This window comes from Tenrec ecaudatus, chromosome X (genome assembly GCF_050624435.1).
Source record: "Tenrec ecaudatus isolate mTenEca1 chromosome X, mTenEca1.hap1, whole genome shotgun sequence".
Classification (NCBI taxonomy): domain Eukaryota; kingdom Metazoa; phylum Chordata; class Mammalia; order Afrosoricida; family Tenrecidae; genus Tenrec; species Tenrec ecaudatus.
The window spans coordinates 150,604,698-150,676,786 of NC_134548.1; the positions used below are offsets into that span (position 1 = coordinate 150,604,698).

Here is a 72,089-nt window from a genome sequence, read left to right on the forward strand (position 1 = left end):
TGCACAAGTTGATCTTTAAGGCTCCCCGGTAACATGTCTGCTACTATTGTCCTGTAGGCTCCACTGTCAGGACTAATAATCAGCTGAATGTTGGAGGATAGGGCCCATCCTTTATGATTTTCCAGAGCAGCTAAGCATTCTATTTGCTCAGGATTTGAGCCCCAGTTTTTCCAGTACAATGGTGGGCCAATTCACTGCCTCCCAGTAATCAATGGCCGGTGATACCAACTCCAATAGTATCAGATGGATTTGCCATCCCATTTTGGGTTCTCAGGGAACATCACAAGCTTCTGGGTTTTGATGGTTGATGGCAACGCCATTGTGGGGAGTCAAGAGAAGGGCCACGGCTTTAATGATATCCAGGCCATGAGGACACAGCCTCCTGAGTTCCAGAAGGCAGCAATGTAGCTGCCCTGGCTACTGACCGCTGGCTACTGACCCACTGGCCCAAGCCCTTCCTATACACAAGGGACAGATACCTAACCTTCTTGGATAAAGGGGTTGGGCCACTGCCACCCAGGTAGTAGACACAGAGTCACTGCCCTATTAGACGCAAAGGGCAGGACAAACTCAGTTCAAGATATGGACTGTAAAAAGGATTGTACGGTTCTGAGTTCCAGGAGTGATTAGGAGCTCCAGTTATTGAGAGGGCAGGGCTACAGCTGATTGGGGCTACCGGCTTCCCAGAATTAGAAGGCAGGGACAGGTCCTTCACTGCCTCCCTGCTCACAAAGGCAGAGTTTTGACTTGCAGGAATGTAGAAGGCAGAGCCAGGCCCTCCTGATATGCAAGCTGTGAGACTAGAGTAAGCCACTTTGGTTCCAGAGCACCCAGTGAGTACGTACCTGAGGAGAGGGATGGAGCAGGCCCCTGGGATTTTCAGCACAGGGGATGTTTCCTCCTGAGTTCTGAAGGGAGTATCCAAATTCCGAACTACTCTAGGGTGGGGAGAAGTCCTTCTGATTGCAATGAGGTGGGGAGTCATCTTCTTGGGCAGCACAATCATGAGTGCCATCGTCCAGGTTCCAGGGCCGTTTTTATGAGCATAATGGCTCAAAAGGGACATGCCACAGGCTGCAGGAGAAAGAAAGAGCCAGCGGAGCAAGTATGAGAGACAACAAGTGAACCAACAAATACAAGAAGAGCTAAGTCCACCTGAATTCCAAGAGGATGGACCACCGCCTCCTGGATTCAAAAAGGCATGACCACAACTATGCTGTGGAAAAGAGGTCGTGGCTAAGTCCTTCAGTATTCCAAGAGGTTAGGCCACTGGCTCCATTGCTCCAGAGGGCTGGTTCTCCATTTCCTGTGTAATATATTCCTGGAATACACTTTCTGATACGAAGCCTGTCGGATTTCAGAGGGAACAGTCACCCACTTAGTTACACAAACTTGTCCTCTTCAGCTTTAGTAGTAAGGGCCATTCACTGTGGTTTTACAGCTTGTGGCACAACCACATCCTTGTTTCCAGAGCTGAATTGTCAATTTCAGAGCCACTGCATCCAAGGGTACCAGAAACCACGGTCGAATTCACTTGATACCCAGGGCTTGAGAATACACCCCCTAGGGCTCCAGAGTGTGGGGCAAACCCTATCTGGTTAGTAGACAATGCGCCCAAGCCCTTCAAATGGCCAAATGTCAAGGAGAAGGCCACGTTGCTTTCAGAGTGCTAGACAACAGCCATCCAGGTAGCAGTGGCTGGGACATTGCTTTGTGACTTCTGGAAGGCAGAGGGAATGCTTGGCAGAGCAGCTGCTTGCTGGACTACACAGTAGGGCTTAGATGCTCATGGCATCCACGTGATCAATCTGCTAAGGCCCAGAGATGTGGCTATTACCTTCCTACTTCAGGGGCATAGTTTCCACCTCCCCAGCACAACAGCTATTCATATCTACTATGTAGAGGGTAGAGCACTTTCTTGGTCCCTGTCACAGAGACAATTGGTCCCTGTGTTGAAGAGCAGGTAATTGCTTCCCTGTACCCATAAGCCAAGCTATTGCCTCCAGGAATCCAGAGGGCAAAGCCAAACTCTTTTGTTCATAGCCTGCTAGGTTTCACATGATGGTGACACCACTTCGCTGGGGAAGATAGGGTGGGGCTAAGGTCTGGGTTGGAAAGAAGAATACAGATATTTGAATTGTGATGCAGGAGAAGGATACTGAAAGTACCATGTGGTTGTGCTAAAAAGGACAAAAGCATCTGTCAAGAGAGAAGTAAGGCTTGAGGGTATCTTAGAGTCAAGGATGGAGAACCTTTATCCCACATGCATTGGACATGTTGCCAGGAGAGACCAGTCCCCAGAGAAGAATATCAAATTTGGTAAAGAGGAGGGGCAGCTAAAAAAAAAATGGAGGCCCTCAGCTACATGGAGGGAGTTCAGAGTGAGCTGGCATAGTATTAGGGGCAAGATGTGCATGGGAGTAAGACCCTCTCTCCTCAGATCCAGGATTCAATGTGTTTCACCTGAAATCTCTTAAACCATACCCTATTAATATGTGGGCCTGCTCAGACTGATAGTGATTGAGTGCTGCTCAGCAACTGTGCAAATGGTTTGTTAGACATTATCTTCTCTCCCTCTTCATGTTGGGTGAGTTGATCATTGTCTGTTGCTCCCTGGGACTTGGAATCCAGCCTTGAAAGCATGATTTCCTTAGGGGATATAATTTCTGATTTTGACACCGACTTGGAGCAGGCTAGACCCAGAGTGTCTTGTAGTCGTTGGCTCTCTGAAAACTACAATACATGTGTGGACATTCCTGGAGGCCAAAGCTTAAAAAAAAGGGTTATGTTTAAGAAGTAGCAGTTAATTTTTGTACGTATCTGTAGATACAGGATAAAACAACTAATTTGGCAGAAATATATATGTTCATGGACCCAGGTCATGTTTTGGGGGTGGAGAAAGCTTTATATCCTCCCATGAGGGAGTTTGGGGTGATTCTCTTCAACTCCCTTAAGCAATTGGAAGGAACATTGGGTTGAAATGAGGAACACAGAACAGAGGAGAGAGGAACTTGGGAAAGCACAAAAAAAAGCAAATGCACCAAATATACAGAAAACTAGGAACAATAGAAATACTCCTCATAGAAATTCAAAAGGAAAACAATAAAATATTAGAAAAATAGTGCTTTGAATGATCAAATCATCAAGATTGAAAATGATCAGAAAATCCCTCACTTCAAGGACAAATCTATTTAGAACAAATACAAGAAGATTGAGCGAGAGAGAGAGAGAGAGAGAGAGAGAGAGAGAGAGAGAGAGAGAGAGAGAGAGAAAGAAGAAGAAGAAGAAGAAGAAGAAGAAGAAGAAGAAGAAGAAGAAGAAGAAGAAGAAGGAGAAATAGCTGATGAAATCTCAAGAATTCTATGAGACACTATCAGAACGTAGAAAGGTTAACTGAAAATAGTTTAAAAAGAATAAAGGAGAATGTCCTTATTATTGTGATCAAACTCAAAATAATGTTTCAAGGAGCACAGAAAAGTACAAAAAGAATTGATTCCAAGGGATAACTACCACAGCACAGCAAATCATAGGCAAACGTCTAAACATCAAAGTAAAGGAAAAAATCAAGAGTAACACTGGACAAAAGAGAAAGAAGATAATCTATGAAGACTAACAAATTAGGATCTTTAGATTTTTCTATCACAACCACTCAGGCAAAAGGCAGTGGATTAATATATTCAAATTTTTTAAAGATAAAAACCTGCCAACCCAGAATTTTATACCCAACTAAAATATATCTCAAATATGAGTGAGACATATAATCATTTTCAAAGAAGGACAAAATATTAAAGAATCTTTGAAAAAACATCATATTTACAAAAATATGAAAATAAGTTTTTGGATTGTGAGTCAACAATAGACAGCAATGTAAAACTAACATATAAGGCATTTTCCCCCAGGAAACATACAATTAAAGTAATAAACAAAATGATCAAAAGCTGTGGTAATTCCATATGCTGTTGTAAATTTGAGACTGAAGAGTGAAGGGGTGGAGTTTAGCCTGTCAATCAGGTTGTGTCTTGATGACCTTATGTGGAGGCGCTTAGGAGAAAAATAGCTCGATGGAGGCAAGACACACACCCAATCCCTGCAAGACAATCCTTCTGTCAAGAAACATGGAGCTTATCTAGGGTCTAGAGGCTAGAGCCTTGGAGTTGGAGGAATCACATGGAGACCCCTGACAACACTGAGATGGTTCCACCACCACTGGATCCACAAAACTTTCCACCCACTGGCCTGTGACCTTCCTGCATTCGTCATTATTGCTGTCTTGTGTGACTCTGAAGAACAATTTATAAATTTGTATTGGGCATATGGGCTAATATCATACTTAAGACTTGGTCTGCACTGGGCTGGGATGTTTTCTCAATATTCAATTCCTCTTGCATATAAAGCTCTTTCTTACACACATATGAGTCTATGAATTTGTTTCTCTAGTCTATCCTTCCTAATAAAACTACTATTAGCTTGATATCATATGCTAGTAGAAAATAAATAATAAACATTAGAACAGAAATAAATGAAGCAGAAAAAAGACCTACAGAAAAAAATCATCACGATAACAAGGTGGTTCTTTGAGAGGGTTAAAAAAAATGATAAACCACGGGCACCTAACAAATGAAATGAAAAGAAAAAAGCAATTATTATGAATAAGAAAAGAAATGGATGGCATAATAACAGAACCCATTGAAATAAAAAATAAACACACAGTATGACAAAATTTTGTATTCCAACAAATTTTAGAATTTAGAAGAAATGGATTAATTTCTATTAACACATCACCTACCTAACTAAGCAGAGACTGTTGTGGAAAATCTGGACAGACCTTATACAAACCAAGTAGAAATAGCTCTGGTCATTTGAAAACTCTCAACATCAAAAGGTCCAGGACCCAAAGGTTTTCTGGGTAATTTACTGAAGGAGGGGCCACTCAGGCTTTCTGACCCACTTTCCTAGTTGTGGGCAGGAGGGGATGGGGAGCTTCGAGGGTGTCAAGAGGCGGTTGGGAACACTAGATGGGACTCTAGTACAGGGCATTGGCACAGAACAGTGAGGGTAGATGCTGGCTGTTCTAGTGCACTTTAGAATTAACCCCTTTTAAATTGTAAACTAATCCCATGAGTATAGTTTGTGGTTGAAACCGAAATTTGCTTGTTTGGCAGGCCCCAAATTGTAGTTCTTCCATATTCTGCAAGTTGGCTTAGACTTAACCTTGGTTCGATAGCAGAGGAAAGGCGCACAAAAGAACCCATTGTCTGCCTGGCTGCATAGAAGACTCAGCCTCCAGAAGGCCAACCTTTAACTGCCCTGTCTTCTGAACAATGTGGTCGTCTCTAGCTGCATTCCATTCCCACTGATCGCAGGAGCACTCTAAGACTGGAATCACAGCGACCGAAACTAACATCCCTTGAACAGGAATCACGTCGTCTTTCTGTCCAAAAACAATCCTCCTCACAAGGCAATTGCGGCAAGTGGCCTCTGAGCCTTTTTTGCCAGCTCTGCTGTGACTCCTACAGCCTCCTCCATATCAATTACCTGCCCAGAGGAAAAGATGGACGAGAGCACAGGAGGAATGCTTATAGGCAGGCTTAGAAAGGGCACATGTGACTCCTATTTTCTGCTCCCTGTCAAGAACTCGCTTGCCTGACTGCAACGGGACCTGGAGTCTCTGAGCAGGCAGTCCCGGTGGCAAATGTGTTACCCAAACCTCAAGCTCAGCAGTTCAAACCCACCAGCCACTCCTCAGGAGAAACATGGGGCTATCTAATCCAGTAAAGAGTTACAGTCTCAGATACCGAGTTGCAGTCTCAGAAACCCACGGGGTCAGCTCTACTCTCTCCTATAGGGTTATTATGAGTCGGATTACACTCAATGGCGGTGAGCTCTGTAGGAATCTGAGCATTTCCTTCCTTGTGATAGGTCTGTTTACACTGAAGCAATCATCTTGAACTAGGGAAAGTTCTCGCCCAACCCTTGCCACCTGTGTTTCCCCCCACCACCACCCATCCCACCCCAGAAGCGGGAGCCACTCTGGGAAATGGCAGGTATTGACGTCTTAGTTTGATATATTTTTTTCACACAGTAATAATGTTTGCTTTGGGACGCCCACCCTCCCCCACCCGTCCACTTTGGTCAGTGGGCAGGACCCCAGAGAGTTATGAGGGCCCCTTCCAGAAGCACCTGGTATTTGTCCCAAACTAGCGTTTCCTGAACAGTCTTGAGTGCACGCAGCCTGAACATGCCCTGTTCCTCGGGAAGGTCTCTTTGTGCAGGCGCACTGGGGGTCCTGGAACTCTGAGCAGCGGTGCTTCTGGATCATCCTCAAATCGCATGTCTTCGCGGTGGGCAGGGCCAGGGGTGGGCGGTTCCCAGGGGAAGCAGTCATGTGGCCTAGTTCTCCAGGGGTTTGTTTGCGCACAAAGGTGGGAGGCGGGGCCTGCTGAGATGAACATTCTGTCCTCAGAAGCGGCTGCAGAGGCAGCAGAAGAGACGAAGGACCGGCCACATGGATTCTCAGGGCGAGGGCGCGGGCCTTGGTGGTGGCCTTGGCGGTGGCAGCGAGGAGGACTCAGAGGATGATGGCCTGCGTGCTGACTGCGGGACCGTGAGCGGGGAAGCCGCTGAGACGGTGGGTGCAGCTGATGGGGAGGCGGCCCAGGCTCAGGAGCCCCCGCCCGCCCGGGCACCCAGTGGGGACAATTCTATTAGCACAGCTCCCTCCAGATTCCAATGGTTCGAGTAGTATCCTTTTTCCAAGCTGGATGGTCTGGGGGCCGCCAGGGAGGGACATGTGTGTGAGGCCAGGACACGCCAGCCACCTGAACCCTTAACGGCCCACCAGCTCCCTGACCTTTCCTTTCATGACCTTCATGGAGGCCCACTTTGCGCGCAGGATCCTATTACCAGTGGCTGAGTTCTTCAGTGGGGTGGTCCCGAGCGAGATAACAGTGAGTGGCAGCGAACTGACGATGTGAGTGCAATGGCAGGGAGCCTGCGGGGGTGTGGGTGGGAGCTACCTGTGAGCCGTGACCTGACCCCTGTCTCCTTCTTTGTAGTCACCTGAGTTCCGGAAGCTCTTTCCTGCTCAGGATCGCCACCGCTTGCGTGCTCGGCCAGCTCTACCCTGTGCTGCTGGCCATGCCACACTATTGGCATTACTTTATTTCCAAACGGAACCCCAGCAGGAGTGGCTGAGCCTTGTTCAGCTCTCACCCGCTGTTTTTTCCTGTCAGCAGCTGGAGATGGAGGGTGGGGCTCTCAACAGAAATTAAAACTGGTTTTCTTAAAATCAGAGTCTGGGTGCTTTCTCTTCCACCACTCCTCTGGGCGTTGCTGCCCAGAGTCTCTCGTGAGGGGCCTGACCTGGGGATCAGATATGCCGGCGGGTAAGCCGAACCAAAGACGGGCGAGGAAATGGAAGACAACGAAGACAGCACCCATTTGTGGCCCTCCTTTCAGATTCACTGAAGAGTTCTGATGAGTCTCCCTTGACTCGCAGTCAGGGAGGTTGGTTGGGCTTGTTCAGCATTCAGGGAACTCACCCTTGGGAATATTTGTTATATCTTCAGTCCCATCCAAGGAGCCCGGGTTTGGGAGTTGCTTAGGAATCAGGCAGCTACCCTCAAGGTTGGTAGTGTGAAGCAAGCAGCCTCTCCGCAGGAGGAAAATGGGGCTGCTGCCTCTCTGATAATGAACAGCCTCGAAACCCCACAAGGACAGTCCCCTCTGTCAGACAGGGTCTTTGAGAGGTCCTGGGACTCAGAACTACTCATTGGCCAGGAACCAAGGGACTGCTGAACAAAAGGTAGGCCTTTGGAACCCACCAGCCTCTTGGTTTTTCTGTTCCTCTCATGCTTACTAGACCCAGAGACACGCAGGCAAAGTTTCATGTTGTTTGATAGGGATCCTAGGAGTCAGGATCGATTCATTTCCACTGAATCTTTCTTGGTGGTGGTGTTGGATAAGTACGGGACTGCTAACCCCATGGTTGCCAGTTCAAACCTAAGAACTGCTTCCTGTGAGTAAGATGAGAGTATTCAGATTCTCTCTGATACCTGTTCAGCCTGTGTCTATCCATGCATCTAATAGTAGTCCCACCATTTCAGGAGTGTGTATACAACAGTATTTACCTCTCTTGCCTTTAACTCTTGCAAACCTCCCTCTGTCTTCCCTGCCTCCATAATTCTGCACCCTGCCCCAGCCTCCCTCTCACTGTCTATTGCCTTCCCCTTCATCCACATTAGCATGTGTGTACTCTCTAGCCTTGACTTTACCTCCCTCTCTTCCCCTCCTGCCTCTGGTGAACATTGCAGAATGTTTCTAGTATTGAGGAAACCTTTAATGGCTTTTTACTACAGTGGTCTTGTACAATATTTGTCCCTTTATGATTGACAAATTTCACTCACATAATGTCTTACAGGTTCATCCATGCCGAGAGGTATTTCACAGCTTCACTGTTATTCTGTAATGTTGTGTGGGATTACATTTTATATAAGTACCTTAAAACTATGGTTTATCCATTCTTCCACACATGAACATTTCGATTTCTCCAACTTTTGCTCTTTAGAAGAGTGCTGTGATGAACTAAGGTGTGCCATATCTAGTCACTGACTTCACTTATTTCTTTAGGATGTATACCTTTTTTTTTCAGTCTGTGAGATCAATGTGCTTTCTTGTTTTTCCTTTCTATTATGGAATTCTGATTATGTTTAACCCATTTCTTCTTGATGGTCACGTAATTCTTAGGTTTTATTCAGTATTTTGTTTTGTTTTATTTTTGTCTATCATACTAATATTGAGAGGTTTATACCATTGTTTTAAGCTTCTTTTCTGGTAGCTCTCATGTCTTTTCTTCCTGAGACAGCTACTCTAGCTCTTTATATTGATCATTTGTTTGAATCACTCTACTTTTTGTTTTGTTTCATGTAAATGGAGATTGTCTGTGGTCCTTTTACCATTTTGATGTGTTTGTATTTCATTGATGATTTTATGTTGATGAGAACTTAGCCGTTCACTATCTGTTTCCTGGCGGGGATCATAGAGAATGTGAATGTGTGTGAAGGTCTGTGTTTGCCGTTTGCATAAAACAGCTGAGGACAGTGTTTGGCTGGTGTTTTGGGTTATCTATTGGTGATCAGGTGGTGATCAGGAGTGCATAGTGGCCTTAGCTCTGTAGGTGTGGCTGCAGGAAGTTTCCTACCTCCTGACCAGATCACGTGACTGTTTCCTACAGGAACACCCCTCCAGAAGCCCAGCTCACTGGGATACAGGTGTTTGCAGATAGAGCGGCTCTGGAGCGTGTTTGGCCCCTCAGGGTGCCTGTGAAAACAGACCCTCCTGAGAACGAGTTCAGATTAAGCTGTCAGGACACTGGAAACTGTGTTCAGGACAGTCTCTTTTGGGTAGGGGTCAGGGCACCGCTCTTATGGGTTGTCAGGCTTTGACAAAGGGTGAGGGGTGAGGGAGGGAGGGAAAAGTTCATGGGAACAGTATTACTGTGTGAAAAAGCCACTTCAGACTTATCCAGTAAGGTGTGGCCTCTTCCTCAGCAGTGGTTTTGTTTGTGCTTGGGCCTTGGTGGGGAGGTGGAAGGGGGAAATCCTAGGAACATTGAGCAAGTGCATTGTTGCATTTTTCTCAAACTTCCTGTCTTCATGGTGGGCATGGCTGTCGGCATGGCTAGTCCTTTAGGAAAAGTCACGTGGTCATGGCCGTGGCCTCACTGGGCTTTGTTTGTGCAGGCGCACCAGTGGATTCACCAATCGATGGGGGCAGAGCCTACTGAGGCGGACTCTTTTCTCTCAGAAGCTGCTGCATGCAGCACCGAACAGACGAACGATTGGTCACATGGGCTTTCAGGGTGAGAGCGAGGGCCATGGCGATGGCCTAGGCAGTGGCAGGGAAGAGGACTTGGTGGATGTTGGCCCAGTGAGCGAAGAAGTCACTGAGGCAGAGGGTGTGGCAGATGGCTAGGTAGCCCAGGCACATGGGCTCCTGCCTACCCTGATGTCCAGTGGCGAGGTCGCAGGTGGTACAGAGCCCTCCCAAAACCAAACACTTGAGTTGTGTCCTTTCTGTGGGCTGGGCGGCCTGGGGCAGAGGGGTTCTTCACAGCCTGCCTCTGGACCACTTAATGCTCTGCCAGTTCCCTGACCCTTCCTTACCTGTCCTTTCTGGAGGCTGACATTGTGTGCTGGAACCTCATTCCAGTGGACCAGCGCCTCAGAGGGCCAGTCCACAAGGAGATCCCAGTGAATGGTAGCATCCTGACCATGTGACTTTGCTGGGGGCTGGAGCACTGGGTTCGGAAAGCAGGTGGTGCGGTCTGGCCCTGACCCCTGTGACCTTCCCTTTAGTCACCTGTCTGCATATGACTTGAGCCTGCTCCAAATTGTCACCATCACCATGGTCACTCGGTTCTGCCTGCTGATATGGGCCATGCAGCACTAGTGGTTCTGTTTTCCCAGCAACCTGCCACCCAAAAAGGACCACTGAGCCTTTGGGGCTGTCCCCAGCTGTTCCATACCTCTGAGGCTGGAATACAAGGGAAAGTGGGATTGTAACTATCCCAGAACAAAATAAAATAAAACAGATTCTTTTATTCTGAGCTGCTCTGGGGTCCCTTCCCAGGGTCTCAGGTGAGGAGGCAGGTTTGGGGCTCAGATATGCAGATGTGTAAGCGTAGCTGAAGAAGACTGGGGAAATATAAGACTGTGATAGCAACACCCATTTGTGCCCCTCCATTCAGCATTTCCTGTAGATTCTCCATGAGTCCCCATTGACTCACAGTCAGGGAGTTTGGTTGGGCTTGGTCAACATTCAGGGAAACCCATCCTTAGGAATAGCTGCTTTCTTAGGTCTACAGTCCCATCCAAGGATCCCAGGTGTTGCAGTGCCTTAGGAATAGAGCTGCTGACCGCTAGGTGAGTGGTGTGAAGCAAGCAGACTTTCCTCCAGCGGAAACTGAGGCTGCTTGCCCCAGTTATGGTGAACAACCTAGGAACCCCACTGAGACAGTTCCACTCTGTCAGATAGGGTCCCTAGGAGGTCCTGGGTCCCAGAACTAATCAATGGCAGTGAAACAAGAGACTGTGACCACAAGATTGGCATTTTGACCCAACAGACTCCTGGCAGAACAGAAGGAATGCTTTTTGCTCCTGCAATGTTTAAAAGGCCCAGAAATCCACAGGGAAAGTTGAATTCTGTTCCACAGAGACCCTCAGAGTCAGAATGGAGTCTGTTGGCACTGAATGACTCCCCATGGTTCTGATGGGTCAGCAGGGAGCTGCTCACCATAAGCTTGATGGTCTCAATCCAGCAGAAGCTTCCCATGAAGAGATGATGCTATTTGGAATCAACAGCCACCCTATATAATGAGTGCGGTCCTGTCAATCTTTCGGGGAGCAGACTGCCTCATCTTAATTTGAAGCGCAGACCTGGAGGTTAACCCCATTCCCCCAGGAAGTGCTGCATGGATAGGGTGGCTGTGACTGGGAACTGCCTGGGGGCAGTAGATTTGAACATGGCAGCACCAGCCTCTCCAAAGGACAAAGATGAGTCAGCTCCCCTAATGAAGCACAGCCCATGGAAACCACAGGGGCAGTTCTCCTCTCTCCTATAAAGTCAGTGAGAGTTGGAATGATGTGATGGTCTTGGTTTGGGTATGGTAGGTCAATGGGTTACATACATAGCAGTGATATATTATCCAAGCATGTTTTAGAGCACAGTACTCAGATTTTCCTAATCACTTCAGCCCCACTTAACATTGGACTTGTCCTCTTTCTGACAATTCTTCAAAAGTAGGTGTTGAAGTTTATCACTTGATATTCATTTTAATGGATTCTATAAGTGTCTCAGTTTTTAATATTTTCTGTTCTCTTTTTGATTGAGCTCTTTCTCTGTTTTGTTGTGTCTTCCTTGTTGGTTTGTTTCTTGTTTGTGTTTTGTATGACTTTCTGTTTAAGAAACTGTATTAATACTAATTATCTAGGAGCACAGCAGGGAAGGTAGGGTCAGGGAAAATTGGGAGCTAACAATGAGAATGAGAAAGAAGAAAATGTTCTGAAATTATGATGATGATTGTACAAGTCTTCTTAATACGACTGAATGATTAAATTGTATGATGTGTAAATTACATGACAATAAATGTTGTAAAATCTTATTGTGGAATACATGAGATAAAAATGATGTCATTCTATAGTTTGAGCATTACTGTTTGAGTCACCTTTCTTTGGAATGGGCACAAATAGTGATGTCTTTCAGTAAGTTGGCCAGGTAGGTGACTTGCAAATTTCCTGGCACAGAAGAGTGCATGCTTTCAGTGCTTTCTCACCTTTCTGAAACGCAACAGTGTACCCTGGATCCTTGCTTTTGGCTAATGCATTCTTTCTGTCTTCTCTTGATGCGTCATTCAATATTTTGCTTGTAGAGTTTTTCAGAATTGCAACTCAAGGTGTGAATTTTTTCTTGAGTTCTCTCAAGTTAAGATGTGCTGAGTGTCTTCTCCCACGTTGCTTTTCCAATTCAAGGTCCCTGCACATTTCATTTTAGTACTTGGCTTTCTCTTCTCATTGAAAATTCCTACTCAGCTCCTTGACTTCATCCTTCCTTCCATTTGATTTAGCTACTCTATTATTAATTGCAAGTTTAATGGTCTCTTCTGACAACCACTTTGATATTTTATTTACTTTTAATGACGTATTGGTTTCTTCTATAAAGATGGTCTTGATGTCCTCCCACAGGTCATCAGGTCTTCTGTCATTAGTATTAAATATGTCAAATCTGTTCTTGAGATGTTTTCAAAATTCAGGTGGGACGACTGAAAGTTGAATTTTTGCATCTGTGGATTTGTTACATCTTAAAGAACACTTCGACAGGGGAGACCTTACTTCAGCTGTTGTTAGGTTCTCATATTCAGGGGAGTGGGAGAACACCAATCACTTCCAGCCATGTAACATTGTTCTACAGTCAGCATGAATCAACAAACACTCCTAGAATGGTCCTCGGTGAACCTTAATGGAAATTGAAGTTCAGAGGTCATGGGTCAAGGTGGGGGGCATGTCTTCACTTCTGTAGGTTATTAAACAGGGTAGGACAATGTACTCTTGGGGAAAAATGTTTATCATTATTTATAGAGACCCCCAAGGGGATACTAGACCCCATATGATGTTCTTAAATGGTCACTGTTGGCCTAGTGTCTATCCAGCTCTTAATGACCCAGGCTGAACGCGATAGACAACAGGACGATGGACTCAGCCCTTCTGAGGTGCACAACATTCCTCCTTGGCCACCCTAGAAAGATCTGATATGATCTCATTATCTTGCATGTCACTGCCGGCATTTGAAATACTAGTGACATAGCTTCCAGCATCATAACAACACAGTAGCTACCACAGTACAACAAAGTGCCAGACAAGTGTATGATGCAGGAAGCATCAAAAGGAGCTTAAAAGAATACATGGTGTCCCTTGAGCAAAAAGATCTAGTCAACATGTTACCATTTCACAAGGCTGCACGAGAGCAAGATCCCATGGCAATAAAGAAAGGAGTTCAAGCTGCACTGATAGCATTAGCTAAAAACCAGGCTCCAAAGTACTATGGGATGTCAATTCATATGTTTCAACCAGTGATAAAGACTTGGAAGCAAATATTCATCTCTGGCAAGAAATTCGGAAGACAGTCACTTGGCCAACTGACTGCAAAGGATTCATATTTGTACCCGTTCCAAAGAAAGTCTTGCTATCAGAATGAGAGGAATGTAAAGTCCATTGGGGCAGATGGAGTTAGTTTAACTTGTTGTAGGGAGCTGCGTGTCTCCTCACCCTGGATTTTAGCCATGAATCTACTCTTGCCATACAAACTGCCCAGAGGTTTTTCTGCACTTTGTTCCTTTCACGCCAGAGGGTGCTGCCCTGACCCTTGCTAGGATTGGTGATCTTTCACTAGCAGCTGCTATGCTCATTGGTCAATACATGTCTGATGGCATCTCCCCCAAGGCTCACCAGGAATGCTTCATTAGCATTCTTACTTGTTTGATCAGTTGCTCGCCATTCCTTCCTTGTGTAGAGATGCACTACTATTGGCTACCTCAGCTGTACCTTATTTTACAAGTGACGTAATGGTGCCAGCCCCTCGCTGGCTATTTAAACCTCTGCTCTCGGCTCAATAAAATGAGGCTTGATCAGATTCCTGTCTTGCCTCCATTTCTTGCGCCCTTGCCCATCTTCATTCCCAGTCCCTCTTTCAGGTGTCCACGTTCTTGATGTCCCACAGGACGGGACAACTTGTAATACCTTGGCATTTGATCATCATTTTGACACATCTTACTGATATATTTTTCTTTCCCATGAGCTGCGATTAGAACTTCTTAGCTCCAAGGGGTGGGAATATAGCTTCCTGGTACCAGAGCAGAGAGAAAGTGTCTTCTAGGGCCTGGTGGGAGAGGCCTCAGCCTCCCTGGCCCCAAACGCAGATTTATTGCTTCCAGAAATCCAGAGAGCAGAGGTCTGTTATCCAATGCACAGGGCTACCTTAGGCCTACTGGATTCTGAAGGACCAGCTTTCTGCATGCCTGAGAAGAAAACTGGCCATTTCCTTGTGATCTCCAAAACTTAGGACACCACCTTTTGCATTTCAAAGGGAGGGCTGACCACCTGCACAACCACGGTGTGGTGGAATCAAACCCTCCTGATATCAAAGAAGAGAGAACTTGGCTTCCTGGCCTCTACAATCAGGGGTACACTGCCTAGGTTCCAGGACCTGTGTTATATTCTTAGGGCCTCAATAGGAAGATGTTACTGGCTATGAGAGGTCCAGCTGGGTAATTATCAGAGACAAAAGGCAGAGTCAACATTAATCTCTGGAAAAGTGGACGGGATAATAAGAAAAGCTGAAGCTCAAGAGGCAGGCTCCTCAGTTTGAGGGGGCAGAAAAACACGTTCCAGAGGAATAGATACCCAAAGGTAAGCCTTTCTGATATCCAGCATGGGGAGGAATATGCCTCGGTGTTCAGATGGCACAGCCACTTTCTTTCTGAGTAACAGGAGGCTGAATTTCAAAGTAGCATGAACCTGTTTTTCTCTGTTTAACAGGAAGAGCTGCCAACTCCTGGAGTGTCAGATGGCTTGAGGACCACATCTTACGTTCCAGAGCAGGACTCCAACCTCCTGCATCGTTAATGGCAGAGACACTCACTCTCTGGGCACCAGAGAACATGACCTAACCCGCCCCCGAGGTGCAGAACTTCAGAGTACACCCCAAAGGGTTCCAGACCTCCGAGCAAACGCTCATCTGAATACCAAACAATGGGCCCAAGACCTTCGAATTACCACAGGCTTCATAGTGCCATGGAGTGGGGTTATCAATTTCCTGAGCAATCTGTTTACTGATGGAATCATTAGAGAAGCTCGATGATATGAACAAGAATACAGCATAAGGACTGGAGGAAGACTTATTAACAACCTGTGCTATGCAGCTCCACAACCTTGCTTGCTGAAAGTGAGGAGGACTTGCTGATGAAGATGAAGGATTTCAGTGTACATGAGGACTCAATGTCAAAAAGACCCAAATCCTCAGAATGAGACCAATAGACAACATGCTGACAGTGGAGGAAAGGTTGATCCAGTTCAGGGTTCTGTCATGCTGGGATCCACAAACGATGCTTGTGGAGCAGCAGCCCGCAGCTCAAACGGCGCGTTGCTTAGGTAAAGTTCCTGCACGGGACCTCGTCAGAGTATTTGAAAGCAAGGATGCTCCTCGGAGGACTAAGGTGAACCTGGCCCAAGCCGTGGTATTTGCAATTGCATCATATGAATGTGAAAATTACACATTGACTAACGAAGACTAAAGAAGAATCCATGCTTTTGAATGAATGTGCTGGAGAAGAATATCGAAGGTACCATGGACTGCTGAAAGGACAAACAAATCTATTTTGGCAGAAGTACTGCCAGTGTGCTCCTCACAGGCAAGGGTGACTAGACGTCTTATTGTATACTTTGGACAGGTTGTCAGGAGAGATCAATCCTCAGAGTAGAACATCATGCTGGGGGAATGGGAGGGGCAGTGAACAAAAAAGAAAAAAATGCCCTGGAAGAGATGGATTGACATAGTAGCTGCAACAAGGCGCTCTAACGTAAGTATAATTATGAGGGTGGTGAGTTCTCATCCCTTGAAAATAACAGGACTGACTTCTGCCCATTGGAGTCAGGGAAGCATTGGCTTTGCTCCTGTTTCCCTTGACGCAGTGACTTTTCCGTTTGACCTTGCCATTGGGAGTTTAATAGACCATAGCACTATTCACTGACCCTCAAGGACATGGCAACCATGCTGTCTCAAATCCAGGACGCAGGTTGTATGACATCTTGGCTCTGATTTCTAGAATATAGAAGCCCCCAAATCCTACTATGAGGGCAGAAAGTGGAACCCAGGTTGCTGTGCCCCATCTGCTAGAGCATTGTCCGAGGTGCATGGTGTCGGGGGAACAGGAAGCTGAAGGCCTTAGCGATGAAATCTATTTCTTAGATTAGTGTTCCCCTTGCATCCTGGCAGAGCTTCATGAGCTGCACACTGTCTGAGAGGGGCTGAGGTTGAGAGGAGTTCTGTCCTGAGCGTGGGATGAGCAAGGTCTGTACAAACCGGTGTAGAGGAGACAGCTCTGTCTGTCGGTGGGGAGGTGCGAGGGGGTGTGAGGGTTATTCTATCCAGAGGGGCATGAGTATAGCCTGTCATGAGTGAGACAGATGGAGCCTTGGCCTGAGAGGTGGTTGGGAAGTGGTGGGTCCACAGGGTTTGAAGTGAGCCCATTCTCAGTAGGTACAGGTTCTTTTGTTCCTCAGATCAAGTGACTGTGTCTTCTCTAAACCATAGGTGATTTCTCCATATCTTGGAACATCCCCTACCACCACCCCAACCCATCCTCTGTCCCACTGGCTGATGGGGGCCCCACCCTCTAACTGGAGAGTCAGTGGCACAGTCCACCCTCTGTTCCTCAGCAAAGCCAGGGTTCCACCCCCTGAAACAGATGTTGCTGTGGTCCTGCCATTTGGAGTCAGGTGGTTTTAACTCTGCCTCCTGTTCCACAGGAAAGTGATGGGCCTCTTTCTGGAATCCAGGTCCCATGATCCCATGCTTGGGGTTTTGGGGGTGTGTGTTATTCCTGCCCTCTGTTGCTCAGGAAGTGGATAGCCCTGGCCTCTGGGACTGAGGCAGCTTGGTATTTCCTGGGGCCTGGACACTTGTCTGGTATGGAGTTTGGCAATTTCCCTGCCATCTGGAATCCACAGGGCTTTGTCGTGTAGTGTTGGATCTCAAGTGGGCTTCGTCCTGTTCTCTGGTCCCCAGGGAGGCAGAGGCTCTGACATTTACCTCCCAGGATGTTAAGTCCTTTTATGGAAATCAGGATGTTGTCCTGGAGCCATCCGACCCTCCAGGAGTGGATGGTCCTTCCTGCTAAAGCTGAGGAGGCCATGTTCTTGCCGTTTGGAAATCCGACCTGCAGCTCCTCGGAGACAGGTGACTGTGCCCTCTGACTCAGGAGTCTCTCTTCACAGGCTGGCTATCAGAAAGACATATCTCCAGGTCCCTATTCCTTAGGAAAGTGGGAACCCAGCCTGATTGGAGGCGAACGGGGCTTAGCCATGCCACCTGGCCCTAAGGGTGCTATGCCCTGCCCACACTGAAATTCAGATTTGGTTAGCTCTGTCTACTTAGTGTTCCTCAGCATAGTGATGGTCCTGCTTCCTTGTCTCTTAGCTGGCCCTCTGGTCCTGTGGAACCTTCCTGTGGTGCCACGAAGCCAATGACCCAGGTCCCGGGAACTGTGTAATGGTGCCCAATGTAGGGTCCAGGAGGCCAAGTCCTCAACTCTTTGAAGTCAGAAGGGCTTGATCCCACCCTCCCCCTGATTTCATATGGCAGAAACACGTCCAGGTCAGTTCCACAGAGCAGGGAGCCCACTTGGCTGAGGAATAGGGGGTGGGGCAGAGCTACAGTCTCTTTAGGTAAAACACTCACCATGGTAGGCGGGACTTCAGCCTCACCAGTTCCACAGGGTGGAGTTAAAACTTCCCTGAGGAATAGAGAGCTGGGCTTAGCCTTTCTGATTCCCAGTATGTGGAAACATCGCCTCTTGGTTGCAGGGGAGACAGCTCCTCTGAGGAACAGAAGGTTAGATTTGACAGGAGATCAGAGGTTTCCCTCTATCCGCTGATAAGAGTCTCATCTTATGTCCCTCAGGACCCAACTCTTTCTGTGAGTCAGTGAGGCCAGTGTATATCAAGTGCTCCTGCAGTCTGGCCCTTGAGCATGTTTAGGTTTGCTGACAAAAGCCCAAGACACCTAACTCTACAGGCAGGTGGCCAGGTAAGAGACATCAGCTCTTTGGTAAGCCAGCAGTCATGGCCAATCAGCTCCCCAGCCCCGTGTATGAGCAAGCCCACAGAGCACCTGCCTGGTATCAGAAATGGGAAGCCGGTCTCACCATCTCAAATCCTGTAGGTCTTCCCATTCTCCAGCCACCACTCACGTGTTACACATAAAAGTGTTTCCATGTTGTAGTAAGTGTTCAGAGAGAATCTGTCCAAAGGACACACTGAACAACAGGATCATCGTTATAAAAGTGAGATTTACACTTGCACTGACTGCGTATAAGTCAAATGACTTAATCCTATTGGGTAGATTTTACACACTCTATTTGCATAACAGCAGACCAATCCCATTTCAAGGGCCACTGTTTGGCTTTTATTCCTACACAGCGTCCCCTACTTGGGGGGGTGGGGTGTCTGCTGCAGACTGCTTCTCTGGGCTCCAACTGCCAGCTTCTCCAAAGGATTCAAGTTATAGCACCACTACTGGACAGACTAGAACTGCCCCTGTGGCTTTATCAGCATTTACGTCTTCACAGGAATAGGAAACCTAATCTTTCTCCCTTGGTTGGGCCGGTGGTTTTGAATGGGTGACCTTGTTATTAACAGCCCAATGTGTACCCTAAAATGCCACCAGGACTCTCCCTCCTCCCAAGCACTAGGGCCACTGTAATAAAGGGTGCTGTATCAATGCTTCAGAGCAGACGTAGAAATCATACCCTAAGCCATTTTCTTTCTTTCTCTTTTACTGTAGGACCAAGGCAAAAGACCACACACATAAAGAAACTCATTTTTCCACATGGAGATTCAGCTTCCTGGGCCCCAGAGGGAGGGGGCAGTGATTTTCAGGTCTCAAGGGTGTGGCCACTGCCTCTTGGGGTTCAGAAGTCTGAGAGGGCATAGGAGGAGCCCTGTTGTGAAGGGGTTACCTATTGCTCTGCTATCCGTGTGACCGCCAGTTCAAAAGCACTACAAGGGAGAAAAACGTGGTTTTCTACTCCCATAAACAGTTACCCAAAGGTCAGCATTGACTTGCTGGCACTGAGTGAGAAGGCTTAGGGATTTCCTACCTCCATGAATGAGGGAGGTGACATGGATCCCAGGTTTACACAAGTTGGTCTAAAAGGCTCCCCGGTACCATAGCTGTTACTATTTTCCGGTAGGTTCCACTGTCAGGACTAATAATCAGCTGCATGCTGGAGGGTAGGGCCTATCCTTTATGATTTTCCAGAGCAGCTAAGCATTCTCTTGGCTCATGGGTTCAGCTCCAGGCAACGTAGTTCAATGGTGGTCTTATTCAGTGGCTCCCAGTTCCCAATGGGCAGTGTCACCAATTCCAATCACATCAGATTGCTTGGCCATCATATACTGGGTTTTAGGGGAGCATCACAAGCTTCTGGGTTTTGAGGGTTGAGAGCACCATCATTGTGGGGGGCTGAGAGCAGGGCCATATCCTGGACATGACACAGCCTCCTGAGTTCCAGAAGGCAGCAACCCAGCCTTCCTGGCTACTCGTCCACTTGCTTAAACCCTTCTAATACACAAGGTTCAGGAACCCAGCCTCCTGGGATACAGGGGCTATAGCCACTGCCACCCAGGCACCAGAAGCAGGGTCACTGCCTTAATGAGATGCAGAAGGCAGAGCTAACTCGTTTCAGGATATGGACTGTGAAATTGATTGTACAATTCTGAGTTCCAGGGAGAGATTAGGAGCTCCAGTGATAAAGAAGGTGGGACGACAGCCTTCCGGGGCTCAGTCAGTGTGGCTACCTGCTTTTTAGCATTAGAAGGCAGGGCCAGGACCTTCACTGCTTCCCTGCACACATAGGCAGAGCTTTGGCCTCCAGGAATGCAGAGGGCAGAGCCAGGCCCTCCTGATAAACAAGCCGTGGGACTACAGTAGGCCACCATGGGTCCAGAGGACCCGGTGAGTGTGTGCCTGAGGAGAGGGATGGACCAGGCCCCTGGGATTTTCAGCACAGGGGATGTTGCTTCCTGGGTTGTGAAGAAAGGGTATTCAAGGTCCCAACTACTATAGGGTGGGGAGAAGCCCTTCTGGTTTCAATGAGATGGGGACTCATTCTCTTGTATGGCACAATCATGAGTGCCACCGTCCAGGTCCCAGGGCCTTGATCATGAGCATAATGACTCAAAAGGGACATGCCACAGGCGACAGGAGGAGGACAGATCCAGCGAAGCAAGTATGAGAAACAAGTGAAGCTGGGCCTGAGCCGGCTTGCCATCAGCTGCACCCTTAGCCTCAGCAATGGGGCCTCAGTCAGCAGGCCAGCCATCTTCCACCGAAACTTTTTCGCTGCCACTGTGACAGCCACTATCATTGGCTCTCAGTCAGAGTCCATGGCACTCTGCCACTGCTGCAGCTGCCCAAGAACAGTGTGCCTCACCAGGCTTCGTTTCCCAGCTTTGGAGGGGGCCACAGGTGCGCCTGTGTACACAAGACCCAGAGAAGCCTAGATCACATGGTTGTTTCCTAGAGGAACCGCCTGTCCACAGCCTTGTCCACCTCGAAGACAGGTGTGAAGACACGTGCTTTCAGGAGAAGCCGCCCTTCGGTGCTCCTGGCACCTCAGTGCGCCTGTGCAAACGGAACCTCCTGAGAAAGAGTGCACGGTCCAGCCGGCAGGACACTGGAAAGCTGTGTCCAGGACAGCCTCATCTGGGAAAGGGTCAGGGCACTGCTCTGGGCCAAGCCCTCATACCCTTCTGGGTTGTCAGGCTTTGACAAAGGGGGAGGGGTGGGGGAGGGAGGGCAAAGCTGCATGGGAACAGTATTACTGTGTGAAAAAGCCACTTCAGATTTATCCATTAAGGTGTGCCCTCTTCTCAGCAGGGTCTTTTGTGCTTGGGTTTGGGAGGGGAGAGGGGGGATAGACCCCAAAAGCACTCAGCTAGGGCTCCGGTTGGATCTTGTTCGTACCACAGGTCTTTGTGGTGCACAGGCCTGTGGGCCGGGCGGGGCCTGTAGGAAACAGTCACGTGGTTCAGGCCTTACCGGGCTTTGTTTGCACAGGCGCACTGAGCCCACCTTCCCCCCAATGGTAGGAGGCAGAGCCAACTGAGACCCACTTCCTATCTTCAGAAGTGTCTAAAGCAGCAGCAGGAGACCCACTTCCTATCTTCAGAAGTGTCTATAGCAGCAGCAGGAGAGGAAGGACAGGCCACATGGACTCTCAGGGCAAGGGTGAGGGCCATGACGATGGCCTTGGCAGGGACAGAGAGGAGGACTTGGCGGATGCTGACCAGGTTGCTGACTGCAGGCCCATGAGCGGAGAAGCCACTGAGGCCGAGAATGCGACCGATGGTGAGACGTCCGAGGCCCAGGGGTCCCCACCCAGTGGCAATTGCGCTCATGGCGCAGCACCTTCTGGAGGCCAACTGTTTGACTTGTATCCTTTCTTCATGTTGGGCGGCCCGGGGGGCGGCGGGGAGGGACGAGGCGGGTGGCGCGGTCACAGCCAGCTTCGTAGAGCCTTAACGGTCGGCCAGCTCCCTGACTGTCCATTTCCAGTCCTTCCTGGAGGCCGAAATCGTGCGCAGGAAACTACTCCCAGTTGCCTCGGGCCTCGGAGCGGTGGTCCACAAGGAGATCAAGGTGAACGATACAGACCTTACCATGTGAGTTTGCTGGGCACCAGGGCGCGGGGTCGGGTGTCAGGTGGGGAGGCCATGCCCTGACCCCTCTTTCCCCCCCTGTAGTTGCCTGATGGCCGATGACTGGAACCTGCTGCAGATTGCCACCGCCACCATTGTCACGCAGCTCTACGTGGTGGTACGGACCATGGAGCAATACTGGCCCAGCATTCGCAGGAACCTGTGTCCCAGCATGGAAGATTGAGCCTTTGGGTGCCATCCCTGCTGTTCTGTCCCTCCGAAGCTGGAAGACGAGGAAAAGCGGGGTCGTAACTCTGCCCCAGCTCAAAATAAAGCTGAGATTCTTCTATTCCGCTTCCGGGTCCCTGCTCTGCACAAAATAAAGCTGAGCTTCTTCTATTCCGAGTCCAGGTCCCTTCTCTTCCGTGGCTCCTTTGGGGAGTCCCTGCCCTGGGTCTCGGGTGAGGTGGCGGATCTGGGGCTCAGATATGCTGGCGTGTAAGCTGAACCCAAGACGGCCAGGGACATGGAAGACGAGGACCCCAACACCCATTTGTGCCCCTCCAGTCAGCATTCCTTTGAGACATGCAATGAGTCGGCACTACTCACAGTCAGGGAGTTTGCCTGGGTTTGGCCAGCAATCAGGGAAATCCACCCTTGGGAATCTTTACTTTATTAGATCCACAGTCCCATCCTAGGAGCCCGGGTATCGGTGTGGCTTAGGAAACAGGCTGCTGACCACTAGGTGGTTGGGGTGAACTAAGCAGCCTCTCCTCCAGAGGAAGCTGAGCCTGCCTTTCCAGGTCATGATGAGCAGCCTAGGATCTCCACAGAGACAGTTCCACTCTGTCAGACAGGGTCCCTAGGAGTTCCTGGGACTCAGAACTAAACAATGGCAGAGAAACACAGGACTGCTGACCACAAGGTCGGCATTTTGACGAACAAACTCCTGGCAGAGTAAAAGCAATGCTGTTTGCCCCTGTAATGTTTAATAGGCCTGGAAACCCACAGGGGAAAGTTCAGTTCTGTTCCATAGAGACCCTCAGAGTCAGAATGGAGTCTGGTGGCACCGAAGGATTCCTCATGGTTCCGATGGGTCAGCAGGGAGCTGCTCACCATAAGGTTGATGGTTTCAACCCAGAAGATGCTTCTTGTTAGGAGATGATGCTATTCAGACCCAACAGCCACCCTATATGATGAGTGGGGGGCTGTCAGTCTTACCGGATCAGACAGCCTCATCATACACTTCAGCACAGTCCTGGAGGTTAGTAACCCCACCTCCCACCAGTAACTGTCTCAATAATAATTACCTAGAGGCATGGCAGGGGGTGGGATTGGGAGGAATGGGGAGCTAACTAGGAGAATGAGAAAGAAGAAAATGTTCTGAAATTGTAATGATGATTGTACAAATATTATTAATATGACCAAATAGTTAAATTGTATGATGTGTAAACTACATGGCAATAAATCTTGTAAACGAGACAAGGTTTACAATAGGTGCATTAACAGAAGCACCAAACACAGGGAATACATAGGCTATCTGAAATAGGGAAGGACACAAATACAGAGGAGGCACAAGGTGACAAGTGAGATATACTGAAGATAAAACACCTGTATACATCAAATATAATTCACCAGGAGAGTACCAAGAGATCCCACAGACTGGAAAACATTTTCCCAATGATACATCAGACAAAAGCCTTTTTACTAAAATCTACAATACTCTGTTAGTTGTTGTTTGTTTTTTTTTAAGCCCACTAAGGAGGTGGGCAAATGACCTGAACCGAAGATTCACAAGGCCAGAGATCCGAATGGCCAATAAACATATGAGAAAATGTTCCCGATCATTAGACAGAAGAGAAATGCAAGTTAAAACAAACAATGAGATACCACTTAACACTCTCAAAGATAACCCAATTCCAAAAATCAGAAAGCAACAAGTGTTGGAGTGGTTATGGTGAGATAGGAAGTCTTTTCCACTGCTGGTGGCCCTGCAGGTGTGAACAGCCATTATGGAAATCAATTTGGAGTTATATAAAACAGATGGAAATCGAGCTACCAAGTGACCCAGCAATCCCCCTACTGGACATATACCCAGAAGAGGCAAGAAACTCACCACGGCCAGACATCTGTGCTCCAATATTCATTGTGGTGCAGCTCACAATTGCAAGGAGTTAGAAACAACCCAAATTTCCATCAGTGGACAAATGGATCAAAATACTGTGGTACTTACATACAATGAGATACTACACATCCCTAAATAGCAGCAATGAATGCATAAAACACATTGTTTCATGGGAAGAAGTGGTGGGAATTATGTTAAGCAAAGTAAGCCAAGAACAACAAGTACAACATGAGTTCACTTAGGCAAACTTGAAAAAGTGAGGCATAGTGGAAAAGCTACTATATACATACATTCCTTGGGTGAGGTCCGGGTACTATAGCAGGGGCCAACCCCAATCCAGGGATACATATGGCATCCAACACAATAGGAGGGTAAAAAACGAGGGGAAAAAAGACATGGGTGGGGGTGGGGGAGGCAGGGTACTAAACCAACCAAGGGGAAGTATTTGTTTATATCTCCACAGCAGAGGGAAAGAAAGACCAGGCTTCAACCCAGTGAGCCAGGACATGAATACGACATACCGGCATGTAGCAGGGAACCAATAGAGAGGTCTGAGGGGCCAGCCCCAATTTCAACTAAGTGGACACCATTCCCCCGCCCCCCGCAACCCCTGCCAGGGACTGGAGTGAGTGGATAGCTCTGAAGCTACAGCTCAGGGAGAGGGGCAGGCCTCATCAGAGCACACAGGAACAAACGAAGAAGAAAGAACCGAGAGTGGAACACATCCTGGCCCACCAAGCCCCGAGGATGATGTTCTCGCTCAGAGCAGGTAATGCACAGAGAGGACCATAGGCGGGCCCCACCACAAGACACAATGTCCCTCACTAACCATAACACTACGGGCACAACACAGAAGGCACAGTGTGTGAATTGTGCCCAATCTGACCCGATCACATGGGTACGAAACACTGGGGGCATGCAAAAGAGCCACTCTCGGGCACACAAAAGGAGTTTGAAGGGAAAGTGACCAATACATAATGGAGAATTGTTTCGTCCCACATTTTAACATTTGTTAACTATCATGGCATTGGGGAAAGACTTGATCTACCTTTCTCTGGGGAGAAGCGAGGTTTTGGTGGAACTCAATTGAGCTCCCTATGTTATCATTTCAGGTACTGACGTCTGACCCATACAGATGCTTAAGGAGACTCACCACTCTTGCAAAGACCCCCCCTGGGTGAAACAGCTTCCTAGCAGGCATCCTTCTGCGTAACAAATCAGTCACCAAGGCTAAATATGGGCATGTGTGGAGAGTTCCTTGTAAAGACTAAAATAGGGTCATCTTACTGTGAATATAGTTTTCGAGCTTTTGCATTTTAAATTCTGTTTGCAGAGATTTATAACGGTGTGGGAAAAAAATTGTCTCTGAGCTCTATGACGGAGGCTTTAAAAAATGAGCCAGAAAATTTCACGATCTTTCCAATCCATGTTCTCAGAAACTTTTGTAGCGCCTCATCTATCAGATCTCAACACAGGTGTATTTATTCTCTCCAGCATTACTATCACCAGGAGAACATGCACCTTTGGGTAAAGATCTATCGCCTTAGTCCTTCTGGGTGTTACACAGTCAAAGAGGAAATGCATATAGAAAATATTAGCACATACATAAGCTTTATCAGGGACTCTTACTTTATTTTCCTGCTGAAATAAAACCTTTCATAGCAACAAAACAAATTCACTGCCTTCAGGTCAATGCTGACTGATGACTACAGTCCTGTGGATTTCCAAGAGTGGACTAGAAAATCCAGTTTTTCTCCCTCTGAGCTGCTGGTGGTCTCAAACTACCAACCATGGAAATCACAGCCCATTGTATCACCACTACACCAGCATTGCTTCAGGGCTTACTAGTCTCAAACTTCCCCAGTATAGAGTACCCAAACCAGAATGTTTGCCGGTGAAAATATCACACGCTACTCTTCCCTTATCCAATCACTATTAGTAGCCGACTCATTCCAGCCTTTCCACAATTCCACTTTCTGCACATATGTTGCACATTGGTTTGCTGCAAATGTTTCAGTCCGGTTAGTACAAACAAATTTCATTCCAAAGAGCATAGAAACAAGTAAGAATGATGTGGTTAAGCTCTTCCCACCAGTTGTCCAAAGCATTTGAATGTGCAATGTGTGAGGTAGTTGTATTACTTTCCAATCGCTACTCTATCAAATTACCATAGATCTGGTGGACTAAAATGACATAGCTATCTTATCTTAGAGCTCTATAGGTCAGAAGCCTGCCACGGTTCTTTCTAAGCCCAATTCAAGATGCCAGCAAGGTATCTCGAGGCTGTCCACATTCCATGGTCTGTGGAGGGCTTCTTCCATCTTCGGAGATGGCAAAAAAAAAAAAAAAAAATCCCCAAGCTCGCCCCGCGGTCCCGTGGAGCTGTGTCTTGCTTCAACAGTGTTTGAACGGAACAGATCCGGGGACTCCCTTCCGCCAACCCTCCGCCACGCAACAGGTTTCTTTCCGGAAGTAACTTGGGGACCATCTTCTCGGCCAGCCCCTCCTCTTGGGACCAGCGGACACTTTTATTTGGCATGCGGTGACCTCCAAACCGACGCATCATGAGCTGTCAGCTCCGTCAGAATTATTCCGCCGACGTGGAGGCCGGCGTCAACCGTCTGGTCAACCTGCATCTGCAGGCCTCTGACACCCACCTCTCTCTGGGCTGCTTTTTCGACCGCGACGATGTGGCCTTGGAAGGTGGGGGGGGGGGCACTTCTGCCGCGAGCTGTTGAAGGAGCAGCGCGAGGGGGCCGAGCGTCTCTGGAAGCTGCAGAACCAGCGCGGCGGCCGCGCCCTCTTCCAGGATGTGCAGAAGCAGTCTCGAGATGAGTGGGGTCGAATCCTGGACACCATGGAAGCTGCCCTAGCCCTGGAGAAAAAACTCAACCCGGGTCTTCTGGACCTGCATGCCGTGGGGTCCACTCACACCGACTCTCATCTCTGTCACTTTCTGGAGAACCACTTCCTGGACAAGGAGGTGAAACTCCTCAAGAAGATGGGCGACCACCTGACCAACCTCCGTAGGCTGGCCAGCCCCCAGGCTGGGCTGGGCGAGTACCTCTTTGAGAGACTCACTCTCAAAGAAGACTAGGAACCTGCGGCGCCAAGCCACCCGCCAGGGGCCCTCTGCCTCCCCACTGCCGACCTTAGCCCCTCTGCCTGAAGCCGGCCTGCGCCAGTCAGCTGCAGCACCACTGCCCTGGAGCCCCTCCCCTCAGCTGGGGGCCAAATGGAAACAATAAAGCTTCTTTTTGCAGCAAAAAAAAAAACCCAAGCTCATATTTAGTATGTCGGTGTCCATGCCAACACATAGCAACCCTTACAGAATTGTGTAGAACTGCCCCTGTGGATTTCCAAGACCATAACTATTACAGGGGTGAAAGCCCCATTTTTCTCCCTCAAAGCACCTGGTATTTTCAAACTGCTGAACTTGCATTACAGTAGTAGCATTTGGAAGTCAGAACCCCGCACTAAGAAGACCACTTTCTTGCTGAGAAACCTACGGGAAGCAGTGGACTACCAAGAGTAGTGCAATGAGAGTGGTCCATGCAAATAAAAGCAATTAAAGGGGAGCATTGTCGACAGAGAATCCGTGTCCAAGAATACAGCTGAGTAATAGCTGATCTTGTTTTGCTAAGCTCCAGACACCTTTAGTGGCTGAAATGAATGAGCCAAATACATCACATAGGAATAACATCATTGGCATATATGCACCCACGTTAAAGTTCAGTCATTACCACATTTGTATGTGGTGAATCTATACACTGAAAAACGTACACCAATTGGACAACTTCTGCAAGTATAATTCAGGGACATGCTGACATTTTCACATCCTGTAAGCACTCTTGCTGTTAGGAAACAGTTACAAAGAACTAGATGTTTGACATGAGAGGGTGCTTCTGCCAAAGGTGCAGCCCAGACTCCTGATTTTGTTTGCTTGGCTTTGTTTTTCTGTTTACTGCTGAAGCTGAGCTGACTTTCAGAAGTCATCCAGTCAAAATTCCTCAGGAAGCCTGCTGGGGTCCATTCCCCATCCTTGCCCTGCCTGCCCCCCCCCCCAACTCCGCCCTCCACCTTCTTACTGCCTGCCCTCAGGAAGAACATCCTCTCAGCCTGATACTGGAAATATCCTTAGAATAAGCAGTTAAATGTCTCAGACTTTACAATTATCAGAAGAATGTTTGAGGGATCTGGCCATTGCCGGATCTTGGTCTGTTAAAAGCCTGATTTTGTAAATGTCAACTGATCATCATTTTCTTGAATTCCTGAATTCTCTATACTTAAGAGCTGTAAAAATTTCCTTTTGTTAATGTACTTTGGTGACTCTTTTCAAGGTATTCCCCTATTCTGAATTATTTTGTTTTTTTAGTAAATGCGTTATTTAAAAAAATAATTTTATTTGGGGATCGTTCAACTCTTATCGCAATCCATACATACATTCATACAAACATTTGCTTTCTACTTGAGCCCTTGATATCAGCTCCTCATTCTCCAGGACAGGCTCCCCACTCCCCGATGAACCCTTGATCATTTATAAGTCATTATTATTGTGTCATATCTTACACTGGCTGAAGTCTCCCTTCACACACTTTTATGTTGTCCGTCCCTCAGGGAGGAGGTTATATGTAGATCCTTGTAATCAGCTCACCCTTTCTACCCCACCTTCCCTCGACCCTCTATGTATCGCCACTCTCACCACTGGTCCTGAAGGGATCATCTGTCCTGGATTCCTGTGTTTCCAGTTCCTAACTGTAAAACTGTACATCCTCTGGTCTAGCCAGATTAATAAGGTGGAATTGGGATCAAGATAGTGAGGTGGGAGGCAGAAGCATTTAGGAACTAGAAAAAAGTTGTATATTTCCTCATGGTTACATTGCACATTGACTGGCTCATCCCCTCCCCATGACCCTTCTGTAAGGGGATGTCCAGTTTCCTACAGTTGGGTCTTGGGTTCCCACTCTGTACTCCCCTTCATTTAAAATGATTTGCTTTTTTTTTGTTCTTTGATGCCTGATACCTGATCCCTTTGACACCTCGGGATCACACAGGCTGGTGTGCTTCTTCCATGTAGGCTTTGTTGCTTCTCAGCTAGATGGCCGCTTGTTTACGTTCAAGTCTTTAAGACCCAAGACGCTATATCTTTTGATGGCCAGGCACCATCAGCTTTCTTCATCACTTTTGCTTATGCACCCATTTGTCTTTTAGTGATCATATCAGGAAGGTGAGCACACAATGGTATGATTTTTTATTCTTTGATGCTTGATACTTGATCTCTTCGACACCTCATGATCACATAGGCTGGTGCATTAATTTTAACAGAAATTCCTGTTTGCCTTTTAACACCGACCCTTTTCCAAACAATTTCACCATGACTTACATAAACTCATTGGGCGCTAAACTAAAACTTCTTTAGTGTTGGTGCTGGGGGTCCTGTTAGGGTTTTTGAGTGGCCTTATGTGGAAACTACAGATCAAATTGGGAAGATCAGCAATAGTTCTGTTAGGTAGCTAGATGCAGAAACCAGAGGTTGTTCCTCTGCATGCCAAGACCTACCTCCCTCCACTTACCGAAAGTTGGAAGCCAATAAAGCCTAGAGGGCAGGCGCACATTCAGGCCCTTGAGCCAGGAAGCCAGTAGTACCCGTGGGTGTCTAGGCTAGTAAGGGTTAAGTCAGCCAATGGTGTCAACCAGTACCTTTGACAACGCCTCCCAGCGGAAGGCCCTAAAAAGGCTGGAACTTCAAGATCACACACCCCCCTCTTTTCCAGCTGCTCCTCCGTGGTTCTGCGTGGCCAGGCCATGGTTGCACGTGGCAGGGCTGCAGCCTCTCTTTCTGACTTATATTCAGTTTACTGTAATACCTAAAACTGCTTCTGTCCTTTATAAAAACTCACTTGGATCACAAACTAGGCTTCCATGTGGATTCTTTCTCGTGCCAAGCCAAGGACCAATGCGAACAAATTAGGCCTTTCCATTTATGTTAGCCTCATTTAATTATAGCAATGTTTCATAGGTATGCTCATGTTTAGTAGGGTATAGCTTGAAATATTTCATATTTTAAGTGTACAGTAAATGCTATTGTATTTATCTGTATTTGCCTTTGAATTGTTGTTCTTTGTTGCTATGGAGTCAGTCCTGACCCACAGTGACCTTATATGTTCAACAGAATGAAACACTGCCTGGTCCTGTAGTTCTCACATGTATTCCAGTCTTCAAAACCATTATCGTGCTTCTTCACATGTCCATAATTTTTTTTGCATTAGGTAGCACATGTTGTGAATTTTACCTTGTTATGTACTGGACATGGGATGGATCTACTGTATTCTATTTTTTCAGGTTCGACAGTATTTTAAAAAGTGTGCATCATTAAATTTTGTTTTGGGATGCAACTTAATCCTTTTGTCTTGATGTTAATAGTGAGTGGGTGATACTAGGCCTGTTGTCAGTCTGCGGATAACCATTGCCCACTAATGGGGTGTACCGGATCACAAGTTGGGCTGCCAACCCTAAGTTCATTAGTTTGAAGGCACTGGTTGCTACAAGGAAGAAATTTGAGACTTTGCTGCAGTAAATATTTGGAAACTCCGAGGGAACAGTACCAAGCTGCAGTAGAGTTTTGGTCTAGAAAGGAAGCTAGATTAGGGAGAAAGGGTGGTGGTCTCCCCCGAATGCCTGCACTAGTGGAAATCAGCTGGAAGGGCCACAATAAAGTGGTTTCACAGAAATCAGGCACACGGATCAGACGCCTTTGGGAAAGTCCAAACTGGGCATGCACCGAACAAAATTACAAGTCACACAGACCCAGTTGAAGAGAAACTGGGGCCCACCCACAGTGCTAGGCACATGATATCACACAGGTGCACCTAAACTCAACCCATAAGATCTGCCAATACACTCAAACACGCCTCCCCAGGCAGTAGAATTAGGACTGGATAAATCAGCCTGGGGGCAGGCCACCTCCTCTTGTTCAGGGCCTCCCTTAAAGGTCTGAGTGTAAGATTTCGCCTGTGTATGATATGTAGGTGCATGTGTGCTCCCTGGTAACTGCACTCTCTTGGGATTTCCTGCTGTTGGTTCAGTAGGTTTGGATGTGTGCTCCTGTTCTGGCATTCTTTCCACGTGGATTTTTGCGCTCCACTGAAGTGGCCATCTTCATTCGCAAACTCTTGTGTGGTCCCATGTGGCCTGCATGTTTTCGAGAGATAACATACCTTCTGAGACTGTAATACCTGAAACTTTCCTTTCCCTTATAAAAGTTATTTGGATTTACAAAAGTGTGTCTGCCACGTGAGTTCTTTCAGTGTTGAGAAGCAAGAACTGAGGTAAACCATCCCAGAAACCTAACAGTTTGTGTCAGAATCCCCTCAATGGTAGTGGACTTGATTTTGTTTTGACAGAGGCAAAATATATCTGTGTAATCTGGTTGAAGCAGTCCTTACTTCTGGGCCTATGTGGGCATCAGATAATGTCCTTTCTTATCTTTAAAATGTCTGTTGTTTTCTTTTGTGACAGTTTGCATTGGGGTTGGGCAGTCCCAGACAGCTTCCATTTCTTTGCATCCATGGCCTGCCTGATCAGTAATCTCCTGAATTAGCTGCCTTGGTTATTCAGTGAAGAATATGGCTGTGACTTTTTGGGTTGTTTCGAGATGAAGAGCAAACCACTTTCTGTCACTCTATTTTACATCATGAGTGTATATCTCCAGTTTTTGTGAGCATTTTTCTGATGACAATGTTTATTGTGCACCTGCAGTATCTCATTGAGCACACACAACTTCATGTACTGAGCATCATTATCATTCCCACTTTTCAGATGTCACCACTGAAGTTCAGTGACCTCCAATGGTGTAGTGGTTACCTGTTAGGGTATAATTCCCATGGTGGGCAGTTCAAAACCACCGAACACCCTGAGGAAGAAAGATGAGGCTTTCTACTCCAGCTACAGTTTTAGAAACCCACAGAGGGAACACTATGAGTCAGCAGGGACTTGATGGAAGTGAGTTTGGAATTTAGTAAGCAAACCCCTCTAATGTCCAAGGCTCAGTTCATAACAGCATCATACCCTTTCACTCTGGTCAGTCCACTACTCCTCCTCATTCAATCATTGTTGACAAAGATCACACGGCCCTTTGACATGACAAATAAGACTATGCCAAATGATTCTCTAGTGCAGACCTTAAGTGTGCCCATTAAGCCACAACTAATCACCATTTTGGAACTATTATATGTGTTGGGTTTAGATAAATAAATGCAAACGTCACCTAGTCAAGACCAAATGCCAGCACTTGTGTGCACACACACCCATTGAAAACTTGTCTCCGTTTAGTTGCAAAAGATACAAGCTCTGTGTAAGCAACAGAATGCCTAATGTAGAGTCGTGACAAATGCAGGTAAAGAAACTCAGGGAAAATATGGACCAATTTGAAAGCTGCACCCAGGTCTTAGCAAGAAGATGTCATTGACTTCATAACCAATGACCCAGCATTTCTTTCACACAGAACTTCGGACCGGTTCTTACTAGTTCAGTCATACCCGATGAAGCAAAACTGGAACTTACTGAACGCTTACCATATGGGTATACCAGACAATAATGGGAATGGTGAAAATGGAAGGTCAATGCCCTGCTAGAAACTTAATCTCCCTGTTAACAAATAAGAGCAATGTTCACATGGCATAATTACCAAATCTTTTGACAGGCTAAGTGAGAAAAAAACGGTGCCTCTCTCAAAGATGGCCACAAATTGTGCTGCTTTGAAAATGCGCTGCTGTCAGCATCCTGGTAATAAACTAATATCTCACATGAGCCTCCTGAAAGGGCTCACTCCACCTCTTCCAAGGCTTCTGTTCCAGGACTTTGGCCCCTCATTCCAGTGCACCTATATATCTTTTTTTTTCTAATTCGGGTCTGTTAAACTTCATTGTGTTGGTTATGACTGAATCAGTTTGAAGCCCTTCTATGAAGTTTTACTCCACCAAAGAAAGTGGATTTTTTATAGAGTCAAAGATGGCCAAACACGCCAAGTTATCTCTCTATTGTGAACCCCTGACAAACTAACTGAAACAGATATAGATTATAAATCTGGAGCCCTGAACACCAAGAAGGAGGATAGAGAATTAGATCACACATCAACTGGACCAGAAAAGAAATGGAATGAAAGCCACAAATATGGAGACAGATGGACTGGCGGTAGCCGGCCAGCCAACTCAACACAGCACAGCCTACTAGGATAATTCAGTAGGGCCCTTGATTGAGGAGCATAGGAAGACAAACCCTTGGCAATCTAGGAAGGTAGGACCCCTAGTGATCACAGAGCAGGGAGAGTGTCAGTGTCCAGAAACAGGACTACATGATCACTTGTGGCAATCCCTGAGTATTAGAGTGGTCAGAATACAAAGAATAATGAATTCACAGAGAGTTAATAGGACGTCTCCAAACCAACCAGTCTATGGAGCACCACCAACTTCTCATTAATGGTTGGGACCAGTTCCTGACAGCTGGCTAAAGACAGTGAGGAATCTCCAGGGACCCACAATTGGTGACTACAGGAGCACACTGCTGCTTCTTCCTGGGAATTGGCATCATAACATTTTATACCTCTTCTTTTTCACCAGTCCAGGGACTGCAGTAAAGCACCTACTCCCCATGCCATCCTGCCCCATCCACCACTCCCCTCCATCACTAATACAGGAAGTACCCACCACAACCATCCATCCAACAAATACCAGAGAGTGCCTCATGTGCATGTGAAATATGAACATTGAATAATAAAGGTGAGAAAATAATTGATGACTTAGAATTATGGTGTTGACAAAGAATATTGAAAGTATCATGGACTGCCCAAAGGACAAACCCATCTGTCTCGAAGGAGAAATAATCAAAATGTTCCTTAAAAGCAAGGATGGCAAGACTACATTTCATGTACTTTGGGAATGTGTTCAGGGATAATTTGTCCCTGGAGAAGGACAGCAAGCTCAGTAGAGGGTCAATCAAAAAGAGATGGTGTTCAGTGAGATGAATTGATACAGTCCTGCAACAATGAGCTCAAACATAACAACAATTATGATTATTGCACAAGACTAGGCAGTGTTGTATGTTGTTGCAGTGTCACTGTGTGTCAGAGCTGCCGCATTACTAAATAGAACTTGTCTTCATCCAGCCACTGATCACAGAGGCATGTTTAAATGTTTGATTGGCAGATGAGCGCATAGGATGTATGAACTGGAAGATTAGGAGAGATACTTTTTGACTTACCTTGGACTGGTCCATCTCTTCTATTATACTGTAATCTCTAGATCAGCAGTTCTTAAGCTCTGTGTCACGACCTCTTTGGGAGTCGAACGACCCTATCACAGGGGTCACTTAAGACCACTGGAAAAGACATTATTATTTACATTATGATTCATAACAGTAGCAAAATTATCATGAAGTTGCAACGAAAATAATTTTATGTTTGGGGTCACCAAAACATGAAGAACTGTATTAAAGGGTGGCGGCATTAGGGAGGCTGCTCTAGAAGATAATGAATATATCCCCAGGCCATGCTAATTAAGAATAATTATTGAAAAATAAGTGAATCTGTAGGAAAGCAAAAAGGAAGTAAGGTAGGAAGAATGGACATACTGTGAAAGAGGATAATTTAAAGTTTTATGTTTATAAATATCATATTAGCGTGTTTAAAATCAGGAAAAGTACCACGGTAACTGTCCGTAGTAAAATGCTCAGAACCCATCCAGAGTAAACATAAAACACATTTATTCTATTAGGTTTGTGAGAGGAATGCTCAAACTACTGTTAAACAGATTTTATGGATTGTGATCATTGTTCTTTATTTCATTTTTCTCTGTTGGCAAGCAAGTTTCTGTAGATATGGGCAACATGGAGTCCAAAGCAGTAGAAATATTGTCATGCAATACCTGTAAATATGAGGCACTCATAAATAATGCCAAAATATAATATTCTAATGTGGCAAAGACTTGGTGAAACTTAGTGCATTGCTGTCTTGACTTCCAAGAGGACAGAATAAAAAGGTCATTAGGAGTTTCAGGCAGTTTATCATATATAAATATTCAATTATAGGGAAGAGATGGCTTTACACGAGTTGAAATTCTACGATGATAATAAAACCAAGAAAAAATTGAAAACCTTGATAAGAGGATCCTTAAAAATCACCTAGTTATGAAATAAATCTTCATTTTTAAATAGGAAACTTAAATCCCAGGAAGTGATTTCTGATCGTCTGATTCCTGGTCTAGCAATGCCTCACATGACTTAGGTTCTACTGGCATGTGCCTATAACCAATGCAGCTTGCACAAATGATTGAACTGATCTCTGATGAAAAGCAATGAGGAGTAGTAGGCATGGGATTAACTGGAGAGGAAACTCCATTTATGAAAGGGTAGAGACTACGAAGCACCGACAAATGATCTCCATATGCTGCCTGGTATTCTGATTAATCAGAGAGGAGTCAGAAATCTGTCTATTTCTCTGATAGTTACTGATGTCAACTTTATTATAATTTTAATGTAATTCATTAAATATTGAGCAAAGGAGTCATTTTTGGCTCACGGACTGCCTAGGTTGGCACTGTACATACCCACAGATATGACACTGCAGACACATGATTGACACGGCATACAGTTACCATATAAAGATTTTAGTCCTTTACAACCCCTGAAATTGTAAACATTTGTAAAATGAACACTGTGATTATTACAATATAACGTATCTCTCCTTGTTAAAATGGTTTACTTCAGCTTCTCAGCGAAGTCATTGAAAAGAGAATTCTATTTGATGAAAGGATTGATATGCCCAGAACTTCTCAGCAGCACATCTACCAAGTAAACAGATACATACCTGTGATTGCAAATAGCAATCTCGATGTGGCAGTAAAATCGTATGATGAGTCTGGAGGTACTTTTGCCTCTCTTCTTATCAATGATAAAAAAATCTTTCTGACTTTGAGTTTATCTATAAAACTTCTCTTCTCTTTGAAATAACGGAATGTAGAAAGCTGTGGATTGTGAATCTTGGGACGAACAAAAAAACTGTTCGATCCATGGTTCTCACGGAGCCATCAGTGGACCCCAAAGAATTTCAAGACACTATCAGTGCTTCTATGAAGTAAAAATGATTTCATAATTACATGAAGACATCATTTACTTTGGTCACTGTGTCGGCATTTGCACTGATGATGCAAGAACATTTGAGGGTAAAACCGCAGGTACCTTTACCTGATTCACAGGAGCCAAGGGCAGTGGTCCTGAATGATAGTAGTCATTGTTTTCTCACCCAAAGCACACTATCAGGCAAGAAGGCGGCGGTGGAAGCCTGTTTCACTTAAAACGGCCCTAGTAACTGCTGGGTTCATTACTCCAGAAACCATACTCATTGCTATGGAGTTGGTTACAACAGCCCCTATGGGCTTCTAAGACTGTAACTGTTTGCAAACTCCTGACCTTGTAGTTAACAGCCCAAGAGTAAGCCACTACACCACCATTGAAGTTATTACCTGTCATTGAGGTTATTACCTTTATTAAATCGTATTCCTAGAGCACACATCCTTGTCAATTATCTAACACTTCTGCTGAATAATAACTCTGATTGTCTCCTGGAATAAAAAACAACCACCACCACTGCACTTCTTTGAGCTGCAAGCCAAACTAGCTGCAGCTGCTCCTGGGACACCATTTGTACTTGACAGGCAAATGAATACTTCAGCTGTTAAAACTCACATTTCTGGATCTGTTATTTTTCCTCAAATCAAAGAAGAAAATTTGCCACGTCAAGGAGCATGCTCATTATGGTAGCAATTGTACAATACTGCTTGATGTGATTGAACTATGGAATGACGCATCTGTACTAGCTACCAATACAATGGTGTGGGAGATAAAACAGATTAGGGCTATTAATTAACATAGCATTTTTATACTTTATAATGGAATAATTATCACACTCACCTAAATAACTTGTTAAACCAATATTTCCCAGGTGACAAATGGATAATGTTACAAAATTATGCATGAGTTAAAGATTCGTTTAAATGTCAAGCTAAAACTATGGATTTTAACGTAACGGATTATGAAAACTTCATCAAAATGTTACTGGATTTAATAATCAACCTTGAAGAAACTGTCCCTTGTTGACTTTTGGCATAATATCAAAGAAAGATATCCAGACGTATTTTAAAAGGCTATCAAAACATTGCTTACTTTTGTAAGTACATATCTCAGTGAGTGCAGATTATCTTTATATATTTCAATTAATATAGCATATTGGAAGTCCGTAAAGAGCATATATCATGCGCTGTTCGTAACCAGTTATCAGATTTACTGCTGATGGGTTCCATTCCAGTGCTACAGAAATTCCCAGAATAATATGAGACTGACAACGTGTCCGTCTGATTTTATATTTGGGAGACAAGGGGGGGGAGAAAAAAAAGAGCACATATCAGATTTTACCTGTTTCCTAAGCTAGACATTTAAGAAAAGTGCTAAAATGTAAAATGATGCTACTTTTGCCCATAAACACTTCTGATATAGAAATATGGTTTTTACAAATAAAATATATAATTTATATCCACAGGAAAAATTTTAGTGATTTTAATGAATTAATGTATTAAGATCTCAGTTTTGATTTTACATATTGTATATTTTGATAGAGATAACCCATGTAAAAATAGTACTCTGGGGTCCTCACTCATTTTTTCCCAAGAAAATATTTTTTTCGTTGTTAATATTTTCATGTTTGAAATAAACTTGTATGTCACCAAAGTCCACTTCCGGTTTATATTTCTCCTTTTCAGCCACTCAGAAACAAATTTAGAGCCGAGGGCTAAGGAATTTTGAGGAAGGTCCTCAATTGTTTTAAAGACTACAAAGATGTCCAAGAGATTTGAGAGTCACTGCTGATGTATAAATATGACACATATACAAGTACTGAAAGCCTAGCACTGTGGGAGGAGCTCTGGCGAGTGTGGTGAGAAATACAGCCATGGTCCATAAGTGCATAGAAATGATGAGTGCGATGGGACAAGAGGCAATCCACAAGAACCATGTCACAGTAAATAAGGGGCGCATTAATATAGCAAACAGGGGGTACTTCAGGGCCACCATTCATGAAGCACTCTCAAGGCACAGGATCTGGACCGAAGTCCAAAGATGGCCAGTTCTGTAACCTTGGGGAGTCAGGCATCTGGTTGTGAAACACTCATGAATTTGAGCCTTCAGGGTAAGGTTGCTCTGTGAGTCAGTTTGAAGTAATGTCCAGTTCCGCTAGTGGGGTTTCCACATCCAGTTCCTATGGGGTAGCCTTGGGGAGATGCTGTGTGTCTTCAAAGAACAAAGTCTGAAGCCCCAGTAGTCTGCAGCACAGGGCCTAGATGATGCAGGAGGCAGGTGCATCTTTAAACAGTAAAGAAACAAGGGGACTGCTGCAGCCAACTGAAACTAGGAGAGAAGCCAGGAACAGTCCTTTTCCCCAGCCACCAGAGGAATCAACCAGACGAAGATCCTCCTCAATGATATCCATCAACTGAAACTTGTCAGCCATCTATTAGTAGTACCCAGGCCTCTGTTCAGAAGGTAGAGAAGGTTGCATCGTTTCCTCATGATCAGGGTGCTTTAGCATGGAGAAAAGGAAGAAGGCATGGACAAACACTATGGAAGCACTAACTATTCATTTGTTTAGTAAACGTGGCTGATGGTTTCTATGTGATCCTCCTCCAAATCTAATCATTAATCTGGTGTAAAGTCTACCAGCCTTCTGTTGCTGAAATGCACCAGCACCCTGAGGAGAAAGGCAGAAGAATGGGACGTGAAGCTAGTAATGCAGGAACAGAAGTCTCTGAGCACTCCTGTGCCACTCACCTCTAAGTGCTACCACAGGATCCAAATATGCTCGACAGTTTTGTGTATAAACTGACGCAGAACCAGTATTGCAGCTGGCAAAGGGTAATCTTAGGCCTTTCTGTCTAAGCTTACTAAGTCTTCTTTCAGAATCCTAAGGAGGTAAAAAGGCAATTTCCTACATCACCTTGTGAAACAAAAATGATTCCAACCTCAAGAAACATTTATTGCAGCAGAACATGTGGGGCTAATGGATCTTACTAGACACAGTTGTAAAAGGTTGTAGGAGGGTCAGTAGTCCATGCTGCCTTGAAATCATGGGGAGTGTCTCTGGAACATGCATTGGTCTCTATATATTTAACTTGACATACAACTTGACTCTGTCATGTCTAGTACCATCGCTTACCTCTTGTGGAAGAGAGAAGATCATGAGAAGGCAGGCAAAGAGCGAAGCCTTATTTGTGTTTGCTCATTTTGGTAGCCAGCTCAGTGCCCTGCTCCATACACATTTGTGCTTAGATCTCAGGAACAAGGATTAGCTTTGTTAGACTCATATCATTTCGGTTTGACAAATTTGTCTCATAATATTGATTTTGCAAGTGAGTCTCTAGATGTATACTTCTCCAGGCCATATCTGGAATGTAAGAGCTTTTGCATGAGTTCCAGTACACACTTACCCACCGTCCACAGTCATATGAATCCCTTTCAACAGTTTGATAAAATTACACTTGAGGAAGGCTTTCATCAAGGCAAACAAATCGGGTGGGCTTTTTATGTTGGATTAGAGAAAGAAGGACTCTCCAGTTTAAGTTTTCGAATGAATTAAGGGTGAAGGATAATGACGTGCCTAACTGGCCACTGTTCATGGTGAGAGAGAGACGGGAACATCGCTCTGACCAAGATCTGTTCAGACACACTTGTCAGGAGGTGGACAACCTAAGTTTTAGCTGGTTCTGACACACTAAAGATTCAACCGTTAATACAGAGCTTTTTAAAAATGAGATCAACAAATAAAAATTATGAATAAATCAATAGGCATTAAAAAATGAAAGAAAGAGGTTATACAATAGCTCCCTGTGTTCTATTTCCATTTCATGTGGCTTTAACCTATACATTTGAAATCCTTTCCCCACTCTCTCATATTTCTTCCCACATGAATATAAAATCAGCTCATAGACACTCCAAAGTTTATGAACAACACCCACTCCTAAGTATGTCTTTAAGGTGATTTTTTATGTAACTCGGATAGCCTTTGATCATACACTGGCCCAGTATCTCACCTTATATATATTTTTAAATATTCAATATTGATGAAACTCCATATGTAAATGTGCAGGCTAAAGTTAGCAAAATCCTATAAGAAAACATAGGTGTAGATCTCCATGACCTTGGATTGCTTAAAAAACGTTGATGATCTTGTCACAAATTATTACAACAAATAAAAAAAATTCTCAGAACAGTAACCGAATTACAAACTGACATATGAGAAAATCTCACAGAAAAGAACAAAACCACTATGGAGGCAAGTAAAATTTTATACTTATAGATCCAAGGGGGCAGGCAAATTAATAGAGGAGGATCCTAGATTTAATGTTGGGGACCAAATACTGTAAAGATATCAAGTCTCCTTAAGTACACATTTACTGTAGCTACCGAGATGATCATCACATTCCAGCTACTTTTCTCCAAAGTTAAAACTGGAAAACAACAGAGAAAGAATGAAAAATAACTTTGTATAAAATTCATAACCTACCGTTTAATATATAGATGTGTAAGTGTGTGTTCAAAGGGGTGGAGTTTTCAAAAAGCTCATGGAAAATTTCCAGTATTTTATCATTCAATTTTGCTACAAATGTTTTATAGCCCCTGGATGTGCGCGCACGTGTGTATGTGTACATACTTCACTAAACTCACTACCACTAAGTTGACCTAACTTCACCCAAAATGTACATACCAGTTCAGTAAAGTATTTCATCTCTCTCAGGTATTTTCGTGTTGGTAGAAAATGACACACTGCAATATTTTACATACACACATATACCTATATATTCAATGTATTCAGTTATATATAAATAATATAAGTAATATATGAATATTAATTATTTATATGCGGTCCTGGTGGCATACTGGTTCCCCATGGGCTGGTAACCGTGGCTTGGCCAGCATCTCTTTGGACCAGCTGTTTTTCAGGCAAAGCTGTTGCTGTCTGCTGCCATAAAGATTCCCTATCTGGGAACCCCTGTATAGAATGGCTGTGATTGCTCTGTCTGGGATAATAGATTACAGATGAGGGGTAAGGGAGGTGGGGTGGCAGTGAAGTTACAGAGAATCCTTAGGATGTAAAAGAAAGCACATGCTGGCTATGAAATAGGATCATTGTAAACCTTGGTTTCACAAATCTGAGGAGCACCTCAGATATCAGATCCCAGTCACCATGGAGTGATGTCCAGAGTGCAGGGAAAAAGAGTTGATAGCAGCAATATGACTCCCTAATTAGAACTAACCACTACCTGAAATCCCTGCATAGTAATGCCTGGAGATTATATATGGATATCACAAAGGACTCATGCAACTCAAGCATAGTAAAGATTCTCTCTTGAAGCTACATGATAGATTTTATATAGATATAGAATCTACATATACACTCGGTAAAAATGGAAATATAAACGCACATTTCTTAGCAACTCTAGTGAAATTCACTGTACTATGCAACATTATAAGGAGCCTTGGTGGCAGAAGGGTTACACATTGGTATGCGGTTCTAACCACCCACCACTCCACTTCTACTCCCATAAAAAGTTACCAGGCTCAGAAATGCCCAGGGGCAGTTCTACCTTGTCCTATGGGGTTCGCTATGGGTTGACCTCTACCCCATGGCATTGAGATACCATGTTATATAACTTCTAAAACTGGAATCGTCCAAAACCACACTGCTCAGCCTCTTCTGGGTCGAGAACCATTTAGAACAAAAGGTTTCCAAAGCCTCCGTCTGGCCGGCAAAGGGCCCCAGTGGGAAGGAGTTGTTCTCAGACAGCCCGCAGCCTGCAGCACACTAAGCAGGGACCCTGCCTAGCATCTCCCTGGGAACAAAGCTGTTCCTTTGCAAAGGTTGCGGTTGCTCCAGTACTGGGATCTGGCAGAGAGGAGGCATCACCCAGGGACCATTGCACAAAGGATCCAGGAGCCAACATCAAGATGGCCATTCATGATGATTTAAGGGTCTATCCACCCAACAACAGAACAGACTTCCCGAGACACAGCTTGGTCTTGCCATTCATCTGAGAAGGCGCTAGACTGAGCTGGCAGGATAAACACCATGCTGCATTTCTGACTCGTGGGTAACAGAGAGGGTAGGGCCTTGGTCTGAGATGAGTACATTCAAGTTGACAATGAGAAAATCACAGGTCCTGCGGCACAGCAAGGTCTCTGAAGGAGAACTAAGGGGATTGACTTCTCATTCCAGATATCAACTCTGGAAGGCTCCCCTCACTTTCTCTGGGTGTCTCATGGCTACGACATAGGCAAGACCCCACCCCTTAGCCCAGAAGGGAACCCAAAGTAACCTACTCCTGCTGTCCACACTGGGAGGTCCCAAGTAGTACCAGAGAGATGTTTGCTTGTGTTTGTTTCGTTGCTAATGTAAAGCTATTTGACTGTGTGGGTCACAACCAACTATGGATAACCTTGAGAAAAAATGAGCACCCTTCACGGTGCTCACGATGAATCATCACATGGATCAAGAAGATGTTGTGCAAAGTGAGCAAGGTAATTCTGCAGGGTTGAAAATCAGGAGCGGTGTGCATCGGGTTGCATCCTCCCTCCCTAATTATTCAACCTGTGTGCTGTGCAAATAATCAGGGAAACTGGACTGTATGGAGACGAATGTGGCATCAGAGTCAGAGGGAGGCTTATTAACATAACACCATGGTAAATGAAGCATCAGGAATGATGTCAAGGATCCACAATCAATGCTCATGGCAGCAGCAGGTAACAGATAAAGCATGCATTGTATTACGTCTATATTCTACATGAGACTTCCGTAAATTATAGGCCCTACGGTGAGCCTGGCCCAGGCTTGTTAACTCATACGCATGTGAAAGTGGACACTGAATAAGAAAGACCAAACCAGAACTGATATGATTGAATCATGGTGCCTGCGCAGAATATCTAAAGTACCATGCACCGCCAAAAGAACAAATGAATCCACCTGGGGATAAGTACAGCCAGAATGCTCCTTATGGACTAGGACGGTGAGATCTCCTCTCAAGTACTTTGAACGTATCGTCAGAAGAGACCAATCCCTGGAGAAGGACATCATGCTTGATAAAATATCAGAGCAGCAAAACGAAGGAAGGCCCTCAGCAAGATGGATGGCCACAGCAGCTGCAACACTGGGCTCAAAGAGACAATTGAGAGTCTGGTGCAGGACCGGGTGGTGCTTCACTCTGTTGAACAGAGGGTCGCTATGAGTTGAACGTAACTGGAAGGCAAATCACCACTATCATCACCACCACCACCACAGATAACAAACAACAACCCCCAAACAACCACCAAAAGTAATCACCATCGTACTGGCTGGAGGGGCATAGCTTCCTGTCAGCCAAGAGAGGAGGTTGTGGTGGCCCTTTTCAGGAACCATATGATAGCTTAATAAAGATTGTGCACTCCCCAAAACCCACCGTGAATGTTCTTGGCCTTCCCTCTGCCGCTGTCACTAGTCAAGGAGGCTCTCTGGGTGTGCTGTTTCAGTATTTGCACCTGAGCTCTGATGGTCAGGCTTCAGCGGAAGGTTTCTTTGTCAGGTCCGTAGAGGTCCATTGCAAAGGAGGGGTGATGGCAGAAGAGGACTCCAAGGGAGGACAGAGACCTCCTGCACTAAGGGGCCACACAGAAACCTGTCCATCTGTCAAGGCAACATGTCCACTCGGGTGGTCCCCAGAGGTGTCACCATGTCTTCCTCAATCTGGGTTCTCAAGTAGTGGGGTGAGGGTGAGGGGAAGGTCTGAAGAAAGGGCTGGCAGGCTTGGGGAATAAATATGAATGGTTAGGTTGATAAAGATTGACACCTCCCTCCAAAAACAAATGCTCTCCCCAACCCTGACACGGAGGGGAAGATTCCAAGTCTTACCCCACCGCTTCCTCCAGGCAAACTTGTACTTTGTGGCCTTGAGGCACCGGGGGCTGTGGCTGAGTGTCCTGGAGTTAGATCAGTAAAGGACGGTGTCCCCAATGGGGAACAGGCAAGGGAAGATGAGGACCCCCAAGGGACGATTGACATTACATCCCACTGAGAGGGGTCCCCACAGAAACCCGTCCTCTGTAAAGGCTAGGAATACTCTGGGTGGTACCCAAAGGTGCCACCTTCCCTTCCTCCCCCTAGGGCCTCTAGTGAATGGAGAGTTTGGTTTGGTGGCATTGTTGGGATAAATGTGAATGGTGATTTTTAGAAGTGAGGGATCTGCTCCCACCCCACCCCCATTTTCCTATCCCCCACGCAGAGGTAAGGGTCACAAACCAGCACTGCCCTACCAGGCCCGATCCTCTGCCCTGCCCTGCCCCGCCTGCTTCTCTGGGACAGGAAATCCCAGAGAGGGTCCCCGGATGTAGAGTTTCAGGACTTGCTCTTCGCGGCCCTGGGACAGGACAGCATGTGGCTGAGGGTCCTGGACTTGGGTCAGTAGAGGGCAGGGTTCTCAAGAAGGAACAGGCAAAGGGCAGATGAAGACGCTGAGGGAGGATCCAGATGTTCTCCCACTGAGAGGGGACCCCACAGAAGCTCATCCTCCTGTTGAGGCTGAGTCCCCGGGGGTGCTATTCTCGCTCCTTTTCCCTGGGGTGTCGAGTTGATGAGTGGTTTGGTTTGATGGCCAGGGAAGTGAGGGGTGATGACTGTTTGGGGGATAAGCATGATTACTTAGAGGAGTAAGGGAAACTCCCCAACATTTTCCCAACCTCCGAAACCAGAAGGCAGGATCACAGACCTTCCCTGCCCTATTCGACCCCGCCCATACCTGGCCCCTCCCCACTGCCCATAGCCAGCCCAACTCAGCCCCGCCCTCCCATGCCTGGCCCTCTGGGACAGGAAATCCCAGACTGGGTGCCCGGATGCAGTGTTTCATGATTTGCATTTCCTGTCCCTGGGGGAGGAGTGGCTGTAGCCAAGGGTCCTGGACTCTCTTCAGTAGAGGACAGGATTCTCACGGGGAACTGGCAAAGGGCGCATTAGGACCCTGAGGGAGGATGGAGATGATCTCGCAAGGAGAGGGGACCCAAACAGAAACTTGTCCTCCTGTTGAGGCTGAGTGCCCTGGGTGGTATCCAGAGGCTCCACCCTCTCTCCTTTCCGCTGGGGCGTTGAGTTCATGGGGGCCTTGTTTTAATGGCCAGGGAAAGGAGGGCTGAGGGTTGTTGGGATAAATGTGATTACTTTGAGGAGTGAGGTATCTGCCGCACCCCCTCACTTCCCTATCTGCCACCTGAGAGTAGCTTCGCAGCTCCTCCGGGCCCTAAGGGACGCGGGCCATATATGGCCCCGCTCTGCCCTGCCTGGCCCTCTGGGACAGGAAATCCCAAACTGGGTCCCCGGATGTAGTGTTTCAGGACTTGCATTTCGTGTCCCTGAGGGAGGAGTGGATGTAATGAGGGTCCTGCACTCAGGTGGGTAGAAAGTGGAGGCCCACGTGAGAACGCCGATGGAGGATTGAGATAATTTCCCAGTGAGAGGTGTCCCCACAGAAACCCATCCTTCTGCGAAGGTTGGGGGTTCTTGGGATGGTACCCAGAAGCGTCACCCTCCCTTCCTCGCCATGGGGCCTCAAGATGATGGGCAGGCTTGGTTGGATGGCTTCCAAAGTGAGGGGAGATGGCCTTTGTGGGTATAAATGGGAGTAATCATATTGAGAGGGAGTGAGGAGTTAGCCCCATACCCTCATTTTCCTGTAACGTGCCCAGAGGGCAGGTTCACAACCCCTACAAACCTACTCAGCCCCGCACCTATTGGGCTCTGCCCCCTTGCCCCCTGCCCATATCCGGTGAAACTCAGCCCCGCCCTCCCATGCCTGGACCTCTGGGACAGGAAATCCCAGACAGGGTCCCCGGATTTAGCGTTTCAGGACTTGCTCTTCGCGGCCCTGAGACCCGACTGGCTGTGGCTGAGGGTCCTGGCCTCGGGTCAGTAGAGGACAGGGTATTCACGGGGAATGGGCAAAGGGCAGATGAGGACCGAGAGGGAGGATGGAGATGATCTCGCAAGGAAAGGGGACCCCAACAGAAACTCGTCCTCCGGTTGAGGCTGAGTCCCCTGTGTGGTACCCAGAGGCCCCACCCTCTCTCCTTTCCGCTGGGCGTTGAGTTCATGGGGGCCTTGTTTTGAATACCAGGGACGCGTGGGCTGATGGTTGTTGGGACAAATATAATTACTTTGAGGAGTGAGGTATCTTCCGCACCCCCTCACTTTCCTATTTGCCACCCATAGAGCAGCTTCATGGCTCCTCCCTGCCCTAACCCACCCCGCCCCTATTTGGCCCCGCCCTGCCCTGCCTGGCCTTATGGGACAGGAAATCCCAGGCTGGGTCCCCGGATGTAGCTTTTCGAGACTTGCATTTCCTGTCCCTGAGGAATGAGATGCTGTAGCCCAGGTTCTCACACTCCGGTCAGTAGAAAGAGGGGGTCCAATCGAGAACCCTGATGGAAGATTGAGATGAACTCCCACTGAGAGGGGTCCTCACAGAAACCCATCCTTCTTCCAAGTTTGGCAGTCCTCATTTTCCTGTCACCCGCCCAGAGCGCAGGTTCACAGCCCTTCCCTTTGCTACTCTATCCCGCCCCTACCTGGCCCCGCCCCCTGGCCATATCTGGCACCACTCAGCCCCTCCCTCCCATGCCTGGCCCTCTGGGACAGGAAATCCCAGGCTGGGTCTCCTGATGCAGCGTTTCAGGACTTGCATTTCCTGTCCCTGTGCGAGGAGTGGATGTAAAGAGGTTCTTGCACTCAGGTCCATAGAAAGTGGGGGCCCAAGTGAGAACGCTGATGGAGGATTGAGATGATCTGCCACTGAGAGGGGTCCCCACAGAAATACATCCTTGTGCCAAGTTTGGCGGCCCTTGGAAGTTAACCAAAAACGTCACCCACCCTTCGTCCCCCTGGAGCCTCAAGATAATTGGCGGGTTTGGTTGCATGGCTTCCAAAGTGAGGGGTGATGGCCTTTGTGGGAATAAATGGGAACAATCATATTGAGAAGGAGTGCGGGGTTAGCCCCATACCCTCATTTTCCTGTAACGTGCCCAGAGGGCAGGTTCACAACCCCTCTATCCCTACTCAACCCCGCCCCTATCGGGCCCTGCCCCCTGCCCATATCCGGAGCCATTCAGCCCCGCCTTCTCATGCCTGGCCTTCTGGGACAGGAAATCCCAGACAGGGTCCCCGGATGTAGTGTTTCAGGACTTGCTCTTCGCGGCCCTGAGACACGACTGGCTGTGGCTGAGGGTCCTGGACTCGGGTCAGTAAAGGACGGGGTTCTCACGGGGAACTGGCAAAGGGCAGATGAGTACCCTGAGGGAGGATGGAGATGACCTCACACAGAAAGGGGCAACAAAAACTCGTCCTCCGGTTGAGGCTGAGTCCCCTGTGTGGTACTCAGAAGCTCCACCCTCTCTCTTTCTGCTGGAGTGTTGAGTTCATGGGGACCTTGTTTTGATGTCCAGGGAAGCGAGATCTGAGGGTTGTTGGGACAAATGGGATTCCGTTGAAGAGTGAGGTACCTGGCGAACCCCATCACTTTCCTATCTGCCACCCAGAGAGGAGCTTCACAGTTCCTCCCTGCCCTAATTGAAACCCACCCCCTTTAGGCCCCGCCCTGGCCTTCTGGGGCAGGAAATCCCGGGCTGGGTCCCAGGATGCAGCATTCAGGACTTGCATTTCCTGTCCATGAGTGATGTTAGGCTGTAGCCAAGGGTCCCGCACTCAGATCAGCAGAAAGGAGGCCCAATTGAACACCCTGATATAGAATTGAGATGATCTCCCACTGAGAGGGGTCCTCACAGAAACCCATCCTTTTGCCAAGGTTGGCAGTCCTCATTTTCCTGTCGCCTGCACAGAGGGCAGGTTCACATTCCTTCCCTTTGCTACTCTATCCCGCCCCTATCTGGCCCCGCCCCCTGCCCTTATCCAGCACTACTCAGCCCCACCCTCCTATGCCTGGCCCTCTGGGACAGGAAATCCCAGGCTGGGTCCCCGGATGTAGCTTTTCGAAACTTGCATTTCCTGTCCCTGAGGAATGAGATGCTGTAGCCGAGGTTCTCACACTCCGGTCAGTAGAAAGAGGGGGTCCAAGCGAGAACACTGATGGAAGATTGAGATGAACTCCCACTGAGAGGGGTCCTCACAGAAACCCATCCTTCTTCCAAGTTTGGCAGTCCCCATTTTCCTGTCACCCGCCCAGAGCGCAGGTTCACAGCCCTTCCAATTGCTACTCTATCCCGCCCCTATCTGGCCTAGCCCCCTGCCCTTATCCGGCACTACTCAGCCCCTCCCTCCTATGCCTGGCCCTCTGGGACAGGAAATCCCAGGCTGGGTCTCCTGATGCAGCGTTTCAGGACTTGCATTTCCTGTCCCTGTGCGAGGAGTGGATGTAAAGAGGTTCTTGCACTCAGGTCCATAGAAAGTGGGGGCCCAAGTGAGAACGCTGATGGAGGATTGAGATGATCTGCCACCGAGAGGGGTCCCCACAGAAATACATCCTTCTGCCAAGTTTGGCGGCCCTTGGAAGTTAACCAGAAACGTCACCCACCCTTCGTACCCCTGGAGCCTCAAGATAATTGGCGGGTTTGGTTGCATGGCTTCCAAAGTGAGGGGTGATGGCCTTTGTGGGAATAAATGGGAATAATCATATTGAGAAGGAGTGCGGGGTTAGCCCCATACCCTCATTTTCCTGTAACGTGCCCAGAGGGCAGGTTCACAGCCCCTCTATCCCTACTTAACCCCGCCCCTATCGGGCCCTGCCCCCTGCCCATATCCGGAGCCATTCAGCCCCGCCTTCTCATGCCTGGCCTTCTGGGACAGGAAATCCCAGACAGGGTCCCCGGATGTAGTGTTTCAGGACTTGCTCTTCGCGGCCCTGAGACACGACTGGCTGTGGCTGAGGGTCCTGGACTCGGGTCAGTAAAGGACGGGGTTCTCACGGGGAACTGGCAAAGGGCAGATGAGTTCCCTGAGGGAGGATGGAGATGACCTCACACAGAAAGGGGCAACAAAAACTCATCCTGCTGTTGAGGCTGAGTCCCCTGTGTGGTACTCAGAAGCCCCACCCTCTCTCTTTCTGCTGGGGCGTTGAGTTCATGGGGACCTTGTTTTGATGTCCAGGGAAGCGAGATCTGAGGGTTGTTGGGACAAATGGGATTCCGTTGAAGAGTGAGGTACCTGGCGAACCCCATCACTTTCCTATCTGCCACCCAGAGAGGAGCTTCACAGTTCCTCCCTGCCCCAATCGACAACCCCCCCCCATTAGGCCCCGCCCTGCCCTGCCTGGCCTTCTGGGGCAGGAAATCCTAGGCTGGGTCCCCGGATGCAGCGTTTCCGGACTTTTATTTCATGTCCCTGAGGGATGATAGGCTTTAGCCAAGGGTCCCGCACTCAGATCAGTAGAAAGAGGAGGCCCAAGTGAAGACCCTGATGGAGGATTGAGATGATCTCCCACTGAGAGGGGTCCTCACGGAAACCCATCCTTCTGCCAAGGTTGGCGGTTCTTGGTATGGTAACCAGAAGCGTCACCTTCCCTTTTTTCCCCTGGGGCCTCAAGATAATCGGCGGTCTTGGTTGGATGGCTTCCAAAGTGAAGGGAGATGGCCTTCGTGGGAATAATTATATTGAGAAGGAGTGGGGGATTGGACCCACGCCCTCATTTTCCTGTCACCCATCCAGAGAGCAGGTTCACAGCCCCTCCCTACCCTACTCGACCCTGCCCCTAACTGGCCCCACCCTACTGCCCATAGCCAGCCCCTCTAAGCCCTACTCTGCCAAGCCTGGCCCTCTGGGACAGGCAATCCCAGACTGCTTCCGGGATGTAGTTTTTCATGAATTGCATTTCCTGTCCCTGGGGGAGGAGTGGTTATAGCCGAGGGTCCAGAACTCAAGTCAGTATAAAGAGGGATCCCAGCTGAGAACCCTGATGGAGGATTGAGATGATCTATTGAGAGAGGCTCCCATAGAAACCCACCTTCCTTTCAATGTTTTAGGTCCCTTGGTGTGGTACCCAGAAGCACTACACTCCCTTCCGCCCCATGAGGGTCTCAAGGTGATGGGGGCTTGTTTGGATGGCTTCCTAAGAGAGCGGTGATGGCCTTTGCGGGAATAAATGGGAAAGATCATTTTGAGAAGGCGTAAGGGATTAACCCCATCCCTTCTTTCCTACCCTCCTCTGGAAGGCAGGTTCACAGTCTTTCCTCATCCTGCTCTAGCCTGCCCTGGCCCACCTGGCCCTACATAATCCTCCCCTCTCCATGGCCATGTCAATGCCTTGCTCTGAACCTCAGGCCCATGAAGTCCCAGGCTGCGTTCCGGATGCAGTATTTCGGGACTTGTACCCCACTCGGAGCTTCTCGCGTTTGTGGTTGATAGTCCTGGATTCAGGTCAGCAGAGGTAGGGACTCCCAGTGGAGAAGAGCAGAAGAACACCCTGAAGGAGGTTAGAGGTGACCTCTTACCCAGAGAGGACCGCACAGACACCTGCCCTTCTGTGAAGGCTAGGAGTCCCCGGGGAAGCTGTTCAACTGTCACCTTCCCTTTATCCCTTGGGAGTCTCGAGTTGATGGAGGTGCGTGGGTGTGAGGTGGCGTCTTGGTGAGCATTGCAGAATAAATAGGTGACAGGCCTTTTGAGGGTAAAAATACTTAGAGAAGGACAATTCCCCTCCCTGACCCCATTCTCATCCCTGCCTCCAAGCCCAACCTGAGAAGGAAGTTCACTTCCCTGCCGCTTCTGCCAGTGGAACATCAGACAGTCCCCTGATAATAGCATATCCGGATTTGCACCTTGGGAACTTGATGGATATGAGTTTCCATCTGAGGGTCCCCGACTTCAGTGTACCTGCAGCGAGGGAGTCCAGACCCCATAGGGGGGTGTTGTGAGGGTGGGAGGCATGTGAAGAACCTGAGGGAGGACAGAGCAGTTTCCCCACAGGTAGAAGCACACACTACCTTGTGCTCCAAACCTCCTCAACCCCACCTTCCTACTCCCCTCCCTACTCCAGTTGCCCGGCCTTTGCTGTGAACCCTGGGTAGACCCAGCTTGGTTCTGAATGTAGTCTGCCCTGCCTCCTGTTTAGAAGGCTCAGGGGCACTGGCTTCCTGTGAAGGGCCAGACTAAGGTGCGCAGAAGGAAGGGTTCCTCAGGAGGTGTGGGAGGGGCAAAGGGAGGGCCCAGTATGTCGAGCTTCCCTCTCTCCACCCCATCCCCGTTGCCCACACTGCCTCCTCCTTCCCTTCACCACGCCAGGCCCTTTAGCACCCCACCAGACCCTCCTTCTGCTGTTGGACCTTGGCCTTACAGTGGCCCTGCATGTGGTGTTTCCTGACTTGCGCAGTGGGCAAATATGGTGAAGCACCAAGGGAGGATCCCACACTTGGATAAGCAGAAGGAGATGTCTAGGCATTAATTGGCCTAGTTGAGGCCCCCTAGGACTGGGGAAATCTTACATCAACCTGTAAATAGAGTCACTCTCCATTCAGCTCCCCCACCAGGATGTGTGCTTTCCCCTTCTTTTCTCCTCCCACTCCCTCAATTAGGGCTCCCTCCTCTATGTACCAGCCCCCTTCCTGTCTCTGTTGTTAGCTTTTGGAAGTCCCAGGCTGGGTTCCTAGATGTGGAGTTCTCTGGCTTGCACCTTTAGGGGTGTCAGAGGTGTGGTTTGCTCTGAGGTGCCGAGGTATATTCAGAGGACAAGGTGAGGACCCTGAGTTCAGATGGGTCTTGTATCCTTGCCCCGCAGTGTTCCTTCACCAACCCCCTTCCTGTGCACAGCAATTTCTCCTAAATCTTATCTGCCCTAGCCACTACCCTCCTTCCAATGCTGCTCTTACGCTCAGTCTCTGGAAAACCCTATGCAGGGTCCCTGAAGATGAGGTTTCTAACTTGCAAGAACAGTCTGAGGAGGTGCTGCGGCTTCACTCATTACAGAGAGGAGACAGGTCTCTAAGGGAGGACAGACAGGAGCTCTGCCACAGATGCAGGCTAAACTCCATTCAGCACCACCCTCCTCCCCCAGTCTTCACTCAGTGCTTTCCTCCACCCCAGACCTGCCCTCATCCTGGTAACCTGAAGCAGGCTCCCTGGACATGCTCTTTCTGGACTTACGCCTTAGGAGTCTGAGGAACTGTGTCTTCCGCTGAGGGGAGGGAGTCAGAGTCAGGCCAACAGAAGGAGCAGTCCAGTCCCTGTCAGGACACTAAGGGCATACTCCCCAATCCCCCTACTGGTCCTGAGTGCTGTCAAGCAGGGACCCCACACTCCACGCCTTTGTTGAAGGTCTCAGGAAAGTAGGTGTGGGTCTGAGAGGCATACAGCTGAGTCAGCAGAAGGGAAGGGGCCCAGCATAGCCACCGCCATGTCACTAGGAGAACTCAGACAAGAGGGACTTGCCATGATGCCTCCTTTTTGTGTCCCTATTGTTTCAAGGAGGAGAAAGCTGTTATCTAGAAGCTACTCCAGGCAGATCCGAAGAAGGAGGCGTTCAAGGCTCTGCAGTACTTAGGTAAGGACACTGAGGAACTGAAGAACTGCAGAATGGCAGGGGCTGCAGATCCCTCCCTGGTGGAATTTGGGTTAAGGGCCTTGTTGAGAACCAAAGGTAACCGTCTTCCAGAAAAGGAAATCCAAATAAACACCCACAGGATCCAGCTGTCGCCTAGGCAGGGTTGTCCACACTTGGTGGATTCTTATTTCTGCCCTGGATAGTGTGAAGAGAATGTCTCAGAAAGGTCTTGGCGTAAGGGGCCAACATCGAGAAAAGGGTAAACACATGAGGAAGAACTAAGGACAGAGTCATCGCAGAGCACATTTCAGCAGCACTCAGATCACTTGAAACTGGATGGGGTGCTTCCAGAATTGGGTGTCGTCTGGGTTGGAGGCAGATGAGGACCTAGGTCGGGGGCTACCATCAGTTTAGATCAGAGCAGTACAAGCAGAGGTGCAGTGCCTGCCAGCTTTCTAAACATGGACCTAAGGAAAGGCCTGAGCTCTGCCCCTGGGAGAGATGGCCACTCCGCCCTGCTTTGGCCTGTCCCTGCTGAGCACTCTGGGAGGTACTGGAACTCAGTGGACACAGTCCTGTGTGATCCACCCTCACTCGCATCTTGGTGGTCTCAGACGGGAGTCTCTTGCTCAGACTTTCTGCACTGAGGTCAGAGAGAAGCATTCCTAGTCGAATCCATGCATCTATGTATGTGCTGAAAAGGACCCTTGTTCCATCCCAAGGATGAAGAGGCCAGATCTCTGTTCCACACTTGTTACCACACCTTGGGGGACCCTGGGCATGGGCTCACCTCACTCCACCGTCATTAGGCTCAGAAATGGAAGCTCTTGCTCTGAGAGTTTTGTCTGTGACATCCCCCATCCCCGCCCCTCAACTTCTAGGGAAAGCTGAAGACCCAAGTTAGCACTGAGAAGATTACCGACTCCCGAATTGTGAGGATCTCACAGAGTCTAGGCCAAACTCTTGCCAACACTGAGGGATCCGTTCTGGTTTTGCAGTCTGTGACCTCAGCTGCCCTGCTATTTCCCTTCACAGGCTCTTAAGACCTTCGAGGTGAGGCTGCGGGTCTCAGGCACACAGCCCCAGACCAGGAGAGTACGGGAGACCCAGGAGGTGCCAGGAGTCCAGGTGAGAAGCCTATTTAGTGAGACTGTGCCACAATAGCAGGACTGAGGGGATGCTACAAGGACTGACCCAGCCTGCCTTACAGTCAGTCCTGGAAGCCTCTGGCTGCCAATGTAGCTAGAAGAGCCTTACTCCATGTTCCAGCACGTCTTTAGGGCCCAAGTTGACCTAAGAGGACAGGAGACAGGGGGACCTAGTGGACACCTAAACAAACTTACTTGTAAGGCACTTGGGTTTGGGCAGAACTGCCAAGGTTGAGTTTCTGAGCAGCAGCCGCTGACAATCTCTCCATCTTTATTAGGCTTGTGGACTCCGCGATCACCACCCTCCAGCACAAGGTCTTGTCATCAGCTCCCAAGAAGAGCCATCATGCCAGGTGTTTATCCTCCAAAGCGTAAGCGCTACACTCTTGAGCAAAGCCCTCAGCATGAAGTGGAAGCACACGTTGCAGCTGCCCCCTCTTCTCATGAGAACTCAGCAGCTGCAGGGCTGCCTGTTCCTGGGACACCAAGTGTGTCCCAAGGTTCTGAGCAAACCAACACCACTTCCAGTGTGTTGGTCACATTCGGTGAAGAATCCACCGAGGAAGAGGGGGATTCAAGTTCTGCTGACGAGGCAAATGATGAGTGCTTGTTCAGGGCTGCAATAATAGACAAGGTGTTTCATATGGTGGAGTTCCTGCTCACCAAGTACAAAGCAAAGGAGCCCATCTTAAAGATAGATATGCTGGCGATTGTCGAAGGATATGAGGCCCACTTCCCTATGATATTCCAGAGGGCCTGTGAATGCACAGAGCTTGTCTTTGGCATCAGTGTGAAGGAAGGGGATCATCTAGAAAATTCCTATGTCTTCTGCAGTGCTCTCGGCCTCACCTGCGAGGGGATCCTCAAGAACGACCATGGCATGCCCAAGGGTGGGCTCCTGATAGTTGTCCTGAGCACAATCTTCAGAGAGGGCAACTGTGCCACTGAGGAGAGGCTCTGGGAAGTGCTGAGTAGAATAGAGGTGTATCCTGGGATTGAGCATGTTATCTATGGGGAGCCCCGGAAGTTCCTCACCCAAGAGTTAGTGCAGGCAAAGTACCTGGAATATCGCCAGGTCCCCAACCATCATCCTGCTCGTTATGAATTCCTGTGGGGTCCAAGAGCCCACGAGGAAACAAGCAAGATGAAATTCGTAGAGTTCTGGGCTCGGCTTAATGGTACTATTCCAAGTGCCTTCCCAGCCTATTATGAGGAAGCATTGAAGGAAGAGGAAGAACGAGCCAAGGCCATGGCCAGTTCAAGTGCTAGTGCCTGATACAGCCGCTCAGAAGATTCGTGTGCTAAGTAGTGGAGGGCCAGTGTGGGGCTGGGGGGAAATTATTAGTTTTGTCTTCCCCTTCCATACATAATATTGAGATTTCACTCTCATTATTTTTTCTAATGCTGTTCCTTTGAACAGCAAGATTAGTTAGCTCATATTCTAGGTTTTATGAATCTTGGGACCGTTAGGAAGATTCTTGTGCTAAGTAGTGGAAGGACAGTAAGGCTGGGGAGAAACTAACAGTTTTGTCTTCCCCTTCCATAATAATATTGAGATTTCACTCCGTTGTTATTTTTTCCCAATGCTGTTCCTTTGAACAGCAAGATCAGTTAGCTCAGATTCTAGGTTTTATGAAATGCATCGTTGTTCTGCAGTACCATTAAGTCACCCCCAACTGATGGCAACCCAAGCCACCCCAGACCAACTAGCCTGTTCCTATGCAAGTTGCAGATTGATGCTTGGAAATCCACACAATTTCCATGAGCAGAAGTTCCTATTTGGATCACAAGACTTTCCTTCCTGATCCATGTTCGTTAGGAAGTTCCGTGAAGCTGCCTATTCAGCATCACAGCTACTCACAAGCCTGCAGAGACAGGAGAGGGCAACTTGTAACAATGAACCACCATGGACAGCAATAGCCAGTGCTCTCTCTGTTTCCTGAAAAAACCTGGGAAACTCTCCATCATATTTAGTGTTCTCCAACAAGTTCATGAGGAAATGGAATAGAAGTTTCATTGACAATGTGAAAGAACCCAGCAGTAAAATAAAAAAAGATGATTAATTTTTTGATTTATGACTTTCAGCCTACAATTGCTTGGCTTATTCTTGAGTATGGGGGAAATTCATTTTTAATGAAAGAATAACTTTTCCACTGACACAATTATTCCCTAAACATGAATTGGGCAGGTTCTCTGTGGAGAATATGGTGTTGGTGGGGGCGGGGTTGGGGGTCAGGATAAATAAGGAAGGAAATACAAACACAATCATGAAATTGCCTCTGGCTGTCATGTGACGTTATGTGGGGATTATGGAGGTATGAGACCTATGGGAGACAGGCGTATCTGCTGCACAGGTGGTGGGTTTGAACTGAGGTAATAAGGCCAAAGAGTAATGCAATGTTCTACCAGGGCTCTAGACACATGCCATGTACAGAAACTGAAGAAAACTAAAACCAGCAAGACGTCATTGTGTTAGTTTTGAGTCCTGGTAACGCTCTCTGAGACAGAGTAGACAAGTCTCGCGGTCTGGGTTTCTGAGGCTCACATCTTTAGTGAAACAGATGCTGGTTTCGAACTGCTCGCCCTGTGATGAGCAACCTAAAGACTAGATTTAAGAAGTCATGTGTACCTGATAGTGAGGCAATTTGGGCGTCTGTGAGGCAAATTTAAAGTCAGTTGGTAGCAGCCCTGGTGCTGCTTTTCAGAAGATGAGAATCTGCTGTTGGCAGTTCATGGTGGACCCCGGGACAACCAGAGACTTAACCACCCGGGACAAGCTCCTGCAGCTCTGCAAGGATTTCCTGAGAAAGACCATAGTTTCACATGGCAGTGCCCAGAAGCGATTGCCTGTCATTTCCCTCGCTTGGGAGAGCCAGGGCCCACTGCCTCCAAAGGACATTCTAATTAGGCCAGCCCTAAGCAGTTCTGGGTTGGTAGTGGGCAAGTTGGAGGAAAGAAACTGTTTTAGAACAAGGAATGGCTGGGAGGGAGGGAGTTAGTCCTTGACTCAAAAGAGCTCTTCCTCCTCCAGCTTGCTTCCCATGCCTTTTTAAAAAATCATTTTGTTGGGGGCTCATACAACTCATCACAGTCCATACATCCATTGTCTCGAGCACATTTGTATATCTGTTGCCATCATCGTTTTCAAAGCATTTTCTTTCTACGTTAGTCCTTGGTATCAGCTCCTCATTTTTCCCCCTCCCTACTTCCTGAACGCTTGATAATTTATAAATTTTTTTTTCATGTCTTGAACTCTCTGATGTCTCCCTTTACCTCCTTGTCTGTAGTCTAACCCCTGGGGGTAGTTTATGTAGGTCATTGCCAGTGGTTCCCCCTTTCCCTTCTCACCTTACCTTTACCCTCCTGGTTTGGCTACAGTCAATATTTGTTCTGAAGAGTTTATCTGTCCTATATTCCTTGTGTTTCCAGCTCTTATCTGTACCCATGTATGTGCTCTGGTCCAGTCAGATTTTAAGGTCATGATAGTGGTGGTGGTGGTGGGAGCAGTAAAGAACCAGAGGAAAGCTGTATGTTTCGTCGGTGCTTTACTGCACCCTGACTAGCCCGTCTTCTCCCCACGACCCTTCTGTAAGGGGATGTCCAGTTGGTTACAGATTGGCTTTGGGCCTCCACTCTGAACTCCCCCCTCATTCTCATTGCGGTTTTTTCTCTGTGTCTTTGATGCGTGATCCCTTATCCCATCGACACCTCAGGATCACACAGCCCATGCCCATCTTATAGAGGTAGTCAAAACCCACAATAACAGAGACAAAAGATTGAATTAAAAAGAAAAGTACTAGGAAAAAATAACCAAAAAGCGTACAAAATTCCAGGTCTGTCCGCTGACCTTTATAACTATCTCCCCACTGGCCTATTCCAGTTTCAGTTCCTGTAACTGTCCCTCTTAGCCTGAAGTCTCTTTTTTGGGCTTCTCAGGGACTTTGTGCCTTGGCTTTGCTCCCATTACGGACCTGTTATGTTCCCTTCTTGGTTCGCATTGCTGTGGGGGGAGGGGAGGGTGCAGATCTGACCAACTCCAAGTCATGTGACCATGAGAAAGCAACAGGACCGAAGGTTCCAGAGGGATGTGGGAGGAGGAGGTGGGGGTCAAAGTGGTGAGTAAACAACGCCATAGACGGGAACAACTGGGGAATTAAAACATCAAAGAGAACATAGAGAGCCTGGGGATATTGCAGCAATAGCAATCTAGCTGAAAGAAATTACTAAGAGGCAGAAGAAGAGCAAGCATGGGTGATGGGGTGGGAAGAAGGTAAAAGGAAATAGGAAAGCTCTACGAAGCAAAGCTATGGATCCAGGTATAAACAGGTGTGCACTTACGTAAATGAATTAATTCATAAAAATGGAGGTATTGGCATAGGTATATATATATATATATATATATATATATATATATATATATATATGCATACACTGAGGTAGTGGATGAACTTTGGGCCTCTGCTCAAGTACTCCAACACAAGAACCCTTTGTTCTAGTAATCTGGCATTCTGTGATGCTCACCCTCCTGACATGATTGCTGAAGACAAAATGGGTGCATAAGCAAATGTGAAGAAAGCTGATGGTGCCTGGCTATCAAAAGATATAGCATCTAGGATCTTAAAGGTTTGGGGCTAAACAAGTGGCCACCTAGCAGAGAAACAGTAAGCCTACACGGAAGAAGCACACCAGCCTGGGCGATCATGAGGTGTTGGTGGAATTGGGTAACGGGCATCCGAAGACCCAAAACAAATACACAAAACCATATTGTCGAGAACAAGATGGGTCAGAGCAGAGATCCAAAACCCAAGTATAGACAATAGGACATCGCCTTACAGAAGGGTCACAATAACGGCATGACTTAACCAGGGCATAGTATAGCACTGATGAAACACAATATTTCTCTGATTCCTTGAGATTTCCTTACCTCCCCCTTCCATGACCCTAGACCTGCGTTTCATGGTGTGCTAGACAGAGCATGTACACATAAGAGATAAGAGCTCAGGACACACGAAATGCAAGAACAGGAATGGGAGCATCACTACCAGGAGGTTAGGGAGAGGAGGGAAGGAAGTGGGAACCAATTGCAATGATTGATACATAAACAACACCACCATCCCCACCACTCCAAGGGGGTCAACAAACAGAAACTTGGGAAAGGGCGATAAATTTTGGTGTAAGATAGGAAAATAATAATGTATAATTTGTCAAGGGGCCATGAGGATGGGTGGGGAGAATGGAGGGAAAAAAGAGCTGATAGCAAAGGTTCAAATAGAAAGTAAAAGTTTAGAAAATAATGATGGCAACATATGTACAAGTACACTTGATACAATTGATGTATGGATTGTTATATGAGCTATAAGAGTCCCCAATACAATTATCTGTTAATAAAGAGATAAATAACAGCTACCCAAAAAAAGCCCTTCTTCCCTGCCACATCCAAATAAATTGCCTCCTCTAGGGGAAATTTTCGCTCACAATCAATGCCTTCGAGTTGGCATGGACTCACATGGACTCTGTAGGAGAGGGTAGAACTCTCCCTGAGTTTCCAAAACTAACTGTTTCAAAGGTTAGCAAGCCCCATCTTTCTCCCGAAGGAGCAGCTGTCAGTTTCGAACTTTGGACCTTGCCAATCACAGCCCAGCTTCCAACTACTACTACAACAAGCTTCTCTGGGGAAATTTAAAGAGTTTAATTTATAGCAACATTTTATTTGGCTTTATGCTCTATGTCCCACCAAACAGCATGCTCTCATGCCAACTCTCATCATTTGGGTGAATAGTGCCAAGATGCTTGAACTTTTACTCTGTAAGCCAACCAAGCCAGACTCTCACTGTCAGTGTGTCTTACCCACTGATCATGAACCTATAGGACAGGCTAGAACTCACCCTGTGGTTGGTGGTTTTGTACTGCTGATCTAGCAGTCCAACATGTAACTACTGCACCACCGGGCTCTCTTAATACATATGAGTCAATTAATCAATTGCAGTCTAAAAAATCTAGCCTATACATGTATAATTTCCTTTATTAAACAGTATTTTCAATTCCATAACTGACTAAATTAATGATATTATCAGTAGTGTTACCTTATGCCCATGGGGATGATTTATAACGTTCTCCAATAAAATAATAAAAATCTTTTAAAAATCTGAGTTATCTTGAATTAAAAATAATGGGTGGTAGGGTCCAAGATCAAAATCCTATTATTAATAGACACCACTGAATGTGTAATATAAGAAGTTTCAAAAAGTTTGTGGATAAAAGAAAGAAAAATATGGACTATCCTGCTGAAACCTCCTTTAAATGTCCTTTCTATATGCCAGGCATTGCACCAGGTACTTTACATATATAACATGCACCCCAATAGTTTAACAAAAGACTTATCAAGCCTCCTTCACAGAGGAAAGACTCATTTTCCTAGTCGGTCACTATATGTCCAAGACTAGTCAGGATTATTAAGTAACGGGACAGGGACTAGCCCTCTGGTTAGAATTCATCTAGAGCTCATGCTGTTCTCAGCCCTCGCCCGAGGCTGACCTTGAGCCCCTTAAAGGCACTTCTCTGGACTGTTCCGTGTCTGTGTTGGTTTTGCTCCGCGCCATGGAGGGGGTTCTGACTGACTCACAGCTCCCCTCTATGTACAACAGAGCACCCTGTCCTGCGCCGTCTTCACACTTGCTCTTAGGGTTGAGCCCCTTGCTACAGCCCCCATGTCAATCCATCTCATTGAGGGCATTCATTCTTCCCTCTTTCCTATTCTGTCAGGCATGATGACCTTCCCCAGCGACTGCTTTCTCCTGACATCAGGTCCAAAGTACAAGCAGCAGAGTCTCGCCATCCTTGCTTCGAAGGGGCATTCTGGCTGAAGTTCTTCCAAAAGACACTTGTTGGTTCTTTGGGAAGTCTATGGTACTGTCAGTATTATACTCCAACACTATCATTCAAACGCATCAATTCTTCATTGGTCTTTCATGAGGAATATCCAATTTCACATGTGAGTGAATACCATGGCTTGGGTCAGGCTCACCTGAGTACTCACAATAACATTATTCACTGGCTTCTCTCAGATGGCAAGAACTAACGCTATGGCTGAGGTAGTGAAAGCCTAAAAGAAGGTGACAATAAGAAGGAATACCATGGGGATTGCTGTTGGGCTTTCTGCATCTGTGCTCTGCCTGCTCGAGACCCAGGAATCTGAGGACTGAACCTTCCCAGGAGCCAGCTTCTTTGCCCACATGGGGCTCATTGTGGATTCCGGTAACCCCACACCCATGCTTCTGAGGAGCACAGCCTGACAGTTCTTGAAACCCTGTGTCAGGTCTACGGCACATGATCACAGTGTCCTTGAAGAGGGGCACCACTGAGCAGTGTCTCCTAACCAGGAATGACCTGGACCAAGGGCCTTCCTCAAGCAGGTGGACAGCCAGAGACATGGTGAGCTGAGGGACACTTGTCCCCAGTAGACAACAGAGGAACCACAGAAAGACTTTCAGGTATTACGAATATGAAAGGTGCCTGCCTGGGGCAGCCAGACCAAAGGCGGGGAGGCGTTAGGCTAATATGTCCTGCTCTCCCCATGCACTCTTCTTTAAATCGGGAGATTGGTGCAATGTAGAGATTGCCCCTGGGCACTCATTACACTCCCCACACCTCTGGCAAAATTTGTGAGCTTCACGGTGCAGCTTCTTAACTTCTAATATTTGCTCAATCAGCCAGTTTGCTAATTGCATAACCTTAAACTAGTCTCCGTTATGTCAACTCCTAACTATGGTGACTCCACCCGTGTCAGTACAACTGCGCTCCACAGGTCATTCAATGGCTGATTCTTCAGAAGTAGAACGTGACACCTTCATCTGCGGCCCTCTGGGTGGACTCCAACTTCCTGTCTTTGCATTACCTGCTTTTCAAACATGACCTGTTTACACGAGGGACACAGCGCTACCTCCACCACGCCCCCCCCCCCCATACCAACCGGGACAAAACCCTGCTTGACCCTGTGTGAGCAGCAGAGTTTGCCATTTGTAGCCCACCCTGAAGGAGATTCCAGGGCTCCTTTTTGGAACATTATCCTTATCGTTGCTCCTTATAAGGGTAAAAAAATATAACAGAATTGATTATTTAACCAACATTCTTTTATTCCGAGGAAGACTTCTCCCTCGCAGGAATTTTGGTGCCTTTCAGCTATTGCTGTGGCTCTCATCTCAGCATAAAGGAAACAAAAATCGCCACATCTGGACCAATAGAAAATATCGTGATCAATGGAGAAAAGATTGAAATTGTCACTTTACAATCAGCATTCGAAGTATTGGGCAAGTTTGCTATAAAAGACTTTTCGTAACTGAATTACTGCCATTGAGCGGATCCTGACTCATAGTGACCCTATAAGACAGAGTAGAGCTGCCCCTGTGAGTTTCCTAGGCTTTAAATCCTCAAAGGAGCAGAAAGCCTCATCTTTCTTCCTCAGACAGGCTGGTGGGTTCAAACCACCAACTCTATAGCTAGCAGACCCAGGCATAACCCACTATGTCTCCAAAGCTCCTTAATTTTAAGATAAGGTAATATAGTGTTACAATTAATAAACCAATATTGCTATATAACCATTAGCTAAGCACGTATTTTATTCATGTTTTCCTAGTTTTTTTTATAATGTCCCTTTTCTCATCTAAGACCACATCTAGGGTATCAGAGTGCGTTTAGTCATTATGTCTCCTTAGAGTTCCCACTTGTAACTTTTTGTGTTGTTTTGACTTTTTTAAGACTTTTGCAGTTTGAGGACAATTGATTGTATATTTTATAGAATTTTCCCCAATTTGGGTTGTTGGATGCTTTTCACATTAGCGGGGATTACACATTGGGCTGCTAACAACAAGGTCAGCAGTTTGACATCACCAGCAACTCCGTGGAAGAAGGTGGGGTGGGGGGGGGCGGGTATCTACGCCTCTAAAGAGTTACAGTCTCAGAATCTCACAGGGGCAGTTCTAGCTACTCTCTTCTATCAGGTTTCTATGAGTCAGCCTCCACTTGATGGCAGCACGTTTGCTTTTCAGAGAGAAGGATTATGGGCCTTAGGAAGAAAGACCAGATATGTGAAGTGCCATTGCTTTTTTTTAATATCATTTTATTAGGGGCTCATAGAACTCTTTTCACAATCTACGCATACATCCATGTATAAAGCACATTGGTACATTCATTACCCTCATCATTCTCCAAACATATGATCTCCACTTAAGCCCCTGGCATCAACGGCTCATTTTTCCCCTGCCCCCCCATGAACCCTTGATAATTTATAAATTATTATTTTGTCATATCTCGCACTGTCCGATGTCTCTGTGCCACCCCTTTTCTGTTTGAAGTGCCATTCTCATTATAAGCAGGGTGATGTTGTTGAGTGCCATCAGGCCGGTTCCCACCCACAGGGACCCTCTGCCCACAGAATGAAACACTGCTTGTTCCTGGACCATCCTCACCATTGTTCTTGTATGTGAGACCGTTGTCTCTGCCACTGTGTCCATCCAGCTCCCTCCTCGAGGGCCTTCCTCTCTCTGCTGCCCCCTCTACTTTACCGAACCTGGTGTCCTTCTCCAGGAACTGGTCCTTTTAATCATGGGGGCACATTACCTGTACGACAGCACTGTGGATGTGGACCTTGAAATAGGCTGTGGGAGTGTCAGTCAGTTTCTCCATGGTCAAAGTACCCCGCCCTGTTCCACATTCCGCATTTTGGAAGGAAGTCATGCTGTGCAGACCACACTAAAGAAGAGGAATGTTAAATTCCCAAATGTTAAACTTGAGGAAAAAGTATATACATAAACCATTCGTAAATTTGGAAGTCTTTTGTTCCAAATTTCTTTTCTTTCTCCCTAATCTCCATTTGCTCAGTTACTCAGCTTCCCAGGTATTGATGTTATACTTTGGGTTATAATTCAATACAGCTTTATTTTGATTCTTGCACACACTGCCACAGATTTGACCATTGGGAGCTCTCTCAGGTGGTTCCAGCGTGCCTTTTACATCCCCACATCAAGGTGTTTCACATTTGCATCTCACTCCCTGCAACAAGCTGCCCCAGGCTCATACTCTATAATTTCTGTTCAATCCTACAATCATCCCTTGCTCCAAGGATTCTTGGCTTCCTTTATGGGATAATGATGTTAGAAGCCAGCACTCGCTATGATCATTGCTACCGGGATGGTATTGCTTCTGGGCTCTCTTAGTTGACAGAGCAAGGGAATCATGTGAGCACACACAATTCACTTGTAGACTCCCCAGATAGCAGCTCCAGCTTTGTTCCAGGGTGTGGTTGCTTTCAGTGGGGCATGCAAGAGAGAATGTACGTGCTCCATCTTAACCCTAAAACGAAAAGCCTTGGTCCCAGGGTCCCAGTTCAGACATGCACAAGTTGATCCCACACAAAAGGAGTTGAAACACCCCTCGGTGATCTGTGGGTGGCTACAGACAAGTTGGCTCAGGCATAGTCCCATTGGGGGATCTTCAATGTTTTCAACAAAAATGGAGGCCTCAGAGGGGATCTGTGCAGTCAGTACAATCCAAAACAAGAGAGGATAATGAGATTGTACTGGAGGGAACCCCAATATGGTAAAGGTTTGAATTATCTTAAAGGACACAGGGCAAACAGGGGACTTATGAAGAAATTTTAAGAAAATGAAAACGGCTTTGGTAAAGAAAAATGACATGAACTTAATGACCAGGACTTTAATTTTTTTCCCCCATCATGAGGTTGCTCATTCGGCATAGGCTGTCCTATAAGAATTTCATTGGGAAATCTTACCCCATTTACCCTATAGCCCTGGTCTTGCCTCTTAAGATGGCTTCTTTGTTCTCCAAACAAAAAGAACAATTTAAAAGAACATAATTTAAGTCTTCCAAAGATGCCCAACTTGTTGCTTTAACATGGTGGAAATGGGAGTTTGCAGAATTCTTCAGAGACAGTGTAGAAAGGTGAGAAAGATGGAAGCACTGCTCTCAGAAGTGTAGAGACCTGGATCCATGGTTCTCGACCTTCCTCATGCCGCAGCCCTTTCATACAGTTCCTCATGTTGTGGTGACCCCCAACCATGAAATTATTTTCATTGCTACTTCATCGCTGTAATGTTTCCACTTTTATGAATTGGGCAACCCCTGAGAAAGGGTCATTTAGCCCACAAAAGGGTCGTGACCCACAGATTGAGAACCGCTGACCTAGATAGAGGCTATGTTGAGACACGATAGCTTCACGCGTTTCTTTCATTAATGAAGCGTCCTTTGATTGTGTAGTAATCATTTTATAACCTACTCTCATATTTAATACACTTAACACGATGTAATTGACTTGTAAGAACTTGAAGACATCAAAAAAATTCAAGCCTCGAATTGCAATTTTGAAAGATTCTGTAGCCAAAATATTGAATGATGAAAGAATCATCAAGAGAACATGGAAAGAATACACAGAGTCACAGTACCCGGAAGAATGAGTGCACATTCCAGCATTTCACGGGGGTAGCATATCAACCAATGGTGCTGTAAGAAGAAGTTGAAACAATGGTTGCAGCAGTAGATTGGCAGCGAGCTGCCTGAGCTTCAGCCAGGTTCAGAGGAGAACTTGCTACAACGCTTACCATTGCTGATGTCATAAGTATATTGGCTGAAAGCAGGAAATTCCTGAAAAATGGTAACTTGTGTTTTTTGACTAGGCCAAGGCAGTGGACAATGTGGATCATAACAAACTATGGGTATCCTTGAGAATTCCACACTTTATTGTGCCCCGATGGAGCCTCTACCTGGATCAAGAGGCAGTTTTGAGAACAGAACAAGGACCACGGCATGAATGAACATGCGGGATGTCAGGGGTCCTGGTTGTACGCTCTCACCATATTTATTCTATCTTCATGCTGAGCAAATCATCAAAGAAGCGGGTGTATATGAAAAAGAACGTGACATCAGGATTGCAAGACAGCAAGAACTTGGTGTTCTTTGTTGGGGAATGGCACTTCCACACTAAATAACCGAGTTTCAGCCAACACACAGACACACACACACCACCACCTCCACCACCATCATCACCAGGAAGCACTTTGGACTCCTGGCCTCTGGGTCATTGATGACATTTGTCTTCAATATTTAGTCTTCACCCACTGTCTGGCAAGCCAACCTGGGGTATCCCGTACCATCCTCCTAACACATCTTGGTCCTTTCTTCCTACGTTTGGGTCAAGGACAGCCTCTCAGGGCCTCAACCCTTCTCCCTGCACGTACCAGAAAACAAAGCTGACGGACAATTCTCAGAACTGGCTCTAAGAATAACCGTCTTTCCTCCCCACCCGCAACGGCAGGATGGTTAGTTTAAGAAAGAACATAGCCAAGTGGAAAATCCGCAGCAAGCTGCAGCTGTAACCCCTCCCCAAACGGACCCTCCTCAGCTCCTCCTTTAAAAACCCACCACTCTCCTCACCGACGCGACTTCCCTGTGCTACTCGCTAGACCATGGGACTTCGCCCGGGAAATTCTTTCTAAATAAAGAATCGTTTCACTAACGTTTTCTCTCACTGTCTTTGTCCTCATGCCACAGTTACCTCTCATGTGTTGCACCAAACTCAGGAGGAGTAAGAGCTGTCTTGACGCGACCACGCCCAGCCTTGGGCAAGTGCAGGGCCGCTGTCCCCTCCATCCCTCATTCCCCTGCACTGGGACCACTCATCTGCCATCCACCATGTCTATGAGTGAGTACTTGACTAGTGCTGTTTTGGCCACTGTTCCTTGCTGCCAGGTTCATCCACTAGAGGCCCAGTCCATTAATTTCTGCGGAACCATGGGCCCACATCAGAGCCTATCCATCCACCAAGTGTCAGAAACATTTGGGCATGCCTGAGTCTCTCTGCTCCTTTTCCAGGGGAGCTGGAAATCCAGGCTTTGCCTTCCGCCCATACAGAGGCCCAGCTGGATACTTGGGACACTGATGCTAGTTCAGTCTCTTCCAAGAACCCTGCAGCGCGGGGAAACAAAAATTCCAAGCCAGACCTTTAAGGTGTCTCCTAACTAATCTATCAACCCTTGGTTTAATGCCAGCCATCTGGCCCAAATGGCTTGTTTTTTATTGCAATTTGGTTTAGCTCCAATATAAACTAGATAATGGCAAATGACCTAAGGTCTCCTACGTCCAAGCATTCTTCCTTCTAAGCTCCTGTCTTTCTCTCTCAGTACTACCTGTCACCCCACTCAAGTTCTCTTAGCCAAACAATTTCTTAATCAGGCCCCTGACAGTACTCCCCCCTGGCCTTTCTCCAAACCCCCTGACTCCTTGATTGCACCCCCAGTAAGGCCTCTTCCATATTCTGGGTGCCCCTCACCATCTCCTCCCTTTGCTACCCACTTATCTTCCAACCACTCCTCCACCAACAACCCCCCCACCCCACCTACTCCAGGCCCAAAACTCTCTCCGTTGTCTTCCCTTGTCATTGACCATACCTGTTTGCACCAACCCCTCCTCTGCCCCCTACAGGAAGTTGCAGGCACTGAAGGTCTCATCCACGCCCATGTTCCCTTCTCTCTCACTGCCTTGTCCCAAATTAAACAACACATACGTTCCCTTTCTAAGAATCCCACCCCTTACATCAAAGAGTTTCGCTATCTGTGTCAAACTTATATCAGGGCATGATATTTTTGTAGTCCTTTCATCCACTCTCACCTCAAATGAAAGAGAGCATGTTTTTGCCGCTGCCCAGCAGCATGCAGACCAGGTTCATCTCACTGACCCCAACATGTCTGTGGGTAATGAGTCTGTCTCAAGGCAAGAACCGGGCTGGAGTTACCAGACTGATAACCAGGCAGGCCAGGGTGGCCGGCCCCGCCAAGATAAAATGCTCCAGTGTGTCTTGGCTGGTCTCCAGACAATCTCTCACAAAGTTGTTAATTTTAATAAGCTCAGGGAGATTACTCAAAGGCAGGATAAGTATCTGGCAGTAATTTTAAAAGGCCTGACTTAAACCCTTACCCAATATGCCTGCCTAGACCCAACCTTACCAGCAGGGGCCACTGTCCTTGTCACACATTTCACTACTCAATCAGCTCCAGACACTAAAAAAGTTCAGAAAGGCCAGAGAGATCCCCCAGACTCCTGTCCGGGACCTGGTAAATATGGCCTTTAAAGTCGTTAATACCAGAGAGGAGGAGGCAGAGGCAGACAAGGAGTCCGGAAATTACCGAAAGGCAAACTCACAGGCCCAAATCCTGATTGCAGCCCTGAGACCCTCGGCAACCAAGAAGAGTTGGCATCCTCACCAGGTAGGCCCTAGAAATAGCAGTTTCAGACCATATCCGGGAGCCTGCTTCAACTGTTGCCAGCAAGGTCCCTGGGCCAATTGCTGCCCACAACCTGGTCTGCCCAACAAGCCTTTTCCAGTATGTGGTCAACGGAGCCATGGAAGAAGTGACTGTCCTTTCGCACTCAGCCCAGAAAGGTCAGTCCCTCCAAACCCTGACCCACCGTTGACACTACTGGGCCGAGCTGCCAAGGATTGACAGAGCATAAACTCAATGACCCCGATCACCCTTGCCAAGCCTGGGGTAATAATCAAGGTAGTGTGTAAGGATTTGTCCTTTCCGGTCAACACAGTGGCTTCCCCCTCGGCTTAGCCTTCCTTCTCAGGTCCTTTACATCCTTTCCCAGGTCTCTGTCACAGGAATTGATGGCCGTCCCTCGCAACTATTGTCCACCGTGCCCCTTACATGTCAGGGAAATAGCAGGCTAATCACACGATAATTTAAGATGGAGAGAGTAAGTTTTAAATGGTCAGAAAAGTATACAGCAAGGTGTTTGCCAAGAAGTTAATGAGAAAGGAGAAATGAATATGTTCATTATGAAAAACAAGAACCTCAGTAGAAAAAATATGAAGGACATCAATTAATAATTCTCCGGTGACACAGGGAAACAACCGAGCATAAACGGTTGCCCACAGCCTAAATAATTCCAACCAGCCTCCCCCCTCTCCCATCCACTTCTTGTCACTGCCCAATGTCCAGCCACAGTATACAGACACGGAATTACACTCCTTACTGGCTAAGGGAGGAACCTTAACCCCAGAAAGGTGGGTAATGCTGCAAGGAAAGCTAGCCTTACCCCAAGCCCAGAAAGCCACTACCGTACAAAAAATCCATCACTCTTTACACATCGGCCCCAAACCTTAACCATTTCCTTAAGCCTCTGTCTCATAAGTTCTCTTCAGAGTTCTCACTTAAAAACTTCTTGCTCTTCAGTCAATTCCAACCCGTAGGGACCCTATAAGAGCGTGGATCATAGCAGGAAAATGTCATTACAAGGACAGGCAAGAAGAAAAGAGCAAAGTGAAGGTCATGAGAAATCCTTTGTCTCAAGTCCCTTAGCCTTGAAATTAAGTAACCATTGAGAATGGAAGAAAAGACGAAACAAGAGAGGAAGAGAGAGAGAGAGGGAGAGAGAAAGAGAGAGAGAGAGAGAGAGAGAGAGAGAGAGAGAGAGAGAGAGAGAGAGAACAGACCTTTTCCAAAGGTACCTGTAAAGGCAAAGTAAAGCTAACATGGAAATGTGCAAAGACCCGGAGTTAGAAAAGCGAAGAACATATTCAATGTACCTCGATGCATCTGCCGCTGAAGAAAAATCCAAGACCTATGGTGTCATATCAAAGTATTCTGTGGGCAAAATAACGAGCCTTGGCAGTAGAGTGGGTTATTTGGGGCCTGCTAACCACAAGTTCAGCAGTTCAAACTCACTAGCTGGGCCATGGGGAAAAAATGCTGCTTTCTGCGACATAAAGATGTACAATGCTGGAAACCGCACTGAGCAGTTTTACTCAGTGCATGAGAGCTGGGATGAGTGGGAATTGAGTCAGGAGCAGTGGTTCTTGCATTGTATCTGGGCAAAATAGTGGATTATCCAGGAACCACCGAATGGAAATGGAAGGAATGCACCGAGTCCCTGTACGGAGAAGAACTGGCTGACATTGAACCACTGCAAGAGGTAGGGAATGAACTAGTGGCATTCAAGGAAGAAGTCTAAGCCGCACTGAAACTCACTCATTTGCATCAAGTGGATGTCAACTCATAGAGACTCTGTAGGAGAGGTTAGTATTGCCCCGGTGGGTTTCTGAGATGGGATTAGGAAGCTTTCTCTTTATCCTGCAGAGTGACTGGTGGTTTCAAAAGGCTGACCTTGATGCTAGCAGTCTTATGTATAACCACTACACCAGCGGACTCCAAATTTGCATTGAAGCCATTGGGCCAAAACAAGACTCTAGGATTTGATAGAATACTAATTGAAATGTTTTTTTTCCCTAATCATTTTCTTTTCTTTTTTTTAAAATCTTTTTATTGGGGCTCATAAGGGTCTTATCACAATCTGTGCATACATCAAATGAGCAAAGCACCCTTATACATTCGTTGCACTCGTCACTCTCATAATTCACCTTCCACTTGGGTTCCTGGAATCAGCTCGGTTTCCCTTTTTTTTTTCCCCCATCCCCCTCCCTCCCCGATCCCACCCCTGGTCCCTTGATAGTTTATAAATAATTATTATATCTTACCTTACACTCCCCGGCGTCTCCCCTCACCCGCCTCACCCTTGACAATCTCCCAGAGAGGAGGTTACACATAGATCTCCGACCGAGATCGGTTCTCCCTTTCTACATGCCCTTCCCTCCTGGTGTCGCCTCTCCCACCGCTGGTGTTGAAGGGTTCGTCTGTCCTAGATTCCCTGTGCCTCCAGATCCCCACTGCACCGCTGTACATCCTCTTGTACAACCAGGTCCACAAGGCAAGGTAGGATTGGGGTCATGATGATTGGGAGGGGAGGAAGCGTTCAGGAACTAGAGGAAGGTTTTGAGTTTCATTGTTGTTACACTGAACCCTGTGTGGCCCATCTCCTCCTCACTACCCCTCTGGAAGGGGTGTTCAGCTCTCTACAGGTGGGCATTGGGTCCCCATCATGCACTCCCCCTCTTTCACGGTGATGTGATTCTCACCACCACCCCACCTTTGATGTTGGAGACCTGGTCTCCTCTGTCCTTCATGGTCACCTATGTTGGTGTGCTGCTTCCGTGTGGGCTCGGTTGCTTCTGGGCTAGATGGCCGCTTGTTTGCTTTCAAGCCTTTAAGTCCCCAGACGCTATATCTCTCAGTAGCTGGGCACCATCCGCCTTCTTCACCACACTTGCTTATGCACACTTTCGTCTTCAGCCATTATGTGAGGAAGGTGATCACACAATGATTGTTTTTGTTCCTTTGTATCTGCTACATGGTCCATTCAACACCTTGTCTTCGCTTAGGCCGTGTGCTTCTTCTCTGTGGGCTTTGTTGCTTCTGAGCTAGATGGCCGCTTATTTGCCTTCAAGCCTTTAAGACCCCAGACGCTATATCTTTTTTTGATAGCCGGGCACCATCCGCTTTCTTCACCACATTTGCTTACACACACGGCTGTCTTCAGTGATCATGTCGGGAAGATGGGTATCCTGCAATGGCTGCTTAGCAGGGCGAGGTGCTATTGTATTGGGGGATTATGCATGAGGAGGCCCAATGTCCATCTGCTACCCTACTACTGAACCTATAAATATATGCATATAAATCTTTTGCCCCCATAAACATAAATATATTTACATATGTACATGTCTGTATTTAGGCTTCTCTGTATGCACTCTGCCTCCTACTCCTTTCCTCTATTTCCTTTCGCTTTCCTCCCGACCCATTACCATGTTTGGCCTTCATTCTGGATTCAGTAGTTCCTCTCAGTTACCTTGCTCTTGGTCACTCCCTTCCAGTCCTCCCCTCCCCTCCCTCCTCTGGTTTAGAACCATTCGCTGTTCCCTTGTTTCTGTGTTGGGCGACACCTCCTCCCTTCCCCTACCTCCCACGCTCTCATGTCCCTCCAGGACCGTTGGTCCTGTTGTTTTCTTCTCTCATTATTTGTCCAGCCTATCTTATCTAGGTGGACCTGCTGACATAGTAATATGTGCATACAAATGGATATGACTTTGACTGTACCCAAGTAGCCCATAAGAACATGGCTTTGACAGAAGCAACATCGACACGCTGATAAGCAGAAAAGCCACTAACATACAAAATTTACAAGGTAAAAAACAAAACAAATTAAAAAAGACTAAGCAAAAAGATAGCAAATATTAAAAGAAAAATTGCTAGTAGTTCAAGGTCCTTTCGTTGGCCTGTAGACCATCCTTTATACTCCCTCTGGCTCCCTTTGCTCTGCTTCCTCCGCTGCTCCATTGCACGCCCCC

The 72,089-nt window shown here is 47.1% G+C and overlaps 1 protein-coding gene, 1 non-coding gene and 1 pseudogene across 2 annotated transcripts; all 3 read left to right on the top strand.

Annotated features, from left to right (window-relative positions):
• Positions 1-26,484: 26,484 nt before the first annotated feature.
• LOC142434843 (ferritin light chain pseudogene) lies at positions 26,485-27,193 on the top strand (annotated as a pseudogene).
• A 10,207-nt stretch (positions 27,194-37,400) lies between these two features.
• LOC142435456 (small nucleolar RNA SNORA54) lies at positions 37,401-37,524 on the top strand. Its single transcript, XR_012781508.1, has one exon. It is a non-coding gene; the product is annotated as a small nucleolar RNA SNORA54 (small nucleolar RNA).
• A 16,661-nt stretch (positions 37,525-54,185) lies between these two features.
• LOC142433785 (melanoma-associated antigen 10-like) lies at positions 54,186-55,115 on the top strand. The gene has a single exon (XM_075538476.1). The coding sequence runs from the start codon at positions 54,186-54,188 to the stop codon at positions 55,113-55,115; it is 930 nt and encodes a 309-aa protein (XP_075394591.1).
• Positions 55,116-72,089: the final 16,974 nt, after the last annotated feature.

What these genes read in the sequence shown, in the direction of transcription:
- LOC142433785 (XM_075538476.1), top strand. Translation starts at nt 54,186, where the DNA reads ATGCCAGGTGTTTATCCTCCAAAGCGTAAGCGCTACACTCTTGAGCAA.